The sequence below is a fragment of the Bidens hawaiensis genome, unplaced genomic scaffold, assembly GCF_021521415.1.
Source record: "Bidens hawaiensis isolate Kalapana, Puna unplaced genomic scaffold, B.hawaiensis_p1.1 tig00013298_1, whole genome shotgun sequence".
Taxonomy (NCBI): Eukaryota; Viridiplantae; Streptophyta; class Magnoliopsida; order Asterales; family Asteraceae; genus Bidens; species Bidens hawaiensis.
In genome coordinates, this window is record NW_027492127.1 from 167,384 (window position 1) to 239,472 (window position 72,089).

At 37.2% G+C, this 72,089-nt stretch overlaps 4 protein-coding genes and 2 pseudogenes across 5 annotated transcripts; 5 read left to right on the top strand and 1 right to left on the bottom strand.

Moving 5' to 3' along the window:
- Positions 1–5,043: 5,043 nt before the first annotated feature.
- Positions 5,044–6,619, top strand: LOC143543784 (6,7,8-trihydroxycoumarin synthase pseudogene; annotated as a pseudogene). The gene is made up of 2 exons (XR_013137142.1): positions 5,044–5,918; positions 5,999–6,619. The product of XR_013137142.1 is annotated as a 6,7,8-trihydroxycoumarin synthase pseudogene (transcript).
- A 7,321-nt stretch (positions 6,620–13,940) lies between these two features.
- LOC143543785 (uncharacterized) lies at positions 13,941–14,968 on the top strand. The gene is made up of 2 exons (XM_077036029.1): positions 13,941–14,136; positions 14,238–14,968. Exons 1-2 carry the CDS (start codon positions 13,941–13,943, stop codon positions 14,966–14,968), a joined length of 927 nt encoding a protein of 308 aa, XP_076892144.1.
- A 4,867-nt stretch (positions 14,969–19,835) lies between these two features.
- On the top strand, positions 19,836–24,106 carry LOC143543786 (cytochrome P450 71A1 pseudogene; annotated as a pseudogene).
- A 4,563-nt stretch (positions 24,107–28,669) lies between these two features.
- On the top strand, positions 28,670–32,110 carry LOC143543771 (uncharacterized). The gene is made up of 4 exons (XM_077036019.1): positions 28,670–28,897; positions 28,970–29,091; positions 30,730–30,879; positions 31,787–32,110. Exons 1-4 carry the CDS (start codon positions 28,670–28,672, stop codon positions 31,881–31,883), a joined length of 597 nt encoding a protein of 198 aa, XP_076892134.1. The 3' UTR covers positions 31,884–32,110.
- Positions 32,111–37,332: 5,222 nt separating this feature from the next.
- On the top strand, positions 37,333–38,380 carry LOC143543787 (WD repeat-containing protein 26 homolog). The gene is made up of 2 exons (XM_077036030.1): positions 37,333–37,506; positions 37,607–38,380. Exons 1-2 carry the CDS (start codon positions 37,333–37,335, stop codon positions 38,378–38,380), a joined length of 948 nt encoding a protein of 315 aa, XP_076892145.1.
- A 24,528-nt stretch (positions 38,381–62,908) lies between these two features.
- On the bottom strand, positions 62,909–64,307 carry LOC143543772 (uncharacterized). The gene has a single exon (XM_077036020.1). The coding sequence runs from the start codon at positions 64,291–64,293 to the stop codon at positions 63,157–63,159; it is 1,137 nt and encodes a 378-aa protein (XP_076892135.1). The 5' UTR covers positions 64,294–64,307; the 3' UTR covers positions 62,909–63,156.
- Between the last annotated feature and the right edge of the window lie 7,782 nt (positions 64,308–72,089).

Genomic DNA, 72,089 nt, shown 5'->3' on the forward strand with positions numbered 1-72,089 from the left:
CAAAATCTATAACATAATGCATCGAAAAACCCAATTAAAAAACACAATGGACAATCAACTAACACAATATAAAAAAACCCACTAACTTTTTTTAATTTTTATTTAATAATATAATATTCATATTAAAGATAAAAAAACGTTTGTTATTATGGTAAACAAAAAATCTGAAAAAATGTCGTATGAAAAAGTTATAGACGTTTTAAAATTATGGAGGAATTGACATGTGCCTTGCATGTGAAGAGAAAACGTCTTCATAGGTGGGTTATTATTACCTTCATGCCATTCTCATCAATTTTTATTTTTAAATTAATATACATCATCTAAATTTAAGATCAACGAATTAGATTCCTTCTCACATTTCTCATTTTTATTTTACTTTGTATTTTAATTTTACCCGGTAAATAAAGGGCTATATAATTTATTAGTTTAGTCTGAATTATAAATTTTGAATTAAAAGTTTCAGTATGTATTAATCTGCCTGAACCACAATTATTTAGACAGTTTCACATAAATATATATTATTCATTTTTTACTTGGAGGGCTTTAATACGTAGATGGCTACAAATAAATTTCAACAAATAACTGGGCTGAATGTAAATGGATATTTGGGCTGCCAAAGGGACCAAAAGAGGAATTAAAAAGCGAAACGTAGCAGGGCCCGGGAGGAGAAGCCCCTGGGTTGGGCAGTAGGAAAATGTTGGGTTAATCTTGACGGTTATGGATCTGGGTGGGTTATTCGGTTTGTTTACGGGTCACACGGGTTAAGACCCGAGTACGAGTCAATGGGTCATGGTTTGGATAGCGGAAAGTGGGTTATCCTTGTTAGCTACGTATGAGGGCAAATGGACGTTGAGTTTGACCGAATTTGTTGGATTTGGAATATGCATAATGCACGTTGAGTAAAAGAACTAGTCTTTTAATTGTACCAGATTGTTAGGAAAAGTAGTATTTTATTATTTTGCATGTTCCCACGTTGTTATCATGTATGGCTATATAAAGCCTTTGTTATTCAACAAAGTAGTAACCCTTCATTAGTAAATATAGAGTGAAATTCTGCAAGCTTCTCTATCTTCATATTCACATATACATAATTACATACGTACATAAGTTTGTGTTAGAGTGTGTGATTTTGGGGCCTGAAACAACAGAAAAAGCCAATTAAGTAGGTGGGACGTTGTGCTCTATCAAGGAGGTGGAGAGTGTAAATCTTGCAAAATGCAGGTATAAATGATTTGTAGGTGAAAAGAATAAATAGTTTGTGTATTGATAGTGACAGACCTAGAACTTTTATCGAACTGAGTACAGTTTCTTCGGTGTTCAGATTTTTCGGGTCGGGTCGAAACAAGAAATATAACAAAAAACAATACCATAATGAAAAGAAATATGGTCATTACTCATTAGAAAACACATAAAATACGAATTCATTTGAAACGAGAGAAAAAAAAACATTACAAATTATTAAAGTTGTTTCATACGAATTTATATATTTTGAGCCTGAGCCTACTCTTATGTTCTCACGTGTTGGTGTGAGATATGCTTCAAATTCAGTGCTGCTCGATGATGATGAGCCTAGGCTCATCGGGTTGAAGCCCCACTTTAAATATGTTGGTGTTCGTCTCAGATCAAACGTATATTAATACTTTTGCAAAACTATGTTATTAATTCACACTTGACACTATTGTCTAATTCTGTATTTTGTTCAAATGTGGTTTTCCAAGATGCTTTGGAAGAGCTGGCTTCCTTAATTCACACTATTGTATTATAAATTAGGTGAGAATCATAGAAGAGCAAGTTGTGAGCCTTCTCCTTAAAGGATTGAAGAAAGAGATTAAAAGGTCCGGTGCACATATTTCAAGAAAACCAAAGATTATTGAAGCAAGACATATACTCTGGCCAGAATTCAGAACATAATAATGCAAGGTTGTTGAAGCTGTTAGCCATCAGCTCTTTGAGTTATAGAGGCGCTAGCTCTTATTATAGAAGTTATAAAGAACCAGCAAGGGTAAGTCCTCCTACTAATGCACATGACTTGCCATTATCACGTATCACCTGTTCCTCCTATGAGGAAAGCACTACCTGCTCCAATGCCATTGCATGCGGTTAGTAACCCTTAGAGATTATTTAGTAAAGAATTAGAACCGAAGAGATCTAAGGGTGAGTGTTTCTGGTGCCTGGAAAAGCTTGTACCAAAGTCATAAGTGTAATAAGAAGCAAGTATTTGTGATTGAATTAGACAAAGAGGATGACATTAATACTCGCTGCATGTGAAAGATGAGGTGGATCCTTTGATTACAATTCACGCTATGTTAGGCACTCACTCTTATTCCACTTTGAGAGTGCAAGGAAACTGTGGTACTGTATTGCAAAATTTCATAGACTCGAGTTCTACACAGAATTTTGTAAGTGTTAAAAAGTAGCAAGGCAGATGCAATGCAAAACTATAGACATCAAACCTGCATCTATTATCGATGGTAAACAACTAAATAACCGAATATATCATATGTACAGAATAGATTGTGTTTGTATTAAAATATGATTCATTCTCTAAAATAGAGGAGGGATCGTTGTATATATAGTTAGGTATTACATCAATGAAATCATCTAACATTATTCACCTTTACAACTCATCTCAAGTTTGTCCTAATTCTCAGTACGTGGAATATGCAAGGGAAGTGGTTTGTTGCTGAGGTATATCTAGTTCCTTTTCCAACATATGACATGAGGACGCTTACCAAATATAGACATTGCATATTATCGAGTCATTCATTTTTTACTACTTTTGTGGCTCAAACTTTTCTTGATAATGTGTTTAAGCATCATGGATGTCCTGTAACCATTGTATCCAACGTGGACTCTATTTTCCTTATTGGAAGGAGTTTATGGCATTACAAAGTGTTGAGTTAACTATGTCTATAGCCTACCATCCCCAAACGGATAGCTAAACTAAGATAGTTAATATGTGTTTAGACGGTTATCTAAGATACATGGTTTTTGAAAGGCCTCACACTTGGGCTAAAAGGCTGTTACTCGCCAAATGGTGGTATAATACTTCTATTGGAATAACTCCCTTTGAGGCCTTGTATGGTTTTCCTCCTCCTGTACATGTACCATATATTCCTAAAGATTCAGCTCTGCCAGAAGCGTGTGCTTTCATGTGTGATAGGGAATTGGCGATCCAAGTGCTAAGAGAGTCTTTGCTTAAATTAAGTGCAGAATAGGATGAGGCAGTAGGCTGGTAAACACAGGCCAAAGCAATCATTTCAGGTTGGAAATTGGGTTTATTTGAAGCTGCAGCCATATATGCAGAATGAGATGAGAATTCTTAAGCATTCCAAGCTTGGACCAAAGTATTTTGGGCCTTTCTGATAGTGGAAAAAGTGGGATATGATGCTTATAAGTTAGACTTTCTTGAGGTTGTCCAGCTTAATTCACCCAACTTTCCATGTTTCTCTACTTAAGGCTGCTAAGGAACCACCTGAAACTACTATTCCAATACAACAACTATGCAGGTTTTGCCCGAGTGGTAGCTTGGGAATATTTGGATGAGTCGCGTACTCGGTTTTCTGATTTTGAACTCCTTACTGATTTGGGTTTCGTGTATTCCCATCAGATTCGGATCACGTTGTCATCGTTAGGTTACTTGGTTTAGGTTGATTTCGACTATTCTCCGTTCGATTTTTAACTTAACCAAACGGTTATTAATTACCAACTATCCAAAATTAGTTTGTCCGTGTTGATTTTATCGATTATCCACAAAAATTTTGGTCTGTTTAAATTTATTTAGAAAAAAACAAATAACCCGACCCAATAACATATATAACTAAACAGGCGCCCCGAATAATCACTTAACGAAAACCCCATCGTAGTTTGCGCCACATAACAAAATAAGCAACCGATGTCCCAGCCGGAGCACTAATAAAATAAATCTTTCGTTTTCTAGGCTCTATCATAAACTCTTGGCAGCCACTGTCGGGAACTTTAATTTAGCCACTAGTTAATTTACAGGTTTCTTGCACATGAAGTAACATCAAGTTCTTAAACAGCCATGATACTCACCCCCAAGTAATTTAGGTGAAAATTATCTTATAAATTTAAAACCCAGTTGTATTTAAATTATTTTTAAAGACACATATACCAACAACACAACATCCATATCTATATCAAGTGTATCACACATTTTTTTCTTGTTTTATTGTTATAGAACACAACACATACCTACAAACCAAAATAGAATGCAGAACACAACACATACCTACAAACCAAAAATAGAATGCTGAATGTTGAACACTCCTTTTAGAGTGCTTTTGTTTCAACGATTTTAACTTCGCCTCATTGAGGTGTAGTGAACTCTTAGCAGCCGCTGTCAGGAACTTTAGCCACTAGTAAAAGAGGATTCTTCTTATGCATTACTGGCCCATCATTTTTCAAAGTGTCAATGTCTTTAGTTCCTTCAGGTAATTCCCAATCAAACGAGTAAACAAGATTCGAAAGAGCCAACTCCACAGTTGTAGATCCCAACAACAACCCTGGACAATCCCTCCGGCCAGAACCAAATGGGATCCACTCAAAGTCTTACCACCTTATAGTCCACGTCACTTTAAATTTATTTCTTTTACTTGACCCGCCCCGACCCCAAATTTTCTTACCATTAAGCATGACAATCGACTCCTAAAATAATTTCGCCCCCATACAAAATATTTATAGGTCCGCCACTGGATACGATACCGCAAAGCAACTTTTTTTGTAAATCATTTATTTAATTATACATGATACTAAGGTAAAGATTGTCTTACGACACAAAAATCATCAGTTTATATTAAATAGTGCTGACGGCTGAGTGAATGGGACGGATCACCAGCCTCCTGCATGTAGGTTAACATGTCAATAATAACAAAATTAAACAATGAATAATGAAACAAACGACTTACCAAAAAAGGACGAGAATATCATCTTCAGTTTAACTTTTGTCTTTTGTTGACTTTCTTTTCTGGGAAGTAGCATATACGCTGGTTAATTTAGGTAATTTCTACCAGCAGAAGCATAATGACTTACTTACTCATCATACCATCAACTCTCCTTCTCTTCATACTATTATTACTCCTTCCTATTATTATAAGATTTCTGTCAAAAACCCGCACTCTACCTCCAGGTCCACCTGGATTACCTATAATCGGAAACCTGCACCAACTAGACATCTCCGACTTTGAAGGCTACCTATGGAGTATTTCAAAACGTTACAGCCCTTTAATGTCCCTTCGCCTTGGTCGTGTCCAAGCTCTCGTTGTTTCTTCGGCAGAAATGGTTAAAGAAGTATTGAAAACCAATGATTTGGTCTTCTGCACGAGGCCGGTTTTAACAGGCCAAAAGAAGTTATCATACGATAACAAAGATATCGCTTTCTCACCGTACAGCGAGTATTGGAGACAGATGAGAAAGATCTCCACCCTTCATATCTTTTCAACGAAACAAGTGAGCTCGTTTCGTTCGGTTCGTGAAGAGGAGGTGTTTGACATGATCGATAGGATAAAGGCTCAAAGTGCTACCAAACAAGTAGTGGATGTAAGTGAAACTCTTATGGTTCTCACTAATAATATTATTTGCAGGATTGCTTTAGGGAAGAGACCTCCAGAAGGGACACGCTTTGATGAGCTTATGTTAGAGTGTCAAGAGATGTTTGTTAACTTCTTTTATAGGGATTATTTTCCTTTAATGGGATGGCTTGATAAACTCAACGGAAGCATTGCTAGGCTTGAAAGACTTTCGAAGACATGGACAAGTTCTATCAAGAAGTAATCGATGAACATCTAGATCAAAACCGACCAAACAAAATGCAAGATGATATGGTTGATATTCTGCTCAAACTCAAGCAAGATTCTTCAAATTGTCTCACATTTGATGATATTAAAGGTGTACTAATGGTGAGCATTTCACTTTCATCCCTAAATTCAGATTAATATCTACACTTGTATTTGACTGCTAAGTTTTTTTCTTTATGCAGAATATCTTGTTAGGGGGGACAGAATCATGTGCTTCCTCAGTTACATGGGCGATGACTTTGCTCATGAAAAACCCTAATACGTTGAAGAAACTTCAACAAGAAGTAAGGGAAGCAGTAGGAAGTAAAGGGAAAGTAGATGAAGATGATCTATATAAGCTTGACTATCTGAAAGCAGTAATCAAAGAGACACTTAGACTATACCCAGTCTTACCCCTTTTAATCCCTCGTGAATCTAGAGACCGATGTGTTTTAGAAGGATACGAGATACCCAAGAAGACTCTCGTGTTTGTGAACGCATGGGCAGTAGGGCGAGACCCTAAATGCTGGGAACGACATGAAGAATTCGAGCCAGAGAGGTTCATGCATAGCAGTGTTGACTATAAAGGGACAGATTTCGAGTTGATCCCATTTGGGTCTGGTCGGAGACGTTGTCCAGGGATGTTGTTGGGAGCTATGACACTAGAGCTGGCACTTTCGAACCTTGTTTACTCATTTGATTGGGAGTTTCCTGATCAAGGGACCAAAGACATTGACACTTTGAAAACTGCTGGGACTGCAATACATAAGAAGGTCGCGCTCCGACTCTTGGCTAAAACTCCCGATGATGGCTGCAATTATTGAGGGAAGTAATGTACCACATAACGCAGGTCTGTTCGTGGATTATCGGACCTGTGGTTTGTGTATAAACTCTCTCCTACCTCTTTATCATTTATGCTTTTAAGTTGTATGGTTTAGTAATAAAAAGGTTATCTCCATGCACATGCATGAAATTGATGCACCAAAAATATTAAATAATTTGCAAGTTAAGTTTTCTTTGACGACAAAGTGGATTTGACCGATCACATGCTTGTCGGTTCCTATATCAAAAACATATTTAACAATGAATAATGAGAACATCGTCATCAGTTAACTTGTAGACTCCAGAGTTATCTTGAATTATGACTATTTTTCTTTTCTTATTTGAAAATAAGAGGAAAAAAAATGCTTCAATGGTTTCCAGGTGAGAGATGAAGTTGTTTTGTTCCTAGGGATGATCCATCATCTGAAATAGTACATCCTGACAATGTTGTAGACTACATCAAGGATTATCTATATATTAAGTTAAATGATTCCCAAAAGTAATGCCATTTCAAAAGAAGTAACCACTATAAAACACATAATCCAACATCTTAGACGGGGCATTGCTAAAGTGGGCATTGCTAAAGTAAAAATTACTAAATTAGTTTGTACAAGTTACATCCCGTCAATCATCTTAATTACTTGACTTTGCAATGTTCACGGCCCGCCATTTGAAACGACTGATCCTGCGTGTTTCATAATAATTCATCCATTTAAAATGACAAGACACATAGATATCGTCCATCTAATTAGACAAACACTTACATAATATGCTAAAATTAATGTCAATCATCTAGAAACCAAAAAATTGTCACGTGAATATCTCCCATTTTAAAAGAAATAAAATAAAAAAATTCCTATATTTGGAGGTTTTCTTTTGTATGTCGGGAACCCAAATCAGTAACAAAATCTAACGATGAATAATCTAATAAGAATTGTCAAATAAGGACATGAACATCATCATCATCACCTGTTAAAGTTAACTTATTCATTAGTATTAGTTTCGAATTTGTTTCTGTGATTTCATGTTAACAACTTTTGTATTTTCTTGCATGTCTTCTTTCCATGAAATCTTGACATAAAACAAAAGGAGAGATATTGATGTGTGGGTAAAAGTACATGCTTTAAGTGTTTTATATTGTGTGTTTTACTTGTTTATATGTATCGAACACAAATACTTTGATAGGTTTTATGTTTACAGGTGTGCGGAGCTTAACGAAGCTTAAAGAAGCTAATTTAGAGCATTCATGATGGAGTGGAAATTAAAGTGATGATCTATGAAATGATAGAGAATTGAAATATGAAGACGTGGCCGCAAACGGGGAGGAAAACGGAGTTGAAACGAAGATTTTATGAAGAAAACAGTTTTGCCTAGCAGGACCGTAAAGCAGATTGACCAGACCGTAGCTTACGGTCTGACCGTAGCTTACGGTGGCCAGACCGTAGCTTACGGTCTGGTCTGACGGAAAAAGGGATTTTTAGTGATTTTTCTTCCATATTTAAGCCCAAAAACCCTAGGGTCGATTCTATTCGCTGGTCAGACCGTAAGCTACGGTCTGGTCTGACGGAAAAAGGGATTTTTAGTGATTTTTCTTCCATATTTAAGCCCAAAAACCCTAGGGTCGATTCTATTCAATATTATTCAGTTTTGGGGCGATTTTGAGGCTATCTTACACCACCGTAACACATCCTAATCACAAGATTGATCCATAAACATCTTCTCCAACATCATAATCAAGAGCATGAAGATCAAGATGCAAGGCTAAAGGCTTCATAACCATCTCCGGGTGTAGGGTTGAGTTGCTTGTTAGGTTTTGTTTATTCTAAACTTTAACTTTGGATTTGTAATTGATTAATCATTCGATTAATCAATTCTTTGAGTTTGCTTTTATGCTTACACGGTTTTAATTAATTGATTACTTAATCTTTTGTCAGTTAATTGATTTGTGGTCATCAACAATTAGGATTGAGTTCTTTCGTCATTGACCCGTTTATCATTAACCATATTATTGATTTTGTGTTTCAACAAGTAAAACCGATTATCAAATAGATTTTCATTTAACTTTGTCAATTGTTCGGATTCAGTTATGACGATCAACACGGTCAATCGTTAAGTCTTTTGGTTTACATATTCTATAAGAAACTGTCCAAAGAAGTTTATCAATTCCTTAACTTGTTGCAAAACCTGAACCCTAGAGTTTGGTTATTTTCATATAATTGTTTACAAACTACTCATTTAAACCGCTTGACATTGTATGTCCACTTTTAAGTATTTTTATAAGAGAAATTGAGTTCCACTTGCACTTTCCACTTATTCCCTGTGAATTCGACACCTTACTTGCCCTAGCTAGTAAAGGTATTTTACAAATATTTTTGATTGACCTTTCGACATCGATCAAAATGGCGCCGTTTCCGGGGAATCAACGCGCAAAGTGCTAGTTTAGCTTAGTTTTTAATTTTTGTTTTTAATTGTTTCTTCGTTGATTTTACGCTTGGTATTTGTGTGTCTTATGTGTGTAGGTAACTCAATATGACGTGGAGTTGGGTCTATGACCCACATGAAGGATATAAGGCCGTGGAGGACGATGACTCGTACAGTACACATTCATTTCATGGCCCACCTTCACCAAACTCTCAAGGCTTCTACGAGTCAGATAACCAAAGGAGCTTCAACCAACAGGGTCTCAACATGCGGTACCAAAATTATTCATCGCCTCAATCTGATTATGAGGGTTATTTTGGGTCAACAACAGGTAATCATGATGAAAACTCGTATCAAAGCAGTTCTCAATCTCAAAAGAGAATTAATGGTTACCAGTTTGAGGATGATTCGGAGTATGATAGTGATGGGTCCGATATGCCAAGTTTTGTAAGTTATCAAGAGGAGGAGGACTACTACTACCATGAACATCATCAACCAATATACGAGGAGGACCCTCAATATTATAATCATTGTGGTACATATCAAAGAAATTATCGGCAAGATCAAGAAGATTCCTCGGGTAACAAAGAAGTGTCTTGGAAAGACGTTATGGATTTTCTGAAAGAGATGAAGAGAGATCAAGAAGCTCACAATCAGGCTTTAAATCAGAGGTTAGAACTCCAGGAAACGTTTAATACTACTAAAGATAAACTGGTGAGTCAACTATTAGAAGAGGTGGCTCAAATTGAACGAGAACAAGAAAAGTTGGCTAGTGGTGCCATGATTGATGAGGAAGTGATAGAAGAGGATCTTGATCAATCAGAGAATGAAGTTGAGGATGTGGTTGTGGAGACTAAGGTGCTGTTTGTTTTTGCAGACATAAACTGTCTGCAAGCTGATTTCATCTGTTTTTATGTCTGCAACTGAAGATGTGGTCTGAAGATCTGCAAGCTGAAAATATAAGACTGTTTGTTTTTATAAGCTGATACTGTCTGCATAACTGTCAAACTTATCTCACAAGATAGAAGTCATTTATTCAAGTTACATCTAGTTTTTAGTCTTTGCTTTCCATGCCGATTTGGTTTTGGTGGGTGGTGGAAGGTGGTGGTGGTGGATGGTGGTAGTGGCGGCGGACGGTGGGTAGTGGCGGTGGATGGTGGTGGTGGACAATGGGTGGTGGTGATGGATGGTTTTGGTTGGTGGTGGACGGTGGTGGTGATGGATGGTGGTGGTGGTGGGTGATGGATGGTGGTGGTGGCGGTGATGGATGGTGGTGGTGGTGATGGATGGTGGTGGTGATGGATGGTGGGTGGTGGACGGTGGTGGTGATGGATGGTGGTGGTGGTGGCGGACGGTGGTGGTGATGGATGGTGGGTGGTGGACGGTGGTGGTGATGGATGGTGGGTGGTGGACGGTGGTGGTGGCGGTGATGGATGGTGGTGGTGGTGGCGGTGATGGATGGTGGTGGTGGTGGGTGATGGATGGTGGTGGTGGCGGTGATGGATGGTGGTGGTGGTGGCGGACGGTGGTGGTGATGGATGGTGGGTGGTGGACGGTGGTGGTGATGGATGGTGGGTAGTGGACGGTGGTGGTGGCGTACGGTGGGTGGTGGTGTTGGCGGACGGTGGTAGGAGCAGTGGATGAGAGGGTGGCTGCAAAGGGAGAAGAGTAGGGTTTTTTTGTGAAGATGTTTTAAGCAAGATTTCCTTGCTTTTCTTTTAAGATGAAAGAAGATAACTTCAGATCTGTTTTAAGAAAAAAAACAAACAGTCTTCAAGGGTAATGTCTGCGCGCCTGCAGACATTAGCTCCCTTGAAGATGTTTGAAGAAAAAACAAACACCCCCTAATACTACACCAGTTCCTCCGGTTACTAAAGAGCCATCGAATGCAACGGTTATAGTTGCCGATTATGAAGTTGTAGGACATGATCCAGACTTGTTGGAGCATAGAACTGAATGCCTAGACCCGGATGAAGAGATATCAGTAGAAGAGGCAGAGACTAAGATAGTTTCAAATCATCCCGATAATCCTCTATTACACATTATTCATATTGATAAAGTAGGGGATGATGACTTGAACTCGAATAAAGAGAAGGTGAATGTGAAGAATAGTGGGAAGAATGGTAAAAAGTGGGGTAATGTGGGCTCTATAGACATGTCAACCATGAGGAATAAGTTATGGGCCCAACACCTCAACTACCGAGCATACACGGGAAACTCAGTTGGAAAATGCTCAGATTGGCCCCGTTCAATATTTGATGTTTCGAAGATAAGAAAGAGCGTGTGGGATCGACGTCTTCACTACAGAGCATATGCTGGAAATTCTGAAAGTAAATATGCATTTACATCGACCCGCTTTGGTTTATCGGACATGCTGAACATGAAGAATGAAGTAGAACCGAGGCGTGTCAACTACCGTGCTTTTATAGGAAACTCAGTAGGTAAATGTTCCATGCGACCACCATAACCGCAAAATGAGGTAACGGTCTGGCTGAAGATCTTAACAAAAACTTAGCGCTGACCGGGAGGCAACCCGACTTTTTTATTTTGTTTTGTTTTCTTTATTTTTGGTTTTCTTTTTTGCGTGTTACTTTTTGTTTGTGTTTCGTGGTCATAGTGAACCCTAAGTGTGGGGAAGCTCATGGTGGTTTTGTCAAGATTCGGTGAAGTAGATATTGGCATATCATATTTAAGAAGTGTGGGTCAAGGTTGCAAAAATACTCATCAGCAGGACCCATTTGACATAAGAGATTTGAATCAGGTCCACGTGTCTCTCTCTATCTTTTATGTTTTGTTGATTGTTTAATACTTGTGTTATGGGTGGCCGGGTGGCGTGATGAACTTTGGGTCGTGTGGTTGGTGTTAGTGTCTATGTTTATGTTTAAAAACTTTATGTGTTTCGTTTAATGGTATGCAACTTTATTTAAATCTGGAGATGGGTAATTGGTTGTCATTTGAATTGCCATTGGTATGAATATCCTGTGTTTGCATCTGTTTTTGAAAATCTGAGTTACATTGAGGGCAATGTAAATCTCAAGTGTGGGGATGGAATATGGAGAAATTAAAAATATTTGTAAAATACCTTTACTAGCTAGGGCAAGTAAGGTGTCGAATCCACAAGGAATCAGTGGAAATTGCAAGTGGAACTCAATTTCTCTTATAAAAATACTTAAAAGTGGACAGACAATGTCAAGCGGTTTAAATGAGTAGTTTGTAAACAATTATGTGAAAATAACCAAACTCCAGGGTTCGGGTTTTGCAACAAGTTAAGGAATTGATAAACTTCTTTGGACAACTTCTTATAGAATATGTAAACCAAAAGACTTAACGATTGACCGTGTTGATCGTCAGAACTGATTCTGAACAATTGACAAAGTTAAATGAAAATCTATTTGATAATCGGTTTTACTTGTTGAAACACAAAATCAATAATATGGTTAATAATAAACGGGTCAATGACGAAAGAACTCAATCCTAATTGTTGATGACCACAAATCAATTAACTGACAAAAGATTAAGTAATCAATTAATTAAAACCGTGTAAGCACAAAAGCAAACTCAAAGAATTGATTAATCGAATGATTAATCAATTACAAATCCAAAGTTAAAGTTTAGAATAAACAAAACCTAACAAGCAACTCAACCCTACACCCGGAGATGGTTATGAAGCCTTTAGCCTTGCATCTTGATCTTCATGCTCTTGATTATGATGTTGGAGAAGATGTTCATGGATCAATCTTGTGATTAGGATGTGTTATGGTGGTGTAAGATAGCCTCAAAATCGCCCCAAAACTGAATAATATTGAATAGAATCGACCCTAGGGTTTTTGGTTTTAAATATGGAAGAAAAATCACCAAAAATCCCTTTTTCCATCAGACCAGACCGTAAGCTACGGTCTGGCCACCGTAAGCTACGGTCAGACCATAAGCTACGGTCTGGTCAATCTGCTTTACGGTCCTGCTAGGCCAAAACTGTTTTCTTCATAAAATCTTCGTTTCAACTCCGTTTTTCTCCCCGTTTGCGGCCGCGTCTTCGTATTTCAATTCTCTATCATCTCATATATCATCACTTTAATTTCCACTCCATCATGAATGCTCTAAATTAGCTTCTTTAAGCTCCGTTAAGCTCTGCACACCTGTAAACATAAAACCTATCAAATTATTTGTGTTCGATACATATAAACAAGTAAAACACACAATATAAAACACTTAAATCATGTACTTTTACCCACACATCAGATATATAAGGGTAGATTGTGCTTTTATCAGATTTAACTTTTAGATCTCATAACATTCATATTCCATATTCCGTTGTTCGAATTTAGACTAAACTATATTCATGAGAAAAATGCATATGATTCCTACAAACCCAAATACCTATTAGATTAAGAGCATTGAACCCGTTCGTATCGAACAATATGCACAAATAAGAGCCTCCTTTGGAACAAACTAGTCAGGCATCAAAGTTGCCTACTGTCAAAATATTTAATACTTTGTTTAGTCAATTCTAAGTCATTTAAACGTTTATATGTGTTTAGCCTAATATTTTGTTTTTATCTTCTTTTTTGGTTTTTTACCATGGGCTTGGAGTTTGGACTCTTGGAGGCCGCTTGTTTTGTTGGGCTCATGGACTTTCAAGTCCCTCATGGAAGCAGCACAAGAAAATATATATTATCAAGAAATAGAAGATAGGGTTCAAGTTTTCTAGCCGTTGTCTTCTCTGACTTTAGCTCTCTCAAGTCTAAACCCAAATTAGTGCTTCTCTTTGATCAACTACTTTCTGAGATACTCAGTTGATATAGTGCAGAATATTATTTGTGGTTTGTTCTTCTCTGATTCGAGTTGTTCGTGGTTTTAATTCTTGTGTATTAATTCTTACTAATTGTTATCTAATTTGTTAAAATGGGCGATAGTGGTGTTGATGATGAGGTTCTTATTAGTAAACTTGATATTAATAATCCTCTATATTTGAATCCTAGTGATTTGAGTAACTTGTCTATTGTTAGCATAAAACTCAAAGGCACTGAGAATTATTCGGTTTGGTCAAATGCTATGAAGTTAGCTTTACAAGTTAAAAATAAACTAGGATTTGTTACAGGTAAGTGTATAAAACCAACTGAAAAAATGATGTGTTAGCTAATCAATGGGATAGATGTAACTCAGTTGTGTTAACTTGGATTTTAAATTCTGTTTCTGAAGAACTTTATGTGGGTCAAGTTTACTCTCAAAGTGATTTTGAGGTATGGGAAGATTTGAGGGATACTTATGACAAGGTTGATGGTTCTGTCGTTTTTAACCTGTATCAAAAAATAAATTCTCTAAATCGGAATGGATTAACTGTGGCTGAGTATTACCATAGGCTCACCACAATGTGGAAACAGTTTGATGCCATGGTACAATTTCCCTCATGTTCTTGTCAGGCTTCAAAAGGTTTTAATGATTTTAATCAATTAATTAAACTTATGCAATTTTTAATGGGATTAGATGATGTATATCAACCGGTTAGAACCAATCTGTTAACTCGTGAACCTTTACCTACTATCAAAACAGGCTTTTCGATTGTATCTAGGGAAGAATCACACAGGTTTTCTAGTGGTTCTTCCAAAGGTCAATCGCAAAATGTTGGTTTCTTATCTAAAAACCCTCAAAGTTTTGACAATAAGAAAATGTTTAACAGAGGTCATAATCCAAATCTCAAGTGTACTCATTGTAATAAAATTGGCCATACGGTTGAAAGATGTTTTGAAATTGTTGGTTATCCCCAGTCAAATAGGTTTAAACCTGCTTCTAAACAGTTTTCTTCGTGTAATTCTTTTCCCACTAAAGGTTCTTCATCTAATTCCGTTGTTAGTACCCTAACTCCTGATCAAGTGTCTAAATTGTTAGGCTTGTTAGATGAAAAAACTAATGACGGACAACAAAGATGTTAGAGGTAATTTTTTGTCAAATTTCTCAAGCCAAAATTTTAGAAAAAATATATTTTGTTTTAATAGTAAAAACACACCCAACCTTAGTTCTAGTTGGGTGGTTGATTCTGGTGCTAATCAGCACATGGTTATGAGTGACAAAAACGTTTTTGGTGCTATAGATGTGACTGAGTTTAGTATTAGTGTGAAGCATCCAAATGGATCTAATGCTATGGTAACTAAAATTGGAAATTTTAAACTAAACGATGATGTCACTCTCACCGATGTGTTTGTAGTTCCATAATATAATGTTAACCTAATGTCCGTTTATAAGTTAGCTAAGGATAACAAGATGTCTGTCTTATTTAATGAAGCAAATTGTTATATTCAGGATTCATTCACAAAGAGAACCCTGGTGACTGGTAGTCAAGTTGATGGTTTATATCTTTGTGGTGAGTCTTTAAACAATTTTAAAGTTTGTTTTAATAGTTTTCATCAAGTTAATATGTGGCACACTAGGCTAGGACATCCTGCACATCACGTGTTAAAAGTCTTAAAAAATGATCTAGGTATTAGTTCCATTGATGAGTCTTATCCTTGTGAACTTTGTCACTTAGCTAAACAACGTCGTGATCCGTTCCCTTTAAGTGATAGAAAACTAATAAGGTTGGCCAATTAATACATTTAGATGTGTGGGGTCCTTATAGAGTTCAAAGTAAAGAAGGATATGGATATTTTTTAACTATTGTTGATGATTTTTCAAGGGCTGTGTGGGTATACTTAATGAAAAATAAAAGTGAGGTTTTTGATAATATTCAAACTTTTTATATGTTGCTAAAAAATCAGTTTGAAGTTAACATAAAAATGTTTAGGAGTGATATTGGGACAGAATTTGTTAATTCTCAAATGAAAAATTTTATTAAAAATCATGGTATTATACATCAAACCTCGTGTACTCACACACCTCAACAAAATGGGATTGTTGAGAGAAAACATCAACATCTTCTTAATGTTGCTAGGTCTCGTTTATTTGAAAGTAATGTACATTTGAATTTTTGGTCTGATTGTGTTTTAACTGCAACTTATTTGGTTAACAGGACCCCCTCTTCGGTGTTAAATGGTAGGTCTCCTTATGAAACATGGTTCGGATTTAAACCCTCTCTTAAGCACTTGCGCAATTTTGGTTGTCTATGTTTTAGTAAAGTTTTAAACAATACAAATAAATTTGAAAAAAGGTCAATTAAGTGTGTTTTTCTTGGTTATTCTAATACTCAAAAAGGGTATAAGTTTGGGATTTAAGCAAAAAAACAAGTTTTAATTTCTAGAGATATCAAATTTTATGAGTCTATCTACCCTTTTAAAAATATTGATGTCCCTAAGGATTTGGAACTTGATATTGATACTTCTTTAAATCATCAAAAAAAATTTAATATGTATTTTTCTGAAAAAAAAACAATGATTGTGCAAGTGGGAAAATTCCCGATGATGAAGAGGGGGTACAACATGTTTTAGCCGATGATCAGCATCCTAGTGATAGTTCACCTTCTGACAGCGAGGCTATGAATCAGCAGCTGTCAGAATCGGCGGATAATCTTAATGGTGTAGATCATGAGGTTGAAATATCTGATGAGACATACTCTCCTGAGGGCTCAAATGCTTTTGATATCAATGAACATGTATCAGTAAGGAGATCTACTAGGAATACCTGTTTACCAAAGAAATTGCAAGAGTATGTCATTGAGGGTAAGGTAAAATATGGTCTAGAAAAGGTCTTGAATTATTCAAATTTGTCATCTAAAAATTTGTGTTTGGTGTGTGTGTTAAATAAGAGTGTTGAACCAACTTGTTATAAACAAGCTTGCAATGATGAAAATTGGATAAATGCTATGAATGAAGAAATGAGTGCATTAAATAGAAATAATACTTGGGAAATGGTCGAGTTACCAAAAAATAGAAAACCCATTGGTTGTAAATGGGTCTATAGGATTAAGTATAAGTCCAATGGTGAAATAGAGCGTTATAAAGCCAGATTAGTTGCTAAAGGATTTAGTCAAAAAGAGGGTAATGATTTCGATGAAACATTTTCACCGGTTGTGAAAATGGTAACAGTTAGAATGATTATTAGCTTAGCTGTTGAAAAAGATTGGAATTTGTATCAACTTGACATAAATAATGCTTTTTTGTATGGAGAACTAAGTGAAGATGTTTATATGTTACCTCCTGAAGGTTATTTTTCAAAAAATGAAAATAAAGTGTGTAAACTAAAAAGGTCTTTATATGGTTTAAAACAAGCTCCACGAATGTGGAATCAAAAACTTGTTAGTGTGTTAATTGGTTATGGTTTTGAACAAAGTAAGAGTGATTACTCTTTGTTCATAAAGTCTGATAAAGACTTTTTAATCATTCTTTTAGTATATGTGGATGATATTGTTATAACGGGTAATAATGAAACTGAGATAAACAAAATTAAGTCTATGTTAAATACGTCTTTTTTGATTAAAGATTTAGGTTTACTTAAATACTTTCTTGGAATTGAGGTGTTAAGGTCCTCTAATGGGATTTGTTTGTCTCAACGAAAATATTGTGTTGAACTTTTAGCTGAGTTTGGTTTAACTGCTTCCAAACCTGTAAATACACCAATTGATTAGAATCATGTAGTAACGAATGTGTGTAAGAAGGATGAAACCTTACTAAATGATATTTCTGTTTATCAGAAATTAATTGGTAAGTTAATTTATCTTTCTCACACACGTCCTGATATATCGTATTCTATTCAATTCCTTAGTCAGTTTATGCATAGTCCAACTCATGCACATTTGCAGTTGGCTTTTCGTTTGTCAAGATATTTAAAAAAATCTCCTGGTAAAGGAGTGTTGGTAAGTAAGGGTGGAGGTTTTGGATTAACTGCATATGCTGACTCAGATTGGGGAAAGTGTCTTTCCACAAGAAGATCAGTGTCTGGGTTTTGTGTATTTTTTGGAAACTCTTTGGTTTGTTGGAAAACAAAGAAACAACCAACTGTGTCTCGCTCTTCTGCAGAAGCAAAATTTAGTTCCATGGGTACTGTGACATCTGAGATAGTGTGGTTAATAAACTTTTTAAAAGAACTAAAAGTTGATGTCGAGTTGTTGGTTCCTTTGCACTGTTATCACAGTGCAGCTATTGCTATTAGTGCAAATCCTGTTTTTCATGATAGGACTAAGCACTTCGAGATTGACTTGTTCTACCTTCGTGAGAAAATATCTTCCGGACTGATTAAAATTATAAAGACAGATTCTGAAGAACAGCTTGTTGATGTTTTCACGAAAGGTTTGTTTCCATCTCAACATGTGTTAATTTGTGACATGTTGGGTTTACTAGATTTGTTTAAATGATAGAATTGAGGGGGGGGGGTGTCAAAATATTTAATACCTTGTTTAGTCAATTCTAAGTCATTTAAACGTTTATATGTGTTTAGCCTAATATTTTGTTTTTATCTTCTTTTTTGGTTTTTTACCATGGGCTTGGAGTTTGGACTCTTGGAGGCTGCTTGTTTTGTTGGGCTCATGGACTTTCAAGTCCCTCATGGAAGCAGCAAGAGAAAATATATATTATCAAGAAATAGAAGATATGGTTCAAGTTTTCTAGCCGTTGTCTTCTCTGACTTTAGCTCTCTCAAGTCTAAACCCAAATTAGTGCTTCTCTTTGATCTGCTACTTTCTGAGATACTCAGTTGATATAGTGCAGAATATTATTTGTGGTTTGTTCTTCTCTGATTCGAGTTGTTTCAGAGATCTTTGTTTGTAACGAGTTTACGGTCAATAGAAGTTATATTACTGGTTTTGTGACACCTACACGCTGAGAGAAAGACAATGTCCTAGCCGAACCAATCTAAGGGACTGTTCAGCCTAAAGAAGCTTAATTATAAATGGGCCGGGAACCAGTTAACCAATCTAAGGAACCAGTTGCCTACACGCTGAGAAAAAGACTACGTCATGGATTGTCTACTAAGTTGAATAATTCCCAAATGTTCCGCCATTTCATTTCAAATGAAAGAGCCATTGTAAAACATAAAATCCGGCATTAATTATAAATGGGGGAACCAGTTAACTAATAGTTAGGTTGTACAAGTCATATCACATCGAACATCATACCTAGATTTGCAATGTTCATTACCCATCATTTGAAATGACGGATCCTTGCAATCTTGCAAACTACTACGTCATGGATTGTCTACTAAGTTGAATAATTCCCCAAATGTTTCGCCATTTCAAATTAAAGAACCACTGCAAAACATGTAATCCAACATTGATTATAAAATGGGGGAACCGCTTAAGTAATAATTAGATTGCACAAGTCATGATATCTCATCGAACATCTCACGTGGCTTTACATTAATGTTGATTACCCACCATTTGATATGACAGATCGTGCATGTTTTATAGTAAAAATGATGAAACACACAAAAATTATCCAACTGACTAGACAAACGCTAGCATACGTAATTTTCCACTATTAATGTACTCAATCAACTGAAACCAAAACATTGTCATATGAATTTCTCCCCCTTTAGAAACGATAAAATAAAAAAATTCGTATCTTTAGAGATTTTCCTTTGTATTAAAAATTGTGCCGACGGCTAAGGGAAATTATCAATAACTACCAGCCTCATGTCGGGTTCCCATATTAATATCAATAACAAAATAAGAAATGACTAATCAAATGGTAATTATCAAAAAAGGACATGAACATCATCCCATCAGCTCTCTTGTCATAACCTGTTGACTTTACAGTTTCCAGATTTGGTAATTAACGGCAATTCCACGTAGACAATTTTGTCTTTTCTAGCTCGCCTTCGGTCCCAGAAAGTAGTATATACTCTGGTTAATTTAGGTCATCTCTAACAGTGTAAATGGCTTCGTTTTTAGTCATACCATCAGCTCTCTTTGTCTTGTTACTCTTCCTCCTTTCCATTATTATAAGGTTTCTGTCAAAAACCCGCGCTCTACCTCCAGGTCCCCCTTTAATGTCCCTTCGCCTTGGTCACGTCCAAACTCTAATTGTATCTTCTGCAGAAATGGCCAAAGAAATTATGAAAACCAATTATTTGGTCTTCTGCACGAGGCCGGTTTTAACAGGGCAAAAGAAGTTATCATACAATAACAAAGACATCGCGTTCTCTCAGTACACTGACTATTGGAGACAGATGAGAAAGATCTGCAACCTTCATCTGTTTTCAATAAAACAAGTAAACTCGTTTCGTTCCGTTCGTGAAGAGGAGGTGTTTGACATGATAGATGGGATAAATACTCAAAGTTCAACCAAACAAATGGTGAATTTAAGTGAAACTCTTATGGTTCTCACTAATAATATTACTTGCAGAGTTGCTTTTGGGAAGAGACCTCAAGAAGGGACCCGCTTTGAGGAGCTTATGATAGAGTGTCAAGAGATGTTTCTTAATTTCTATTATAGGGATTATTTTCCTTTAATGGGATGGCTTGATAAGCTCAATGGAAGCAATGCTAGACTAGAAAAGACCTTCAAGGACATGGATGAGTTCTATCAAGAAGTAATTGATGAACATCTAGATCAAAACCGGCCATACAAAATGCAAGATGATATGGTTGATATTATGACAAACTGAAATTTTTCTTACTTTTTCAGACACTCATCATGACTTGACTCAAATTTTCGGGACGAAAATTCTTTAACATGGGAATGATGTGACACTCGTCAATTTCAGGTTAACTCCGTCAATTCAAACTTAAGATCACTGGATCTATAACGCACATCTCATTACATTTAAACTAAGGTTCTAAATGACGCTTGACAATTACTACATGTGTAGTCTTTCGGGAATTGCACCGAAACGCAAACGAGTTGACGCAAACCATAGGTGAATAAACGAAAAACGTCAAAACAATAATTATGTGATAATTATGTGTTAGACTTATGTGTTATGTGATAACATTGTATGAAACGTTAACTCAAGGTGCAAACAAGTCAATTTAAGCTAGAAAAATAATATTTAGAAGTGGAGGGGCCTTGATGTAACATGTTATTATTAATAATATCAATAAACCCTAACCTCCCCTCTCTCCCTCTCAACCGATCGCCCCCCCCCCCCCCCCCCCCCTTGCTCTTGGCTACCGTCAATCACACACACACATACACACAAGATCTTTCAAGTTTGGTTGAAGATTAAGGTGCTAGGAAGGTATAAACAACTATCCTATGTATTTTACATGTTTAGTTTTGATCTTGAATGGGTTAATCTAAAACCCTAGGTCACGAAAATTATGAATAAGTGTTCTTATGCTTGATTGTTGCTAGAGGATGATTGATTATGTGTTAGTTATTGATATTGATAATCAAATGTGATTTTAAACGGTGAAAGATCTTTGAATCATTGATTGTTTGTAAACCCTAGAGGGTTACTACTGATTTCTATGATTAATTATGTGTATTACATGTTTTGAGTTATGTCGTATGCTTAGGATGCATGTTAGATGATTGTTTATGCTTGCTGAGTTTTGACAGCAGTGATAGTTAAACTTGAACGATGTGTAACTTATTGAATATAAAAGCAAACTGAGCTACTTATGAGTCTACAAGGTAGTACTCTGAGTCTAGTTTTCAGAAAGTTCAACCACGCCTAATTTGGAGTTGTTTTGGTTGGTCAAATGATTTAAATGTGATTAAAGGTCAAAACTGGAACTGGACAGATTGTAAGTTATGATTAGACAACTGTAACTAAATGTTAATGCGGAATTTGGTCGAGGTTGTTAACACTACAAGGTGCTATGTTGAGTCTAGTTTCTATAAAGTCCAAGCTTGTAATTTTTGGACAAGTAAGGGTTAACTTTTATTATTTTACAAAACTGAAGTGCAAATCTGAATTGTGAGACCTGCTGTTAGGTTGTTTTGTAAATATCATAACTCATGAACTACAAGACCAAATGGGTTGGTTCCACTTCTGGAAGTTAACTTGTTGAGTTAAGAACCTAACTCAATTGGTCTTGCATTAGTTGGATTTTCCATTTAACGGGAATAACAAATAACATTCTGTTGCGCATGATTTTGACTGCTGTGAGTTTGTTGTAATGTTTTGATCATTTTGAGTAAACTATGTAGAATAAAAATACAATAAAATATGTTCTGAAAACCTAACTCATGTATGTTTTTGTGACGATTTTTGGTGAATTAATTGAGATACTATGATCTGTTGAATAGAGTAGTCTTTCAAGTAGAATTCTGTCGTGATGAAACTAGCTGCTGAACTTTGTGAAAATACATGAAACGTGCTTGTTGCTAGATAATTGTTATGTTTTGACCAAATTGCCCTTGCGGGGAATAATTGCTAGTAATGTACACTATTAACATGTGACACGTAGATAGTTGTTCACACACGTAACGTATCACTAATGTGCTTGTTGAAACACACACGATTCACAAACGAATCACGAAACGTATCTTGTGCATAGGTATTATGTGCCGAGTCTAGAGACTCGATAATAGTTCCGACACTTAGAAAATCTCCTTGTTGTTTTAGAACGCTAGCGAGAGTTTTTCTGTGACGCGCATCACTTGGGTGACTTGTTTTTGGAATTCTTCGCAAACAGTGAGTTTCACGTTTCCCCTTTTAACTCTTTTAAACGCTTTTCACTTGGGGGAGAATACATACTCCGAAACGCTTTTAGATTTTGTTATTAGATTATATATCACTTGTAAAGACTAAGTGGCAAACGAAACAACTGAAGTCCTTCACACATCGAGCCGTTTAGTATTGGATAATAGCGAGTCACTGTTGAGTAGTACTACTGGGTTTGACAAACCCCACCCAACGCTAAGCTCGACTGGAGGTCGAGTGGGTGTATTTTGGCTAAACACATTACCATGGTCGGGATAGACCTGGTGGCAAGGCACATGATAAACAGTCAGCTTCGGTGTCGAACACTTAGTAATACTTGCTTTATAGGCTAGCTACCTATAGATATATAATTGATTTAACACTATCTGGTAACGCAAAACGCTAAACGCAAAACGCTAAACGCTTTATTTTATATAAACTTGTGAACTCACCAACCTCGTGTTGACCCTTTTAGTATGTTATTCTCAGGTAGCCGAGGCGGGCGCGCGGTATAGGATCATGCATTACCTTGAACGCTTTTGTTTATGCAAACTTGTTTTTAAACTGTTATTATTAATTGGGTTTTTAAGTCGTCCTGCGTGACGCAACACTTGGTTTATGGTTTTACACTTCCGCCCTTATTTTACACTTAAATGTTTTCGTGTTTTGAAAACTTTATTTATGGTTTGATTGTAACTAATGATTCCGATCCTGTTAGTTCACACCCTCTGACGGTAAAACTCCGTTAGCGGATTTTGAGGGTGTGACAGATATCTTGCTCAAACTCAAACAAGATTCTTCAACAGATCTCACCCTTGATCATATCAAAGGTGTACTCATGGTGGGTTAACTTTGGCCAGTTTATGTTGTATTATGTTTGGTTTAAGTTAATTTGGCCAGTTAAACGTCGTCTGGTGGGTTAACTGTGTCGTTTTCTTTATGCGCAGAACATTATGTTGGCGGGGACAGAGACAACTGCTTCAGTGGTGGTATGGGTGATGACTTTGCTCATAAAAAACCCGGATTCTTTGAAGAAAGTACAACAAGAAGTGAGGAATGCAGTTGGGACTAAAGGGAAAGTAGATGAAGATGATCTTTATAAGCTTGACTATCTAAAAGCAACAATCAAAGAGACACTTAGACTATACCCGGTTGTACCACTTTTAGTTCCTCGTGAAGCAAGAGATCGATGCGTTATAGGGGGATTTGAGATACCGAAGAAGGCTCTGGTGTACGTGAACGCGTGGGCAATAGGGCGAGACCCTAAATGCTGGGAACGGCCTGAAGAATTCGAGCCAGAGAGGTTCATGCGTTGTAGTGTTGACTATAAAGGGGATGATTTCGAGTTGATCCCATTTGGGTATGGTTGAAGAGGTTGTCTAAGGATGTTGCTGGCACTGGTGATGGTGGAGTTGGCTCTTTCGAACCTTGTTTACTCTTTTGATTGGGAAATTCCTGAAGGGTTCAAAGACGTTGACACTTAGAAAACTGCCGGGACTGCGATACATAAGAAGATCCCGCTCCAACTCGTAGCCAAAGTCCCTGGCCGTTGATGGCTGCAATACCACTTAAAGCCGGACAATAAGCTCTCTCCTAAAAGTTTTTTTTTTTCATTTTTTTTCTTCTAAAGTTGTATGGTAATTTAACAATAAAAGGGTATCTCCATGCACATGCATGAAATGATGCACCAAAAAATGTTAAATAACTGGGAAGTTAAAGTTTCTTTAATTAGTCCGGTTGCTTTCGTTTTTGAATTTTTATATACAAATGTTGCTTTCATAAAAAAGTTTTGTTTTCTAAACTTGGAATCTTGAATGAAGAATGGAGAGTACGTCGTCATAATTTGACCGGTAGGTAATTAGGTTTTGGGTTAGCTAGATATATAATTAGGTAGGTAAATAAGGGGATATATAATTTATTAGGTTAATAAACTATAACTGTTTGAATTAAAAGTTTCAGAATGCATTAATTTACCGGAACCACTATATTATTTAGACTGTTTCACATAAATATATAATCATTTTTTACTTGGACACGTACATGCCTACAAATAAGTTTCAACAAATAACAGGGCTGAATGTAAATGGATAATTGGGCTGCCAATGGAACCAAATAGATAATTGAGCAGCCCATGGCAGTAGAACCAAGTGGGTGGGTTGTGCTCTATCATAGAGGGGGAGAGTGTAAATACTGCAAAATGCATATATAAGTGGTTTGTAGATGAAAAGTAAATATTTTGTGTATCGGTAATTGTGGGCCTATAATTTTTATTAAACAGATCCCCATTTGTTCTGATTTATTGAGTTGGTTGTTGTTTGGGTCGGATCGAGACGAGAAATATAATAAAAAGAAACATCATAGTCATGAAAAGAAATATGATCATTACTTATTTTATTATACCCGTGTAAGGTACGGTTCTGCCTAAGTTATTATTTTATTATATTTCAAGGCTTAAACCCTAGTTTGAGGTATAGCCTAGACCTTGATCAAAATTTATAAATAAAGGTTAAAATAATGTTTCTTTAAATTAAGAAATATAATATACTTGAGGGTAGTCAAAATAAGAAACATAAGATTTTACTTATCAAGTTTATAGATACATAACGTTTCTTCTTTAAAAAGAAACATATCATAGACATTTCTTCTTGAAGAAGAAACATACATATGGTTAGCAAATAAAGGGAAAGATTTCAAATCTAAATATTAAATTCAAACAAAAGATCGGTCAAGGTTTAAAGCTATCAAAACTAGACTAAGGTCTGTAGCCGGATTAATCTAGTCTTTCAATCAAGGCTACGTGGCCACAAACTAAAGATCATAATAAAAGTTCTCCAACGGGCATCAGTTCCCAGAGAACCGTAATTGTGTGTGTATGGCAATGGCAAATCCCAGAAATAAGAGACGTTTCCGCTGAGATTGTTCAAGAAAACTATCTTATCAGTCAAAGAAAGATTTATAAAATATTTTTAGAGTCAACGATTCACCATATCGTTGACGTATTTTTCTCCCATAATTCAGGGAAACATATTAGTACATGTAGCAAGGAATTAGAGCCATTCAAGAAGAAGACGCTCGCAAGATAGAGATGGCTCAGTTTTAAATCATTAAAATAATATAAACGATATTTAAATATGATTTATAAAATCAACCAAGGTTTACAAATTAAACACTCGGGTATTTATTATTCGAGAAGCTTTTCAAATAAATTAAATATTTTATTATTATATATACGTAGATGTTCTAGCTCTTATTCCAGAAGTTCTCTTCCTATGAGGAAAGCACTACCTGCTCCAATGCCTTTGAATGCGGTTAGTAACCAAAAGAGATTATCTAGTAAAGAATTATAGCTAGAGAGGTCTAAGGGTGAGTATTTTCGTTGCCCAGAAAAGTTTGGGGTCATAAGCGTAATAAGAAGCAAGTATTTGTGATTGAAATAAAGGACGAGGATAACAATACTCACTGCATTGTGGAAGATGAGGTGGATCCTTTTATTACAATTCATGGAATGTTATAAGACAGTCACTCTTATCCCAAATCCATCATTGCAGACATTTAAATTGTTTTATTGGATGGTTACCAAAATCATTGGGTGCGGATACAATATTTATTGTTGATAGGCTTACCAAATATAGCAATTTAATGTTATAGAGTCATCCATTTTCTACTGTTGTTGTGGCTCAAACTTTTCTTGATAATGTGTTTAAAGCTGATCGAGTTACCTATGTCTACAGAACAGATGGCCGCCATATTGCGGTAGTTAACAAGTGTTTGGAGGGTTATCTAAGATGTATGGTTTTCGAAAGGCCTCATACTTGGGCTAAATGGTTGTCATTCGCCCAATGGTGGTATAATAATTCTTTCCATACTTCTATTGGGATGATTTCGATCATTTAAGGCCTTGTATGGTTTCCTTCTCCTGTACATGTACCATATATTTCTAAAGATTCAGTTCTATCAGAAGTGGTTGCTTTCATGTGTGATAGGGAATCGACGATCCAACTAAGAGAGTCTTTTCTTATAATGCAGAGTAGGATAAGGCAGTAGGCTGGTAAACGCAGGTCAGAGCGATCACATCAGGTTGGAAATTAGGTGTATTTGAGGCTGCAGGCATATATGAAGAATTCACTAAAACCTGTTAAGCATTACAAGCTTGGACCAAAGTATTTTGGGCAATTTTTGATAGTGGAAAAAGTGGGATATGATGCTTAGAGGTTAGACTTTCCTGAGGTTGTCCAACTTATTTCACCCAACTTTCCATGTTTCTCTACTTAAGGCTGCTAAGGAACCACCTGAAACTACTATTCCAATACAGCAGCTATGTAGGTTTTGCCCCAGTGGCAGCTTGGGAATATTTGGATGAGTCGCGTACTCGGTTTTCTGATTTGGAACTCCTTCCTGATTTGGGTTTTGTGTATTCCTATCAGATTTGGATCACGTTGTCATCGTTAGGTCATTTGGTTTGGGTTGATTTTTAGACTATTCTCCGTTCGATTTTTAACTTAACCAAACATTTTTTAGTTACCAATATCCCAAATTAGTCAGTTCATGTTGATTTTATCGATTATCCACAAAATTTTTGGTCTGTTTAAATATATTTAAAAAAAATAATCCGACCCAATAACATATATAACTAAGGGGTTGTTTGGCAAACCTTTGAATTATTAAGTGTTAAATGGGTAATAGGTCTGAATGAGTAAGATGATTTGAACCATTAAGAGTTGAATGAAATGTATCTGTTTGGTTAGACATCTGAATAACTATGCAAAATTATTATTTTATCCCTTTGCATAGATTTGGTATTAATCTCATTCAAAAGATCTAAAGATTTTAAACAAACTAGATTTATATTCATTAAAAATATCAGTGCATTTTATAGTTCGTTAAACCAAAAAAAAATATAGGAAATTAGAATCTATAAGTATTATTAAGTTAACAAATTTTAAATATTTTATATTGGAATATTCTCCACACTTGAGAGGCGCCGTTTTCCGACCACCCCCTTCCCCCACCATCACAAAATAATTCAGCAACATGAGAGGGTGTAGACGAGCGTCGGTGCACAGGGACTAGTGGGTTTCACCTAGAGTCGCATCCCCGCGCGAGCCCTTGCTGGTTCTCCGGCGACGACCCAACACGCATGGTGGCTAGATGATAAATGGAGGGTTATTTGGTCTTGATTTCATTCAACAACCATATGTTCTCATTCAGCATCAGTTTCACGCTGACCCATTCAGAGGTAAAGTGTCTGACCGAATCAGACCCAATGGTTGAACCAAACGTTCTGAATCTGACCGATTCACAAGTTTGCCTCTTAATGGGTCAGATTCAGACTCTACCAAACAGCCCCTAAATGAGAAAATTCCCATAATAGTCAATTTTGACCAATTTTTTCCAATTCTAGCCGGAGACGAAACAAAATACCCAAACTAGCTAATAAATTCCGTCGGATCCGACTAAAACCAAATCTGATCCGACTGAATTTTTAGACCTTTAAAATTGCGCCATGTGTCAACGTTTTAATGGATCCGACCGAATTTCTTAAAGTTCCGTCGGATCTGACTGAATTTTAGTGGGTCCGACTAAATTTTCATCTTCTATATCTCAAAACATTAAACCTCCATAACCAACCTCCATCTCTATCGTTCTTATTTCTTCACAAAATCAAGCAAATCAATAGTGCAAATCGCTTAATTTTTCGAGGAGAACACAACCATAGTGTTCAATTTCACTATAAAACTCAAATCAAAAAACCCCCGAATTAAAAAATCTAGGGTTCGTCGGACAAATTAAACACTCGGATCCGACTGTCTTTTCCTCCGACGGTTCTTCAGGCTAATCGGTCGGCGGGGAGGTTAAAGCGTCGGACCGAACATGAGGCTACATGGCGCGTCGTGAATGATTAAAAATTCCGTATCAGTTTGCGCTTCGAAAAAAATGTCTAGTTTAGGAATTAGTTTGCTATAATTTGGTCTGACTATTTTGAGAATTCGCCCAAACTAAATGGGTGACCCGAATAATCACTTAAAACAAAAACCCCATCAATCATTATAGTTTGGGCCACATAACAAAACAAACAACCTGAGAAACAATTTCTTCCGGCGCGGCGAGTATAAAAAATGGAAGTGAGAAAGATAGTGGTGGTGGTAGAAGAAGTGGAGGTAGCAAGAACAGCCATGGTGTGGGCCCTTCACAACGTTCTCCGTTACGGCGATTTAGTCACTCTCCTTCACGTCTTTCCCGCCGGCAGGAAATCGCGTAACGGAAAGAAGCTCAGGTTGCTCCGACTGAAAGGCTTCGAGTTGGCTCTTTCGTTCAAAGAGATATGTATTCACAGCTTCCCTAACGTAAGTAAATATAATTATAATATGTTGACTTGAATATATCGATTGGTTTTTATTGCTCTGAATAACTAACAGACGAAGATTGAGATTGTTGTGACGGAAGGTGATGAAGAAGGCGGAAGGATCACGGATTTTACTCGCCAGATAGGCGCTTCGACTCTCGTTGTCGGGTTGCATGATCAGAGCTTCCTCTACAGGTATATTAATACTTTTACATATACCCGATTGTTTACAAACCGAAAAACGATCCAATGAGCCAAGCTTACCTTAATTGGCTTGTTTATTTTAACGAATTGAAATGTTGGCTCTGTTTGTTTTGTTTATCTTAATGGCTTGAAATCATGAAATGTTGAGCTCGAGCTCGAAATGACCCAGGCATACCTTGGATCAAGCTTGGATTGTTTATCTTAAAGGCGTGAAATATTGAGCTCGAGCTCAGTTCGTTAAGATAAACAAGTCAATGAGTCACGCTTACCTTGGCTCAGGGTCAGCTTGTTTACAAACCGAACCTGCTCAGCTTGGTTCGTTTATCTTAACGATCTGAGTTTTTGAGCTTGTGCTCGCCTTGTTAAGATAAACAAACTAACGAGCTGAGCTTACCTTGCCTCATGCTCGACTTGTTTACAAACCAAACCAGCTTGCGTCAGCTCGTTTATCTTAACAAACACGGAAACATTGAACTTGAGCTCAGCTCGTTAAGACAAACTGATATGGTTTGCTTAGCATGTTTACCAACAAGCCAGTTCAAACAAGCTACTTGAGCTTTGAGCTTTGAGCTGTGAGCTTATTGAACATTCCTATAACGATCATACATCTGCAACCAGTTGTAAATCAGGCTCAAATTCAACCAAAACCTTATCAATCTCTGCTTACAAGTTACAAATGGAAAATAAATATATTTAGTCAATAACGACAGATTAGAATTTCCACTTTTAATAGAATATGAACAAATTGTAAAAGTTGTATTAAGATTGATCAAATTCACATCAAATCCTGTCATGTCATATTAGAGTATATGGGCTTTGTGATTAATGAATGATTGCTCAAACTTTTACCTTAAAGTTTAATAAGAATCAATTATGATTTGAATGCATTTGCCATAGAAATTTGGCAAATACAAACAAGAGCAATAGGACATGGGTGCAGGGTGTGGGTAGACAGACACTACACATGTAATACAAGAGGTGAACAGATCTTTTGGTCTACTTATTTTATATTTTTATTTAGTAATAAAATTAATTTATCATATTAACATTTAAAGAAATATTCCAATTTAATGAACATGATATGATGAACGGAAAGCAAAGTTTTTAGAATAATTAGATGGTCCCATTTGATGGCTAGGTTAATTCCAGCTGCAAACAGCTCGGAATTCAATTCTATCATATTAACTTCATATTGAGGTAGACCCAAATTGGTTGATCATTTTAATCTTCTAGTCTAATTAGGAAATTGCCATTTTGGTGTTAAGTTTGTTTGTAAACCAACCGAACACTTAATCGGACAAATATTTGTGTTCATTTTCGGTTTTTTTTTAAATAAAAGTGTTCGTTTATGTTCATTTATTTAAATTCTAAACGAATAGTTCACGAACATAAACGGACATAATAGAACAAAGATAAACACACATAATTGAACATATATGAACATACTTAAACGAACAGAAACATAAATGAACATATACGAACGTTCACGAACATTATAAATGAACGAACAAAACACGTGTTCATGTTTGTTCGTTTATTGAATGAACGAACATAAACAGACCTTTTGTTTAACGGTTCACGAACAGTTCACCTAATCGTTTGGTTTATTTACTCACTATTATGGAACAGGTTAGCCGTGGCCCACAAGAACATAGCCAACAACTTTACTTGCAAAGTTTTGGCAGTTAAGCAACCCACTTCACCATTAATAAGTAGACCCACATTGTCAGGTAGCTCAACCAGTATGGACTTTTCTCAAATTGATATTTCCACGCTGAGGTATCATTCTTACCTTTTTTATAGTTTCGTCTTATAGAGCATGTTGTGTTGAGTGTGTGGGCCTGTGGGGGGTGGTGGTTGCACTAATATATGCAAGTGAAAATATAATATAAAAGTTCAGATAAAATGCGTCGTATGTGTGTTAACCTATGAAAGATTGAGTCAACTTCTGGTTAAACACGTCGTGTTTGTGTCAACTTACGAAAACTCGTGTTGTGTTCGGGTTCATGTCAGTTTTGGGTCGAAATCACAAACAGCTTAGCTAAATGGGTCATGTTCAAGTCAACCTGGCGGGCTTGCGGTTTGAGCCGTTTAACTAGTTATATTCAAGAAATTTAAGAAATGTGTTTTAAGAAAAGAGACATTTATAGTGTAAATGTATTTATTTTATATATATATATATATGTAGGATTAAGTTATCGTACAATAATCCTTAACGTACAATAACGTATACGAATTACACTCAAGCCAAAAACAAAACGCTCAAAAACAAAATGCTCAAAGCCAAAAAAACAAAAACGCTCAAAAAATCCATAATACACTCAAAACGATTTTCGCGAAGAAAAGTAAAAAATTGGTAGATTAACGATCTGAATCTGTTTTTTTCGGTGAACCGATGATTACTTGGATATATATTGACGATTTCGAGATCTTGTGATGTGATTTATGGATCAATTCCATGAATATAGATATTTTTGTACGTTAATTAGGATTATTGTATTCTATGTTTTATCTATGTGTGTGTGTGTGTGTTTAGCTGCGTTTAATTTAATTTCAGAGTACTAATATGCAAATACAATAAAACTTTTGTTTAATGGGGTTGTGTTTGTGTCAACCCTCGAAAAACTCATCTTGCGATCAACCATTTTTACTAAAGCTTTTTGTTAAATATATATGACCATTGCAGTGTACCCGAAGTTCCTGAACCGAAAATCCCATATCAAGTATGTCCAGATCCATCAGCAATTATTTGGAGATCAAGAATAAGAAGAAAAAGACACTAATAATAAGCAAGATTAATGTAATAGCATATTTAATTTGAGTAGATGATTTGGGTATGTCCATTTGAAAGTATAAACAAACATCACACACTATAATAAAAATAAAAACAAAACCAAAAAAAAACAAAAAACAAAACAAGAAAACAATTAATAAAAACGAACACATTTACTTACTCTTTTTATCACAAAACCTCGTGCTGGTTCTCAGTATTTTACCATTGTAATTCTCGTGTGCACATAATTAGTGTTTTTATATTTATACGATTCATAGTTTCATACTGGGCGTGAATCCAAATGGGGAATAAGTTAATGTTTTTAACCTGATATGTTTTGACCCGACTTATATTTAATGTTTTTAACCTGATATGTTTTGACCCGACTTATATTTATCACATAATAAAAACTTAATGTATTTGCCACTCATCCATGTCTTTATATAGAGGGTGTTCGCGTGAATTTCTAAAACTTGTTTATTTGTTTTTTGAAAAATAAAATGTGTTTGGCAAAACTTTTTTAAAGGTTTCAAATTGAGGATTTTCAAAAATCAAATAAACAAGTTGTAGAAGCTTACCCAAACGCCTCCTTAGAGAAAGGGAGTTAGGGATACATTAGATTTTTTTTTTTGGTTACAATTTTCTATATAGTTTACGAATAAAATAGTTTTAGAGAATGGGATATGATGCTTCATGCTCTTATAATTGTTGATGGCCATCATCCCCTTCATCCAGATCTCTCTGTGTGCGAGTGTAAGCACAAGGAGAGTGGTGTAACGGAGAGTAAGAAAATACCTTCATGCTTGGACACAGGGCTCTATTTACAGTCGGCTTTGTTTGGAGGTGGTGAGTCGCCATTCAACCACGTGCCGGGGTCTAGCTGGGAGATCTCAATTGTGGCAGCTGTAGTGGTGATCATGGGTTCCCATTTGCACTAGCCCCACCTTTTGTGCTCCATCTCCTGTGCGAGTGCTCCTGGGGAGACCTCGCATGGCGAGAGCGTACGCGTCACGGCTCTATTTAGGGTTGTGCAACGGTTCAGAACCGTGAGAACTGAACTGGAACCGAACCGGAACCGAAAATGACTAAAAATTAGAACCGGAATCAAAACCTATTATAGTAAACCAGTTCGGTTCCAGAACCTAACATGTTTTTTAACTAAAAAAAACTTTTTTAATTTATAAAAACCTTTAAAAAATTCCTTCTCTAAAAATTTAAAAATCATTTTAATAGCATTCCTCAAACTAGTATTTTCATTTTTTATAAAATGTATTCAAAGAATAATATAATTTCTTATAAGAACGATAAAACTAGTTTTGTATATTTTGAATCGGTTTTTAATTTTTAATTTTTTTTAAGTAAATTAAGTAAGCGGGCAACAAGTTGCGTCGCAACCCCCTTTTGGATAGCAAACTCAATCCTACTAAAAACAAAGTTTCGATTCTTATGGGCCGATACGTTACTATGCACAACTTTCTGAACCCTATTCAAAAGGTCCACGGCATCCGAAGATAAGAAACCAAAAGTGTCAAAGGCAAAAGGGATAAACACATGTTGATTCTCCAAACAAGCTCTCTCGTGTTTAGCAACCTTGCCCGATGCCGCCTTCAATCCTGCCTGGTCTGCTACAAACTCATTGTCCCTAATCCCAAACAAGAGGGGACACTCCTATGAGGTCGACACAAGCGTGTTTTCCCCCTACCCAACCAAAAACAAGAATATCGGCCGGTTGTAATGTAGATCTTCCTTCTTGAGGATCCGTAAGAAAGTTTACAGGGGCTTCCTTTTTAGCCGAAATTTCGGCTCGTTTAAGAACATTGCGTAGAACATCCCTCACCAAATCATGCATGTACTTAAACCCAGGCAACTCTTTGCAGTGAATCGCATGCTCACCAAAAGAATCCAAACAAACCTTACGGCAAACCGGGCACGGCTCATCTACCGGAAACAAAGGGATCATTAACCGATACTTCAGGATGGCCCGGTACTCAAAAGCTGACATATGTTGGCCCAATCCTTCAATAGGGAGAACACTTAAGAAATCTTGAGCCCTAGGAGCTCGAAGACACTCAAACACCGCTTTCTGACTAGGGGATAAATCAAACTTCATTTCCAAACTTCTTGATAATTCCACTATAAAGGGCACTCGCCAAAGCATGTTGGGCTTTAGGGGGGTGTCTTTATTAGAGAAACCACTAATATCAAAATCGGGAAGTGAAATGTGCAACCGATCTATCGCACTCCCATAATCGGAGTCAAACCCATCAATACCACAACCTCGAAGAATGTGGTCTTGCAATTCCCAAGATTGCGCCCTCGAGGCCACAAACGCATAAGTAGAAACGTCTAAAGCTGAACATAAACCCAAACCTCCAAAACGAGTCGGAAGTGATGCCAACCTCCATGGAAAATCTCCAAAGAAGGCACCACCACAAACCACGATGTCCTCAATCGCCCCCCGAAGGCCATTGTCAAACACAGAAACTGCTTCCCCTACATACACAGGTTGGCATGTTCTGAGACCGAACAACAACTTTCCACTCCCATACATGAGCGGAGCAAAAAGAGCTCGCATTGAGGGTCCCGCAAATGCGAGAGATAGCTCATCAACTCCACAGCTCGCGAAGCCCTTTTCATAGCAAGTTCACTAATGAACCCGGCATCCCGGCTACGGATGATCGTTTTTAAATTCAAGTTGATCAATGAACTTCAAACCAAGTCATCGTTTACGGATGATAACAAGACATTGCGATGTTTAATTGAAGAAAATGAAGGCCATGAACTACGATTAGAATTATATTTAGTTCTTTAGTAAAAGTCATTGTGATATTTGATTTATATATACAAATTTTTATGTTAGCTCTCCTATTATGATTATAATAGCTTTAACTAATTAACAAAATTTATTTGTTATAATCTGGTAGGGTGTTAGAGATAAAATATGTATGTTTATACCACATGTTACGCATTAGTATAAGCTTTTATTTTTGTTGTGCAATCATGTGACTGAGAAGACGTATCCAAAACGTAAAGAAAGGTAAAAGTATTGCATACACAAAATTCCGTCAAAGCATATTTTCATTCATAAATATGTGTATCATGGTACAACTAAGTTAACGTAGAAGAGTAGGGCAATGGAAGTTAATTTTGATCTTGCATTGTGTGAACAATTGAAGAATATGTTGGTAGTTCAAGGGCGGGTTGGGATTATTAATATTGATATAATCACATAAACAATCTTTATGGTTTTGTAATTCTTTGCAACAAGCTGGATATGCCACTTCTCGAATCGTCCTGCCATCAATGCAATTTGGAACGTCACGATATGCATCACAACGCTTAGCATCCACTTTGGCAAAAAGAAAAATCGATGCAACAACAATAGCAATAAGAAAAATCACCTTCTTCATTTTTTCAACTTCAGATTGGAAAAAAATAAGATGGTGTGGTGTATGTTGTTTAGTTGGCTAGTATATATACTTTAATGAGGTAATTAATGTGAATATTTAGTATAATAAAGCTTTGAAGTAACATATGGATTTCATTAATTAAGCAATAAACCGTCAAATAAATTTTTATTAATTGTTGGTCAAACGATCAAAAAATTGTCTTTTTAAGAACACCAAACTTACACACTCACTAATTCTACTTCTAATTTTATATTGTTGTCCACTAAAAAACTCAAGCCCTCCATCTCATGCATAGGGGAAGTATCGAGTAAACTGCGGTTTTCGTCCATATGGTTTGTCCAAATCTGCGGTTTTAGTCCAATAGCTTCAAATTTGCGATTTTCGTCCATGTGGTTTCAATTCACTTGCAATTAAACCCGACCCCACTAACCCCGTTAAGTCTGGTCGAATTTAATTGCAAGTAAAATGAAACCACATGGACAATCAGACTTAACGGGTTTAACGATCAGACATTTAATTACAAATGAAATGAAATCACATGGACGAAAATCACAAATTTAAAACTATTTGACTAAAATCGCATATTTGGACAAACCACATGAACAAAACCGCAATTCACTCAGAAGTACCCTATCACATACACATAAAAGGGGATTGTGTGAGTAGTGTCACTGTCACGTAGGTGCTAGAAGCCACAACCCACATGTGTAGTATATGTATTCATGTATTGCCTCACATTCACATGTGAACGGATGGTGAGAGTGTGAGTATGAGTGTTGGTGAAAAATATAAGAAATATTGTTTTAATTAAAAAAAGAAAAATTGATTGTTGTCAAGTTGACATAAGCAAGATGAAGAATCCCTTTACGCATGGTGTTGATGTGAAGGGGTTACACCTTAAAACATTTCTAGCTTAGAAGTCGGATTAATTTATTGTAAGAACATGTTTTATAACGTGATCCATGTACATGAGTGTGTAAATGGAATTGATTTAGTGTTCGAAAACCTTGTGTTCTTATTTGATCAAATAATTTCTGAATACTTCAATTTAAACTTTTGTTGTTATAGCAATTGCCCTATTAATTAATTAATCAAAAGAACATGTTATAATTAGCTTGATCCATCAAACGATCAAATAAAAATAGAAATTATTTATATGTAACTTATAACCAAATCCATATAAAACTACCATTGTATAGGCTTAAATAACACAAACTTTCATTATTTTAAACCTATAATACAATTATAATTGTAGGTATCTTACTTATCTGGTTTTGAAATTTTGCTTCTTGATTAGAAAGTGCAATGAAATTAATAATATGTTAGATAAATTACTAAAACATGTCGTAAGGTTTAGCAAAAGAACAACACAGAGTAACATGATTATATTGTTAAATTTATACATCATCGTCATCAGTAGTGACATACCTAAGAAATTTTTTATACATGTCAGATTAGCATATCATAAATATCAATTCATAAAGTAATGATATTGGATAATCTTTGGGCCCACTTCTTGAATGTGATGTGATTGTTGTGTTGTTATGTAACACGATTAATTTGAAAATATTATTTACTTTTGTTTTTGTTTTAAAAGTCGTAACTTGCCGTATGTCGAAACATTGAAGATGAAACATATACGAAATTAATATTCGAGTATGACATCTAGAATATTCGGAAAAATAAAAAATGTTATAATAATTTAGTGTATAAGATATTCTTATAAAATTAAATAAATAAATAGATAGTGAGTTTTAAGATTTGTAATTAGAAGAAGTTACTATTCAATATACTAAAATTTATATATCATCAAAATGTATAAAGGTACAAGTGCGAGATATAACAATAACAAACTCTCATTCTTGAAATACATTTTTCCCTCCCTCTTGTTTTCTTTCGGTTAAAAAACAGTTACCGGCCACCATCCACCGCCGCCACTCAACTCACCACTTCACGTTTATTAATACAAGTTACTTGTAATATGATCGAATTGGGTTATTGCGTTTGGTCTCAATTGATAGTTTCAGATCATTTGCATTTGCTACAACAATGGGTGGCCGTGAAATCAACCAGACGGAACTGGTTCGCCTCCTTGGTGAATCCTTACATCATCTCGGGTATCAAGAATCCTATCGTTGTCTTCTAGAAGAATCAAACATCCCATTTTGTTCACCTGAGTTGTCCAAGTTTTTGGAATTTGGTCTTGATGGGAATTGGGATGCGGCTTTGAGCGCGTTGGAAGAGATATCGGGCCTACAAGAATCTACCATTAAATAGGCCTCGTTTGTGATAATGGAACAACATTTTTCTCCAACTTTTGAAGAATGATAAGTATCAAGAAGTTGTTGATACATTAAGGAAAAAGATCACCCCTCTTTTGATTGAAGAAAGTCGGGTTGGTGAACTTTCATCGGTGATCATACAGAGAGGGGATTCTCACATCAAACCGAAGCCCAACTCGGAGCTGCTCGAAACATCGCGCAGCATGTTCCCCCACGATGTAGTCGTCCCACGAGAACGCTTGCTTCAACTTGTAGAACAAACACTTGAAGATACATTCATCGATAATACTGGTGAGAAAACTCGATTCCCAACTCACACATCACAAATTTTGAAAGAACATACTGAGGAGGTGTACTCCTTCCTCTTCTCTAACGACAAGGGCCTTTTAGCCTCCGATTCGAAAGACATAATCACTATCAATTGGGCCGACGTTAATAATAATAATTGTAATAATCTGTCGAGACGGCATACCTTACAAGGCCACGGTGCACCCATTTGCAGCCTCTCGTGGAGTCCAGACGATCAACGCCTTCTCACTTATGGTCTACAAGAAGACATGAGATGCTGGGATATAATATTCAGTACATGTATTAGCGTGTACCGTTTTAGTATTGCTATCAAGATGATTTCCTGCCACTGGTGTCCGGATGGTCAAAAGTTTTTAACCGGTATTACGAGTGGCACAATTGTATTTGGGATTTGGTGGGGACACAAGTCTATTATTGAAGGAAACAAACCATTCCAAACAGTTAAAATATCCAGATTACAAGGGACGGATGGAAAATCATCTCACTTCCCCGTGAAGACACCATAGTTGTTATTGGTATGGTAACAAGAACTGTTAACTCACACGTAGATACGTAAAACAATGGGTGAAATCAAAAAGGTGAAACGGGTCCGCCTCATTGGTGAATCGTTACAGTATCTCAGTTATCAAGAATCGTCCAAGTGTATCTATAAAGTATTATATATTCCACTTTGGACGCCTCATTGGTGAAGTTGTTGACACATTAAGAATAAAATTGTCCCTCTTTTTATTTAACAAAGTCGGACATGAACTTTCATCATTCGTTTGACAGAGGGGTCGTTTTGACAGTCAGTTGGTGACCAATTAAGAGGTGCTCATAACCTTTCACAACATGTTTCCTCCCGATGCCGTGGTCCCACAAGGACGATTAATTTGACTATTGGAGCAAATCTTTCAAGATACGTTCATTGACCATGATTGTGAAGAAATCCATTCCCCACTCACACAACACGTGTTTAAAAAAAAACACAATGATGCGGTGTCATTTATCTTTTTCTCTCACAACGGGAGGCTTTTAGCATCCGTTTCTAAAGACAAAACCGCTATAATATGGGTTGACATTAATATGTTGGAGCAACATACTAGAAGGCCACAATTCACTTGTTTGCTGCCTTTCATGGAGTCCTAACGATGAGAGTCTTCTCACTTGTGGTTTACAAGAGGACTTTAGGTGTTGGGACGCATCTGGGACCCACAATGCACTTGTTTGCTGCCTTTCATGGAGTCCTAACGATGAGCCTCTTCTCACTTGTGGTTTACAAGAGGACTTTAGGTGTTGGGACGTCCAATATGATACATTTCACGTTTATCATTTGAGAAATAGTACTGAAGAAACATAGATCGATTCGGGTTGGATATGATAAATGTCATTCGGTGACGAAGATGAACACAATTAGGGATGACAAAATAACCCGAGCACGGCGGGTATACCCGAAACCCGAAGAATCCAGGACGGGTATACCCGAAGCCCGACGGGTATTGGACTAGGTATGGGATTAGTTTTGATAAAGTTTCATTGGTATGGGCCGGGTTTGCATTTTGTGATACCCGACCCGATTAACTAAAAACACATACCCGTTTACCTGAATTGTAAACCCAAAATAATTAATATTAATTTCATTTTTCCTTAACCTTTAACACTTTATTTTTGTAAGTTCACTATAGGGAAAAAAGTATTTTTATTTAAGATATGTATTTTAAAATTATTATTTATGTTCATAAAGTTATATAAAAATTATAGTATTATTATTTATTTATGATAACGTTAATATGTATGTAACGTGTCCTATTTTAATTTTTAATAGTTCATATATAAACAAAAAATATATACAATAATTATAATGGTAAAAAAATATATACTTGGAAATCCTAACAGAATTTTTTGTAACAATCTAGCTGGTATACCACCCGATACTTGACAGGTAATTACCCAACACATACACAACGGGTGATGAGGCAAGTATGAGACTGAATTTATAACCGGATACACGTATGAGATTAGCAATACTCGGGTCATTACCATCCCTAAACACAATCACACCTCATCTTCTCCGACTTGTCTTAGATCTACAAAATAAATGAACCCACTAGAATGAATCAGAGACCAGAGACCATCCTCGGATGCTCAAGTTAGTAACAATTGTTACATTTGTGTATGTATAAAAGCATAATAATATGTAGAGAGAATGTAGATGGAAAACAACTTGCCTCCATATTATTTAGAAGATTTATTTTTATAGGTAAATAGTGGGCTTAACCCTAATAGACCTTCTTCAATTTTTGGGCTTACAAAGATTATTTTACATGGGCTAGGTTTAAACCATAAGACTTTAGTCCATTTAGAAGGGTACCTCTATAAGTTCTCCTAGGCTGGTGTGATCAATACAACCAAGCTATATTATGCTCGACTAATAACTTGTTTTTGTTGGTATAATGATCCTTGTTAGCTCGTGGACTTTTGAGACTGGATTTACCCGATCATGACTATTTTGATTGTAGAGGAGTGGTCTGGATAAGCACTTGACCAGTTGACCATGTTAGCATGTGCTGCTTATTTATTTACTGATGACACCAAGTCGATCTGGATGGTATACTTGAGTATTTTTAACAGGCGTCGTTTATTTATAATGGACACATAGTTTAATCATGTTTACTTGAGCTTTTTAATGTGGCAAGTAGCTAGATAAAAAATGTGGTATGCAGCGCAGTGTCGATGCGACTCGTAATTGTGTGGTGATGCAGTTTGTAAGTGGAAAACGTTGCTTTTGGTAACAATATATTGCGAAAAATAACATGGCGTGAACGAAAGCCTTGTTGAAATACTGTGCCATCCATTTTTGGTGGATCTATTGTAGCCGTGCCATTTATTTGTGTTGTTTTGAATTTTAAGTGGTCTACTAGATGTGGAAGAATAGTAAGTCTAAGGGGCTGTTTGGTTCATTCAGATCTGAATGAATCAGATCTGAATGAGCATCTGTCTCATTCAGCAACAACAGTAAGTCTGAATGATTCAGACATAATTTTAACCATTCAGATGTTTTTCTGTTTGGAACCAAACATTCTGAAGTCTGAATGAATCAGATGTTTATTCAGATGTAAACAAACAGCCCCTAAATCTGCGCACGGGAGGCATGTTACACACACGCGTCTTATAACTTATAAGCTTGAATGTCTGAGACGGTGCGTATGATCAAATTTAGCATAAAAACGGACGAGGTTAGCACCAGGAATTAAGAGAGCTATAAAATGTAAACCTTAGGACATGATACGCCAAAATATTAAATTTTAAATTAAAAGGGCTAAAAGTTTCAAACGATATGAACCAAAAGCGTATGTATTTACTCTATTTTATATTTTCAGATCATGTTATATTTTACAAGTTTTATCATGTTTAAATGGTGTGCATAGACTGCAATGATGAAGATAGAATCTGGTTGGAGCATTCAAGTACAAAAATCAAGCAATATCTACAAATACATTCGCACACGCCAGCGAAAGAAAAAGAAAGAAAGAAAGATCAGCACGCAACTATTGTCGATTTGTTTTATTATAGATACTCAAAGCTAGATAGGTTCTTCAAAAATGATTTTGGTCTATTTTATTTTGTAATATTACTCACTTATTTCACACGGAAGATTAATTAAACTGAAGGTGGATGCATACGATTTGCCCCTTGATCTAAAGAGTATGGTCACATACAAATAGGTTTTTCGGTACAAAGCGTACACTACTAAAAAGTTACTCTAGAGTGTCATTCCCACTTTGATGGGTGCATACGATATATGTTTATTCGGTCAGTATTTAAAACCTGAATGTTTGTAGTAAAAAACCCTTCAAAATAAATGATGAAAAATTAATAAAAAAAAAACTAGAGAAATCTGCATTTTGTCTCCCTGGTAAATAACGTCGCGAGATGGAATAACCACTGAAAAAGAATTTGCGCATAATGGACCACTGGATTTCTCGGGCGGGTTTTTTTGACTCCCACCGTCAGTTGACCGTTGGTATTATAGTAATAACAACATACTAAGGGTATTTTAGTAATTTTCTTCTAATAAATAATAAATATAATAATAATAATAATAATAATAGTAATAATATTAATAGTAATAATAATATTAATAATAATCATCATCCATCATCATCCAACAACAGCCATCCAACACAGGTATTACAACCATTAATCATCAAGAAACCTATCCGTCACACCCACCGCCCACCGGAGAATCCTCCACCACCCATTTTTCGGCAAACTCAACCACACTGCCGTCGCCGACTCCTGACAACCCATTTTTTCACGAAACCCCAAGTCAACAAACCCCATATCAACCACCATCGCTAGAATTTCCGGCGACCCGCCCAATGGCTCCGGCGCTGACGAAAAATTCTGGGTACGATCACCACCATGGCTCAGATATGTAATCATCTTTTTCATCATCATCATCATAACCTTTGCATTCACAAACAAACACACAGTCACACACATATATTATGTACAGAGAGAGAGAAAGAGATTGAGAATAGGTGGGTGGGTGGGTGAGTGGGATTATTATTATTATTATTATTATTATTATTATTATTATTTATAACATTTGCATTCACAAACAAACACACATTCACACATAGATGTGTGTACACAGAGAGAGAGAGAGAGAGAGAGAGAGAGTTTGAGAACAATGTGGGTGGGTGGGGTTATTATTATTATAACATTTGCATTCACAAACAAACACACATTCACACATAGATGTCTGTACACAGAGAGAGAGGGTTTGAGAAGAAGGTGGGTGGGTGGGGTTATTATTATTATTATTATTATAACATTTGCATTCACAAACAAACACACAGTTACACATATATGTATGCACAGGTAGAGAAAGATATTGAGAACAAGGTGAAAGATGATGATGAGGGTTTTGTCATGGTGAGGGTTGAATTGATACATTAGGGTTTTGTCATGGTGAATGTTGAATTGAAGATTGGTGGGATTATTTTGATGGATCATAAACGGTGAAGGATTGGTCGGTCGTCTACACCAAGAACACACACACTAGGTTAGATGATGAAGATAAAGATAAGGGGTAAATGGGTCATTTCACAATTTTTAACAGGTCAACGGTAAGTCAACTGACGGTAGGAGTTAGAAGAACCCGCCGGAGAAACATAGGGGCACAAAGTTCGCAAAATCTTTTTCAGGGATTAACCCTTCTCGCGACGATATAAACCAGGGAGACAAAATGCAGATTTCTCAAAATTTAATAAATAAAACGTAAAAAGAACAAACAAAAAAAACGTTTCCACCATTTTCCTCGTTCTTAATAAAAGAAAATTAATAAAAAAGACACAATATTGATAAAAAAATATATCTTTGTGTCTCTTTATTTATCATGTGTTTGTTTTCGTCATTGATAGTGCATTTTTTCCTTAAAATTGTGTCTTTTTTTATAGTGCGTTATATTACTCGACTTTGTATTGTATGTTGTTCGTCATTGTGTTATATTTTGCGATATATTGTGTCTTTTTTATTTAATATTGTGTTTTTTGTTTATTTTCGTCACCTTGTCTTTTTTCTTCGGCATTGTGTTTTCAAATTGTTTTTTTAACGAGAATGACGGGGGAAACATTTTAGTTTTTAAATGTTTTCGTTTTTATTTATATTTTGAATTATGATTTTTTTAAAAAAAATTAGAGCCTTTTTTTTTTACCACAAAACCTTCTCACACTTCATATTTTTGTCTCATTTTGCATTTCAACTTTTCTCTAACTATAGAAAAAATTACAAATTTTGTCCTTTTAAATTACATAAATTATGGAATTGGTCATTTATCAAAAATAGTTTCACTTGACAGGAGAGAGGTGCGTGAGGTAGCCTTGGATACCGTGGATGATGAAGGAACTATGTGGTGGATTTGATGGCTGGTTGAAGCACAAAATGAGAAGAATTTGGGGATTAGGGTATGAGAATTATAAAATGTGTTAATTTATTTTAGTGTTTAAAAGATGAGTAGCGGGAGGAAAGAGAAGGGGCAGAGGAAAAGACCTTTATGCCCATCACGTTTTATGCATATGGGGCTAGTTAATGGGAATAGTTAACAGGTGTTAGGTTAAAGAACGGAAACTATGACAAACATGCAAATAAAGGACAAAGATTGAAACTATTTTTGAAAAAGGAACCATTACTTAATTTATGTAATTCAAAAGGACAAAATTTGTAATTTTTTCCTAACTGTATATATAAATGTGACATGTTTAATTTGGAAAATTAAATACATTATCGTTAATAAAAAATTTAGATTGATCAATGGGATGCCATTAGTCAGTTAAATCTAACGTTGGTAAAACTCATACGTTATTAACGTTACCGAATTTGATACCACCATTTGACCCAATGGAAACCTTGAGACACCAAGATTCTTATTTGGTCTATAGTAATATAATAATAATAATAATAAATTTTGTACCAGGTACATATCGTCTCACTCCACATTAGGTGAGAAAATTTTATAACAGTTGTAACAATCATTGAGATTGATATATGAGATCATGGTTTAGAATTTCAGATTAAATGAAATAGGGGTATGCATAATTTGATTTGGTAATGACAAAAACCGAGATCATAACCCAATACTTCGGTTATTAAAATATAATAATCGTTTGGTTTTGATTAATTGAAATTTGGTTAATCAGTTATTAGCTGTTAATTCAGTTTGGTTCAGTTAATTAATTGCTAAACCTATATGTTTAACATAGACTAAATTTTTGTGGACATTTGTTCATTAAAATTTTACTAATCAAAACTATAAACATTTTATAAACAATTAGATTATACACATTAGTTTCAAAATATACATAAATAATTATTTATGAACTCAGTTTTAAATTTAACAGGTATAAAGGTAACTAATAAATGCAATTTAAAGTCAATGTCATTCAAAACGAATTAATATACACAAGATCAAGAATACAATGGTCATAAATGTTGAATAAATATCATTTTGAAGTATTTGAACCAATGTTTTCATAACTTGATCGGACAGGGTACCAGACGGGTGACCGATTCACCGGTTCAACCAGTCAAACTGGTCCGACCGGTCGAACAACTTTTGTCTAAAATATGACGGATTAGGGCTGAAAGTAATTTTATTTAAAAAAATTATTTTTATAGTAAAACCAACTCAACTAGTCCGGTTTTCTGGTTCGGACCCGCCGGTTCTCTTGGATCCGAGCGAACTGCATAGAAACGGAGGTCAATAGACCGAATCTCAGTCGGACTGGTTCGACCAGTCCGGTCTCAACAACATTGATTTGAACATAGTATCATTAGAAGAAGATGATTGTTGTAGATAAAAATATTGATTAATTTGTTCGGTTCGGTTATTAAAATTGGTTAACCGAATTGAGCAAAAAAATCAATTATTCAAAAAATCAAAAAATAAACCGTCAGTTAATGCTACGATTTGTTTTTTCATTTTCAATATATTTGATTCAGTTCGGTTAATTCGGTTTTATACTCTACCCTTAAATGAGGTATCAATATGGGGTATCAATACGAGCAAAAGAGTAATTTAGGAACATAATTGTCGTTTGCTTGTCTTAGATGACATCTTCTAAATCCAACACATAGTGATTACGTCTCTCTCTCACAACAGACATGATAAAGATGTATATATCTCCAGCATATCTCTCTTTTTCTCATACTTCTTGAAGAAACGTGGATCGACTCACTAGTAGACGATCAACTTTCCTCGGGTATGAGTATGCTATATCACCGATGGTTTCCCGGAGTATGAATTCTTCCACCTACAAAACGAGCAGCACCGTGAACTTACCCCTCAGAAAGGGACAGAGGGGTCCTCTTTGGGGTAACCCTCCGGTGTGAGAATAAGATATTGTAGGAGAAAATAATAATAATCTGAAAGTGAGTAAGGATTTAGAATGTATTTTCTTGCTTACCTCCCCTTGTGGAGGTGGTGTGGTATTTATAGTGTTAGGGTTTCCAATGATTGGGCTCAGACCCCAATAGGGCCTTTTTGGCCTCCTCCTATTGCTTCGCGCCACGTGTCCTTAGGACACCTGGTGCTTTTTCATTGATTATTCTCTGACCAAGGTATTTCACCTGACCCATGTGCAATCACGTGGTAGCACATGGGTTTTGCTGAGTTGTCCACCTTTCATTGGCAGCTGTCAACATCAGCATATTCTTTATTCCTTAAAGGATACCTTCTGGAAGGTTGTCTGATGAGCACAATCATGGTTGTCCTTATCCTGATTTGGATAAGGACGTGGTTGACTATGTGCATGTGTGATATGCGCCTATCCTGGGGATGCGCGAGGTCTTCTCTTTATTCTCACGCGCAGATGTTTCATGCGCAGATGTGATATGCGCAAGCATATGTAATATGCGTGAGCATATGTGATATGCGCCACGCGCAGATGCGCCACGCGCAGTTGTGATATGCGTGAGCATATGTGATACGCGCCACACGCAGATGCGCCACGCGCAGATGTGATATGCGTGAGCATATATGATGCCTGAGCATATGTGATACGCGTGAGCATATGTGATGCGTGAACATATGTGATATGCGTGAGCATATGTGATATGCGCCACGCGCATAGGTTTTGGCTTTGTGTCTTCATGACATCCTGACTTCAAGCCTCTTGTCTATATCTTGTGGGTTGACCCGCCCCGCTCGATGTTAAGGCGGGTGCATACCTCTTCAAGCCCCCCCAGTCTAATGTGTGTCTTGTCTCGCGCGAGCGAGGTAAGATAGATATTAGACTTAATAGTTTGCTCTTTTAATAGGGTTTGTCTTTTTTATTTCTCATATGTGCGCTGCACGAATTCTATCCTTTTGGTTGAAATGAATCGTCCATGTACGTGGTTGGTTGGTGCTGACATGCGTCAGAGATGGAGACGTTATGTGTCAGACTTTTCGTGTGCTCGAGGTGCTACAGTTGCCTTTCATGTCTCCTCACACAGTGTCAGGAACACGTGTCGCGCTCATGTTGGCCTGCACCTGCGAGTGGGGGCGCGTGAACTCTGATCAGTACCTGTTTCTCTCTCTCCTGGGCCTATAAAAGCAAGCCTTTTGAGTGGTTTTTTCTTCATCTTCACTGTTATTTTCAGAGCTCTCTCCTTCAATTTTCATTCCGATTAAGAGCCTTTTCCTTTTGCTTCCAGATTTCCGTGCTTAAAGTAACCGCTGTTTGATTTACCATTGTATGTCTGATAACCCAGACACCACAATCTCCCCCAGCAAACGCCGTGTAAAATCATTAGTTATGTCCACTTTGAAGAAGACCTGCAAGGGAAAACGGGCTGCCGAGGCCTCGTCGGAGGAGGTGGGGAAGAGCAAAACAGTGAAGAGATGGGATGAGATTCCCTGCAAATTGAAACAGTCTGATTTCGACAATCTCATCGCCTCTCAGGGTTTTCTCCCTGAGTACAGCTGTCTGCTCCCGGCGGCCGGGCAAACGGCGGCAGATCCGCCCTCCGGCTATATCTCTTTATACTCCCACTTTTTCACTCACTTTAACCTTCGTCTCCCGATGACAAGGTTTATGGGTGCGCTGCTTCAGTTTTATGGGATTCACATATCCCAAGTCCATCCTTGTGGACTAGTGCGCATGACTCATTTTGAGTTCATGTGCAAAGCTCAGCGCGAGGAGCCCACCCCTCGGCGCTTTCAATATTTTTACAAGGCCAAAATCCAAGATTCTTGGTTCTCATTCATACCTCGCAGTCAGAAGGTTAAGTGCTACACTGTTTCCTTCAAAAGCCTTCATGACTGGTCTGAGAATTTTTTTTATATTAAGGCTGGTGTGATTCCCATCCGCATGACCATGCGCGCGATCACTTATGCGCCCGCGGATGAGAATGTTCTTAAAAACCCAACTGGCACATGGGTTAACAAGTTGACTGCTGAACCATCCCCCGCCAAGAATATTTGCGAGGAGGCGCTGGTGGGGGTTGGTATGAGCAAGAGGTGGACCGACAGCGCGACTGAGCCCGTCGTCCAAGTTGATGGCTTAGGTGAGTTATTAGCTCATTGCATTATTTCTGCGCAAATATAATTCGCTTTGCTAATATCATTTGTCTTGTTTTATGCAGTAAGCAAGGAATACGTCCATGCCGCCTACGACGAGCATATGGAGGGCGGCTCTGTCGCGCTGAGCGCTGGGGAAGTTGCTTTCCCCGATCGCTTCGATGATATGTTCATCCCTGTCGATTTAGAATTTTGCTTTGACAGCGATGCGCCTGGTAAGCCTTTGTACTTATGCTTATGCCTTTAGAATACCAAATTTGGTTAACATTTCTGTCGCACGTATTGTAGATGCGCTCGAGAACTATGAGTTGGAGCTTGCAGAAGAAGAGGTGGAGGAAGAAGCTGAAGCGCCACAACTCAAGCGCAAAGCTAAAGGCAAAACTGGCGCAGGGGCCAGTAAAAAACAGAAGAAAAATGATGCCCCTGTTGCCCAGGATCCTCCTACCCAAGCGAAGGGACTTGAGAAAACCAAGGGGTTTACCTCCAAGTTTTCCTCGTCTTCTTTGCCTCGAGGTGTGGGCAATCCTCCTGTCCACACGAGGTATGGTGCCGCCACCTCATCTCTTCGCGCGGCGGACAAGGGAAGCGGCGCTGCGCCTGCTGTTTCATCTTCTCCAACAGGTATACTTTGTTTATATTTTGTGGTTTTATGAGCGTGATTCCGATAGAGTTATTAATGAATCTTTGCTCACTCAAATGTTTGTAGAGCCGGCGACTTTGGTGGCTCAACCTCAGGCGCAGCAAGGTACCGAGGCTGCGCCGAAGGTTGCTTTGAAGTCCCCTGTTTTACCCTCGAAGAGGGGGAAAATGGACTTCATGGCGATGCTCAATTCGCGGACGGCGGTGCGCCAAGGTATTTATTGCGCTTTGATTTTCTGATTTTTTCCTTTAGATCAAGTCATGAATCATTTCTCCTTGTTGGTTTTTTCATAGGAATTATAGCTGGCACACAAGCTGCTGGCGGCACTGCTGGCGCCGGCGTCGGCGCCGTTAGTTCTGCTCCTGCTCCAACAAGCACTGAATCTCCTCTCATTGGGATTACTAAGGAGCAGGAGACCATTTTACGCGCTGATCTAACGGCGTCGAGACCTCCCTCACCTCCTCCTGCGCGCAGCCCTCCTCGCGAGACTGTTTTTGATTTTTCCAAGTCGCAGGAGAAAAAACCTGTTACAGAGGATGATGAGGAGGTCATTTTTGAAGATTCCGATGGCGGCCGCGCAAGCCCTGTAGCGCCACGAGATTTCGTGGCGCAGCCTTCTCGTGGGGCTGGCGCTGACTTTTCTGCCGGCTCTCCGCAGGTATAAGTTTGTTTTGCTCCGCTGTGCGGACTTCCAGATTAGTGTTTAGATGACTAAAACGTTTTTTTTGCGTTGCTTTGTGTTTGCAGGAAGCCGATCACATATACCGCCCGAGCTGGAATATTACTGAAGATAGCTCATTTCAATCCATGGGCGTGTGTGAAGACTTCTGGGCTCACTCTGTGCCTCCGGCTGAAAGGAGGTTTCAGGAGGACCGCGCTCGCGTGGACTTGCTCAACGACCACCTTTTTGCTGGGTCTGCGTTCATTGCTGCCTCCCAAGAGCTTCGCAATGATTATATAAAAGTGCGTGATGCCCTTGTGGAGGCCAAGCAAGAGGCTAAGATTTCTGCTTGGAATCTTTCTGACACTCGAGAGAGAGCTGAGAAACTCCAAGCAGAACTTAGCGAGAACCGAGCAAGTGCCAACGCTGCCTTTGTGAAGCGCGGGCATGAGCTGCAGGCTGCGCGGGAGAAGCCGCAGGCGGCAGAGGCGGATGTGGCCAGGTACGCGCGCCGAGCGCGTGACTTGGAGTTGGAGGCAGAGGCGCGTGATCAAACTCTTGTGCAGACTAACACTGACAAATCTTTATTAGAGAGTGAGGTTGCGCGTCTGAAGAAAGAGCTCGAAGCTGCGCGAGCAGAAAAGGACGAAGCCTTGGCGGCAGCAGCGTCTGGCCGAGAAGAGCTCAATGCTGCGCGAGCGGAAAAGAATGAAGCCTTGGTGGCAGCAACGTCTGACAGAGAAGAGCTAAAACAAACCAAGGAAACTGTTGAGTTGTTAAACTCTCAGATTCCTGCTCTTGAGACGTCTGTTTCTTCCCTCGCGCAGGATCGTCAATGGCTAGTTTCACAGGGTGTGACTCGTTGCGCTTACGCGATGAAATACTCAGACGAGTTTCAGACCCTTGTGATGGATTGGAATGATGCGTCGCGCTTGGTGGGTCGAGCTGAAGGGTTTAAGGATGGCTATGAATATGGCATGCTGTAGAAGAATCCATCCGACTACCCTTATCAGCTCGACGTTGTCTGCGCTGACATGGCCGAGGTGGGGGAGAAGTATTTGAATACTCCCATTCCCATCCTTGAGCAGGTTTATTAACCTTAATGAGTTTATCTTGACTTATTTTCCTAATATTTTGTACTCATACTTTTCCTTGTGACTTGCAGATAGCCGCGCTTGCTGACCAGCCCGATCTTGGCGCGCTAAAGAAATTACTTGACGAATGTGAAGGGACTGGTGGCAGCGATGATGGCGCGGGCAATGCTGCCTCTGCTAGTGGCTCTGGCGTGGCCAAAAGACCTACTCCTGACACTATCGTGATAGAAGACGACTCCATTCAAGACGAACAGCTTGATTATGGTAAGTTTGGAGATGACGAGGAGCGGGCTGCGCCAGATGCTGAGGGAGGAGGTAATGATGAGGGTGATGAAGAGGCTAATGTTGATATAGAGACTTGAGAAGCCCTTCATGTTATTTTTTTTTTTGTTTGTAGTTTTTATCTCATCATTTTGTAAATTTGTAAACTTCTATGTTTTGGAATGAAATTTTGTTTTTCCCTTATTCGCATCTTGCGCATTCCCAATTCATCTCTTTATATTGCATGTGTTTGCTTGTTGAATATAAGATATGCTTGCACATTGAAACTTGAACAAGGTTGTAAGGAAATTATTTTACTTAATTCTTGTCATATTTCAAGTTATTTTGCAATATTCTGAATATGCTGACACGTGCCTTGGCATTTCATTATTCCTCTTTTGCGCGACGTTATCGCGCATTTATTATAGGGAATTATGAATGAGTTTTTTAGCCTTTACGTGTCAGTATGTGTTACTCTGATATCCATTACAATCCCATGCGCGACCTCGACCTGAGACCTTAACAACTATGTTTTGGCATGTGCTTTGCCTTAGCTGTGCTTAGGTATTTTTATGGTCTAGCTGCGCAGCATGTAGGATGGATGTTGTGAGTAATTTGAGCTAAGGCTCGTATTATTGGGCTAAGGCCCTGAGCTAAGGCTCATATTATTGGGCTAAGGCCCTGACCTTTTAGAGTTAAAACTCGTTAACGCGTTTGAGCTTGAAGCTCGCGCATGTATGTTTTACTTCGTTTTATTTTTAGTTTTGATGTCAATACAATGTTGTCATATTGCTCAAAATTAATAAAGGGAAGTGTGAAACATGTATGCAAAAGGTAATAGAACACACATTAAGAGAAAATAGCGCGTATCATTATTCATAATGGCTTAAAAATCCTTGATTACAAACTTAACAATTTTTACATGAAACATTTTCTAAGCTGCGCTGCGTTCCATGTGCGCGGGATCTTCTTTCCATTCAAATCTTTTAAAGCGTATGCACCTTTTCCCAATTCTTCCGAGACTTGATAAGGTCCCTCCCAGTTGGGGGACATCTTTCCCGGGGGTATCGCGCGACTAGCTTCATTGTTCCGAAGGACAAAATCATTCTTCTTGAAGTGGCATTCTTTCACGCGCTGATTGTAATATTTTTCTAGTTTTTTCTTGTATTTGGCTTCACTGATGATAGCCGCCTCTCTGCGCCCTTCAAGTAAGTTGAGATCCAACCTCCTTTCGCGCTCGTTATCCATCTTACTCATCATGAGCACTCTATGGGATGGGCATCCAATTTCTGCTGGAATCATAGCCTCCGTTCCATATGTTAGGCTGAACGGGGATTCGCCATTGCTGGTTTTGCTTAATGTCCTGTGCGCCCACAGGACATTAGGTAGCTCCTCGACCCATGAATGGGATTCTCCCTCCAACCTTTTCTTCAGCCCATTCAGCAAGCTTTGGTTCGCGCGCTCCACTTGGCCATTCCCTTGAGGGTGGTATACTGAAGTGAAGACTTGGTTGATGCGCAATTCCTTGAGCCAACTGGATATCTTCCTGTCAGTGAATTGTTTGCCATTGTCGCTCACAATTTCCATTGGCAGGCCAAAACGGCATATGATGTGGCTCCAAATAAATTGCTTCATTGCCTCGGCTGTGATTTTTGCTAGTGGCTTGGCTTCAACCCATTTTGTGAAATAGTCTACTGCCACTACCAAAAACTTTACTCGCCCTTGCGCTTGTGGTAAGGGACCCACAATATCGATTGCCCATTTGTGGAAAGGCCATGCGGAGGTCACTGGAATCAAGTTGTTCTTTGGCCGCATAGTGTTTGGCGCATAGCTCTGACACGCTTTGCATTTTTGGATCTCTTTTAACGCGTCTAAGTACATGCCTGGCCAATAGTAACCTGCGTTCATTGCCTTGGCAACCACCATGCGCGGGCCAGCATGTATTCCACATATTCCTTCGTGTATCTCTCTGATCACATAGCTTGCTTCCTCAGCATCCAGGCATTTCATGAGCGGTCCAAGATAAGAGCGTCGATATAACGTACCATCAAGTAGTTCGTAGTTCTGCGACTTGTGTCTTATCTTCCTCGCCTGTGCGCGATCGTCCGGTACCTTTTCCTCCTTCAAGAATTCCATTAATGGAGTTATCCATGATGAAGGTGTTGTGTGAATTACAAGGACAGACTTCGCTCCCACCGACGGGTTGCTCATTACTTCCACCCTGACATCTTTGCCAAAGTGATCGAAGCTGGTTGATGCCATCTTGCTCAGCGCGTCGGCAGACTTGTTTTCACTGCGGAATATGTATGATTCTGAAGAAGTCAAATTGTTCGATGAGTTTTTTCGCCTGCTCTAGATACAGAGACATGGTGTTCTCCTTGGCATCATAAAGGCCATTGACCTGTGCTGCTACCAAGTATGAATCGACATGGGCCTCTAGCTTTTTAACTCCGAACTTGTGCGCGATGCGCAGACCAGCCAGCAGGGCTTCATACTCAGCTTCATTGTTGGTGCTCTTGAAATCCAACCTGATTGCGTAAGTATACTCATGATTTTCTGGATCCACCAGTTTGAGGCTTGCGCCGGACCCTTCGTTGTTTGAAGCTCCATCAGTGAATAATCTCCAAACATTTTCTTCATTATTGGCTTGCGGAGGGTCTACTTCGCGCTGAGCCTCTTCGACTTTCCCTTCAGGGATTTCTGCAATGAAATCAACTAAAACTTGTCCCTTGATTGCTGGACGAGGTTTGTAGGTGATCGTGTGCTCCCCTAATTCCAGCGCCCATTTTGTCAGCCTTCCTGAGAGCGCGGGACGTCGCAAGACTTGCTGGATGTTGTAATCAGTCAGGACTTTAATGGGATGACCATTGAAATATCTATGAAGCTTGCGCGACGCATGTGTTAGTGATAAAACTAACTTTTCTATGATGGTGTAGCGCGTCTCAGGATCTGTCAGCACCCGACTTACATAATAGATTGGTGTTTGGATTCCCTTGCGATCCACCAACAACACTGCGCCAATGGCGCGCTCTCCTGCTGACAGGTACAACGTTAGAGTTTCGCCAGGTAGTGGAGCTGTGAGCGCAGGCAGATTTATCAGACATTCTTTTATCTCACTGAAAGCTTGCTCGGCCTCAGGCGTCCACTTGAATTGGCTTTTCTTTAAGCAATTTCTCAATGTGTTAACGAATGGGGTAGATTTGCTTGCATGGTTCGCTAGGAACCTGTTAATTGATACCAATCTACCATTCAACTTTTGAACTTCCTTCATGGTGGATGGTGAGGGCATGTCAAGGATAGCCTCCACCTTCTCTGGGTTCACCTTGAAACCATCCTTGGTGACCATTACACCGAGAAATTTCCCTTCTTCTACGCCGAATGTGCATTTGCTCGGGTTGAGCTTCATGTTTACTTCCTTTAGGCGCCAAAGGGTTTCTTCGATGTCTTTGAGCATTTGTTTTTCCTCCCTGCTTTTAATCACCAAATCATCCACGTAGACTTCTAAGTTTCTTCCAATTTGCTCGTTGAAAACCGCATCCATGAGTCTTTGGTAAGTGGCTCCTGCATTCTTCAAACCAAAGGGCATTTTTGTGTAACAGAAAACACCTTTGTCAGTTCTGAAGGCAGTCTTGTCCTCATCTTGTGGTGCCATTTGAATTTGGTGATAGCCCTTATAGGCATCCAGGAAACATTTGAGCTTAAATGGCGCCACAGAGTCCACCTTCGCGTCAATGTTTGGGAGGGGGTAACAATCTTTTGGACACGCTTTGTTGAGGTCCTTGAAATCAATGCACATTCTCCATGACCCATTGCTCTTCTTTACCATCACAGGATTGGCTACCCATGTTTGGTATCGTATTGGGCGGATGATATTTGCGCGCAGTAGATCTTCTACTTGCTCGTTCATGGCTTTTGCCTTCTCATCCCCCATGACTCTTTTCTTTTGAGCAATTGGCTCTACAGACTTGAATGTGTTGAGAGAATGCTGCGCCAGGTCTCGCGGAACCCCAGTCATATCAGAATGTTGCCACGCGAAGACCGATATATACGTTGTGAGCAATCTTTTCATTCTCACCCTTGTGTCATCTGATATCGTAGCTCCAATGGTGATTGTTTGTTCTGGGAATTTTGGGTTGAGAATCCATTCCTCTGGCGTGTTGTTTGCCATTGGAAGCTTCATTCTCCCTTCTCGCGGTATATTTGTTACTGCGCACAAATGATCTCGGTATACAAATGTTACTCCTGTTGGTGTTGGGAACCCCATCACGCCGTGCGCTGGTGACGGTATGGCGTTGAATTGGGCAATCGTTCCTCTACCCAAGATCATATTATGGCATGAAGTGGTGGGCAAGACCAAGAAGTTGACAATTTCAGCTCGCTTGTGTTTCTCATCCCCCATAGTTAGTTCGAATTGTATCTGACCTAAGGGGTGAATAATTTCATTTGAGACACCCGAGATTGGTGCATTCACAATTTCAAGCCTTGCTTGGTCTGCTGGATCCAACTTCCTGAAACATTGCTCATACATGATGTCTGATTCACTGCCGGTGTCCACTAGGACTTTTGACACCTCATAATGAGCGATGTGTGCAGTGATGACTAGAGGACTGCTGATAGACGGGCCTCCTCTGATTCTTGGAAAGATTACTTGTTGCTCGCGCCAATCCCCTTGGACTTGCGCGCTTCTCTTCCTCGAACTTTGCCCTTGCCTTCCTCCTTCAGCTACACAGATTCTTTTGAATTTTTTACTGGCTGAGGCTCCATCTGGTTGTTCATTCTCAGGTCTTGGGTTTTTCACCAGGTGAGCCAACTTGCCTGATTTCACATCTCTTTCAATCGCATCCTTCAAATGGTGGCATGCATCGGTGTTGTGCCCTGTGGACTTGTGAAACTCACAATACTTGCCACTGTTTGGTGGTTCCTTATGGAGTAATGGCTTGGGGCTTTTAAACTGGACATTCTCTGTGCTTAACACTTGCGAAGGCGTTTTGGTGAGGGGAGTCCATATTCTTGGTAGAGGTCTGTTAGGCTCTCTGCCGCCTTCCCTCTTGTCACCTTCTCCGCGATTACGAATGTCTTTTTGGGGCTGGGGTGAACTTGGTTGCACTTGCTTTTCTGCGGGAGAATAACTGGTTTGTTGCAACCTGGACCATACAGAGTTTTGTTTGCCCCTCCTTTCATTGTTGCGTGGTGCTTCTGTTTGATGCCCTCTATATCTTGCTCTATCTTGGGCAATTTGTTTTTCATTTCGCGCGAAGACTCGCGATGCTTCCATAAGCTTAGCCCAAGTGGTTGGCATGCCATCTCTGCTTACGAGAGCTCTGCGGAGTTGATCACTGCGCGCACCTTGTATAAAGGCCACGCGCAAGAGTTATTCAGTGATACCTCCAATTGCAAGAGATTCCTGATTGAAACGAGTTATGTAGTCTTCAATGGTTTCATCATTCCTGCGCACGCAGTGCATGATGTCATCGGGGTCGCGCGTGTGTCTGCGCTGCTGTACAAAGTGAGCCTGGAACTTCTCCAATAGCTCTTCGAACCCATCGATTTGTCCCGTCGGCAAGCTTTGAAACCAGACACGCGCTGCGCCCGTGAGGCAGCGAGCAAACATGTGACACCATGTTGGCATCGTCCAGCTTTCTAGGTTTCCAGTGTTGTAAAAACCTTGTAAGAAATCGTCTGGATATGTTGTGCCATCGTACTTGCCTAAACCACTTGGCATCTTGGTTTTGTGTTGAATGGGAGCCTTCGCGATGCGCTCAGTGAATTTTGAATGCTTCACCAAGATGGCTGGCCTATATGGTGTGGTTACGTCCACTTGCCCTCTCGCTGGTGGGTTGTACGGTGTGTATAGATCCATATCGGCTTTGGCTCCAGGCGCTATGTTCATGTGCGCGCGGAGCTGTGAACCTCCTGCATGAGTATCTCGCGTCTTCCTCATGCTGTGCACTTCTTCATCACTAAAATCAGCGTGTTCGGTGTGAACAGAGTGACCATCTTCCGGCGCGCGCGCCCTTTTTGTTGTTCCCTGAATGGTTTGTTTATCAAATGCTAGCCTTTGTGTTAAGTCGGCTAACTTTTTGTGTTTGACCAGCTCATTGTATTTGTCCATTAAACGTCGTTGTTCGTTTATGAGCCATTCTTTAGGGTCATTGGTTTCAACTTCTGGACCCATTGGTCCTTTTTGTTTTGCACCAGTCAGATTTTGGAACGTGAGATCGTCTGGAGGAGTTTCAGTCTGGCTATGAGGTGTTGTGATGAAGGGATGGTTACTGGTGGTGCGCGCAGTATCACGCGGCGCCCTCAGAAACTGCTGTCCCTCATTAACATCCTCAAGCTCATTATCCTCCAGAACTTGATCGCTGTTTCGAACACCGGAAACCATGGTGAAGATTTTCAGAGAGAACTGATGAGATAGTGGTTTTGTTGCCGTTGTAACAGGTGATGGCGCCAATGAAGAAACGTGGATCGACTCACTAGTGAGTCGATCCATGTTTCTTCACTTCTCTTTCTTGTTTTTTATGACAATTTCACAGGTCCAAACTCCAAAACCTCAAAGCGCTTACCTCTCTCTCTCTCTCAGCATACATAAAGATGTGCTTAAACGTCTATACAAGCTTACAGGTACACATATCTCTTTGATCTCTATGTTTGTGTGCACACATGTGACAAGTATACGCATATGTATGAATAATATATGCAGTTTCGACAACTCAAACTCTTTCTTTTGTCCGTTTATCATTATATATGATTTTTTAGTTCCACATTTTTTATCAAATGGTGTATAATATAGATTTCCTAATTATAACGAAATATGTTTAGTGTTTTCTTGATTAAAAATTCCTTTTATAACAACAGACAAAGTGTGGTTTTGTGTGGTATATATCGATTGTCACAAAGTCGTCATAAATACGTTACACATATTAGTTTTTTCTTTCTTACTAAAAGTAAGAGGCTGCTTAGTTGCCTCTTAGATGGCGTTTGTTTCCTGAAAATTTTTTTATTTGAGGAGAGAGGGGGGGGGGGGGGGGGGGGTTGAGGGCGACTGTCTCCGGTCCAATAACCCCTGTACGCCAAAATTTTATTTTTTTTAAATAATATATTCGCTGACATATATATACCAAGTTAATTAAATGATACATTTTCATCTAAAACTATTATTCATCACATATAAAGGATTTTATTAAAAAGAAAAAAGTTATGAAAATCACAATTAACGGATCATTTGACTCCTTTTTTTATGTCAAACCTTAGCAGTTTAGACTATCTCCAATGGTGGAGAAAAATGAGGCCCTTACATGCCCTTATTGAGGTGGCATGGTGACTTAGATGAGAGAGATGTGGAAAGCCTGTAGTTAAGGTTGGATAAGGGCGGAGAGAAGAGAAAAAAGAGATAATTGTGAGAGGAGAAAAGGACCCACAAGTTTACGATTTTTTTCTTGAATTAGGTGGCTTAGACAAAAAAAGTGCTTTTAGGTATTGGATTTGAATTTAAGTGCTTTTAGGTAATCCTCCATCTGAGATGGAGGATTACAGGTACACGTAAGCAACTTCTCCACATGTGTATCCAGGTCGGATGCCATGTCAAGGGTAATCCACGTGGAATCCTCTATCTGAGATAGAGGATTACGTACACTCAATTTACAATCTTTCACCGTGGTGGACTTACCACCATATGGAATTTCATTTTTTTAACTCTGGACACGTGTCACAACCCCTGAAATCCTCTATCTCAAATAGAAGATTGTTACACAAAGAAACTATCTCAAATAGAGGATTGCGACGCTCGTGGATGATTGTATTCATCATTTGAAATCCTCTACCTCAAATAGAGGATTGTCACACAAAAGAATATATACCCGTAAATGAATTGAATTGTATTTAACATTTGGAATTAGGAAATATCATATTCGTCACCGTAAAAATGTATTTAGCTTTTTCGTGAATAAAACATATGAAGTCATCCTCCCAATAGGGTCGAATTACTGGTCACAAAATGTAGTTGACTTTTATCATAATCTAGACACTCTATTCTGTTATAGCGGTTTCCTTGGGAGGAAACAACTTACTAAAGATTTTTGGGGTACTCTATTGGGATATCAAAGCTTCGACTACCTTTCTCCCATTGTAAGATTATGTACAGTTTGTTTTTAATATTATTTTAAAAATATAAACAAGACTTCATATGTATATCACCTTACAGCATGTGGGAGGATGGGTATATATACTTTTGTGTGACAATCCTATGTTTTATTCACGAAAAAGCTAAATACATTTTTACGGTGACGAATATGATATTTCCTAATTTCAAATGTTAAATACAATTCAATTCATTTACGGGTATATATTCTTTTGTATGACAATCCTCTATTTGAGATAGAGGATTTCAAATGATGAATACAATCATTCACGAGATATATTCTTTGTGTGACAATCTATGAAATTCCATATGGTAAGCCCACCACGGTGAAAGATTACCAATTGAGTGTACGTAATCCTCTATCTCAGATAGAGGATTCCACGTGGATTAGGCATCCGACCTGGATACACAGGTAGAAAAGTTGCTTACGTGTACCTGTAATCCTCTATCTCAGATGGAGGATTACCTAAAAGCACTTAAATTCAAATCAAATACCTAAAAGCATTTTTTTTTTCTCTAAGCCACCTAATTCAAGAAAAAAATCCAAGTTTACAGCCTGTTGCAGAAGAGTGAGAAAAAATTTGGGCAGCTTATGTGGCATGGGCAAAGGAATGAAGGGCTTGATGCCATTGGAGAAGGTCTTACATATATTCAAAATAAATATTTGTATACATCAAGACAGATTTAAAAAAAAAATTAATTTAGCAAGTGCAGAGTGTGTAGCATGATATATTTGACTAGTTACTGGGCGGTGATATATGTGCAGATGTGGGGACATAAAAAAGAAGAATTCGTACGATGTAATGAAGGCCAAGGACTGGACATTTGTGTGTTGCGTCGAAGGTCGTGGCCTACCACACCATATATATGGCTGCCGCATTTTCCTTAAAAGGTATCGTCGACATACAATATGACAATATATATATCATCAGTCATCTTATCTGCAATTACACTTTGGATTTTACTTTATATAAATAACATTTTTGGATAAAAAAAAACAATAATAATGGTTTCAAACAAGAAAATTTGACAACTTCAATTAATATGGAAGTAGCCGGGTTTATTTGGGCTATAAATTATTGTTAAATAACATAAAGAAGAAAAACGTCTTATTTAATAGTTAGATTTTATCAAATGAGACATTTTTGGTTGTTGAGCGCCAAATATTTTATTTAGGTAAAAAGTTTAGAACGAATTAGTGGGGCTCTTGACAAAACAAGTCTCGAAGTATGTATAGTGAGTACAGTTAAATAGGACATATGATATTTGGTCCAGCTCGGTTCGTGTCGTTTTAGAACCGGTTTAACCTGGTTTCAACCAAACCGGTCCGGTTTTAAAACCGGCTTGGTAGATCAGAAGGGGAACCTGTCCCAAAACCGGCCGTTTGGGTCGGTTTGGGAACCGATTTGGATGAAACTGGTTTTACTATCAAACTGGTTTGTTTCGGTTCGCATAGAACCGGTCCCAAACCGGGTTTTTTTTGTACACCTCTATGCTGTAGGGGTATGGTACTAAAACCCGGTTCTACGACCCTAAATCTAATATGTTTCATTACATGGACTAATACAATGTTATTGGGCTGAGGGGGTCTTGTGGAGGTAACCCTAACTGGGCTAGGCCCATTAGGGTACCATGATGGTGGCCATGAGACTCTATATAAGGAGGTCTCCACCTCCTTATCAAGGGGGTCATGCTCAATAAGAGCCACCACCACTTTTTGTGTCTGTGAACAAGAAATCCTCAGGATATCTTAGCAGTCACCTCCACACCCCCGAAACCATTGCAGGTCTCAACATTGCAGGTCACAGGCGCAGCTGAAGAAGATGATCAAGACGTGGTTCGTTCATCTCAAAATCCGTGGAAACATCGTCATGGATCAGGTATGATTCATTTCATGATTCGACAGTTAGTGAAAGTACCATACTTGTTACAACCGAATGAAGAGTAGAGAGCATATGTCTCATTTTACAAATTGAGAATAGATGCAGCATGGCCTAATAAATCATATATAAAGCACCTGTTTAATTAACTCGCTAATTAGTTACTTGTCGTTGGACTAGTTGCATATTTTCAATCCATGGATCTCAATCATAGCAAAATGCAGATTTACATGGTGAGTACCGGTGTCACATGACAGTACCAGAAAATATTATATGTTACATGTGTATATGTGATATATATCGAGTGGCACCGTATTATTTAATTATTTTAAGATACCAAAGTTGTAAGTGGAAAAAAATAGAGAAATGGGGAGTTCTTAAACTTGTTTTCGGGATTTTAAAGTGATTTTGAGGTTTAATATATATCATTTTGATTTTTGGATTTTCAATTAGTGTGTCTTCTGAAACTCTCTCGTGTTAGCTTGTTTAAACGGTGTTCTAATATTGTATCTTAATCATGACTAGGTGTCTATCTATGATCTTCATGTCGGTTGAACCATTCTAATAAAGTTTGCAGCTAAGCAAGAACGTACGAGTGCTTAAAATATGGACTTATGTAGCGTGTGCTATAGAATGATATGAGATGAATAAGAAAGGCACTGGCTATCCAGACACCGTTTTTACACACACTTTCTCTCTTTCACATATCTCTAAACCCATATGGACGTCTTATTAGCCGCTCCTATAAAAAACCTCTTGTGGATCCGCTGTTCAATCCTAAACTTTAACCCGCCCTTGACTAGCTTACCTCTAACTAGAATATTGCATATTGAAACTCTTCAATGCTTAACACACACACACACACACACACACTTAAATTGACCCGTGTTACAATTACCCAGAAATGGACATGAACAACAAAATTGGCCCATGTGTGTATATGTATCTATTGATCTAGCTGCTAAACTAAACTATAGGCATTACCAGAATTTGAAACACATATGCCTTATATATAAGATTTGATTAACCTACCACATGCACTACCAAATGCATCTTTTAACAAACTTATCCTCTTCCATATAGTAGTGATCTTTAATCAAGAAATTATGGCAGTTAGTAGAGACATTACCAGAAATCCTAAAAAGAAAACCAAATTAGTTCAACTTGTGCGGAAGTCTTCTTAATAATACTCATGCTTTACTCCGTCAGCAGGGTGCTTAGGTCAAAATCTGGTGGAGGTTTCTCGGTTTGTCATAAGTTTTACTTGATCCATTGACAGTTATAAGATAAAAGATATGGTTAGGGCTTAATGCATAACAGACTCAATCCTATTATTGTATGGATGGGCTAGCTTGACCTATTAGGGTTTTTAATGTAACCTTTTCACTCTTGTATTGTTAACCATTGCACTCAACCCACTCGTTGCACTGGAGGACATTGTATATGGTTGTAGTTCCTTTATGTTTTTCGCTGGAACCTGCATCCACATATATACCAACAATTGCCACACCTATATCTTGTGTCACCACTCGAATAACAACTAAGGTCTGGTGTATGTTGGATGTTATTGAAATACTCCTGAGTTGGCTTTCAACAAAAAATTTGCATCTATAGGTTAGATTCTTCATAAATGTATAGGTTGTACGTCTCACGCTGTTAAATTAGCAGCATGATCAGTAGAACAATGCACACACACTTGGGTTGAATAGTTATCCTATCCAGTTAGCACAATCATCAGTATTTGGTGAATATTGTCTTAATTAACTAAGTGAGCCTATAAATAGAGATTCATTTGTAATGTTTAAAAGCAAATTTAATAACACAATAAAACTTCTCCCGTTTCGATCCAAACTTTGCTAGAATGTATCAAGCCCTTTTCGATCTTCCTTCCTGTGACTTTAAAGTAAAGTCTTGTGACTTTAAAGTAAAGTCTTAAGTAATTATATTCCGTTCCATCATATTCTTTCGTTGTATTCCTAGCTTCTCGCTAATCTTTCCGTTAATAGTCAATACTAGCCAGAAATTAGGAATGAATTCAAAATTGAGGAGATAGACATATATATAGACAATTGGCGAACAAATTCACCATTCATAGACAAGAAATAGTATTTCTCAAGGATAAATGAATTGTGTTCATCATTCAAGTAGCAAACACCAGGACACGAGATGAAAAACAAAATACATATAAGAAAAAATAGATATATTTATACGGTAGCACAACATTCGTCAATCAATAATGAAGCAGTTCATCACATACAATTAGAACTAATTCATTAATTTATTTAAAGCAAAAAAACAATTTATAAGGAATAATATCTAGATGACAACATATTACATCCAGAAAACATCAGGAAGGGAAGATCAACCATGGTCTAATCTTATCATACAATTTGCACCCATGTGAAAAAAGATCAAAACGGTAATAATATGAACATACTGACCTAATTGTTGTTTCATTCCCATGCTTTTGCACTTATTTGTAAGTCAGCAAAGTGATGCTGCAAAACAAATTATATGAAGATGGTTAGAGTAATAACCTAGTTTATCTATCTGCTCAGCTATTAAGAATCACATATTAATTTAGAATACTCTATTACCTCATGGGTTACTCCAGAACTATGCTGGTAATCGAAAAGGTAGGACGGAGTCCAATTGCTTGTCATCAACAAGGAAGAATTATCACCAGCAACTCTTTGGTTAAATCGGAAGTTCGAGCTCATATGACCGATGTTCTGATGTTGAGTTTCTTGGAAGGTACTCCAAGATCCTAACTGGTTCACATCTTGATCCATTGCTTGATCCAGATACGGTTTAAATTTTGAATCTTGACCACCACCATGCTTATTATTTCTCTTTTCAATTGTCCTCTCCCTTGCTCTTTCTCTTGCCCTTTCCCTTGTTGCTTTAGCAAGAGGATGATGCAAATCAGCACATTTCCTGACTCTAGTAACTTTTTCTTTCTGCTTTTTACTGCTTCCACAAGAAGACTTCACTTTAGTCTTTGTAGTTGCTTGATCATCTCCGGTCTTTATAACCAAGGGCCTATCAGCAGTTCCAGATACAACTTCACATTCTGAGGCAGAAGACGCGCTGTTCGATACGTCCATAAAGCTGCAGCTTTGGCCAGGAAGGAGTTCTAGAATGTCGGTTTTCAATTTCGTTAGGAGCCAATCAACAGTTTTGCTGGCCTTGTCGAAACCAAGCAGGTCTTGCAACCCAAACAACTTTTTTGCCACATCAAGGGACAGCCTCATCCTTCGATCTCTCGGACCTCGAGCCGTGTTAATCTTGCTGTGCCGGTCTCCTTTGGAAACTCTCTTCTTTGGACTGCTATTTTCAGGACCCAAATGAGTATTAAACTCGCAGTAATCATCGTTTCGATCGTTTGTCACTGCCTGTTCGTTGATGTTACTATATTCTTCCATGGTAGATTCCATATTAGGTATCTCATGTGGTACAATGATTGTATTGCGGTGGTTATGATCATTGGGGAAAAACTGTTGTTGTTGGAAGAACTCACAAAAGACAGCTTCATCTTCTAAAGGAATGTAAATAGGAGATGGAAGGAGGAAAGGAGAAGAAGATTGGGTGTTATAAAATTCTTGAGGGGTTTTTGAATGGTTGTTGTCATTGTAGTAATTACCGAAAAATGGCGTACTTGGTGGCATACAACCATTGTTGATAGAAGAAGGATGCATATTGTTTCTTAATTAACTAGCATCCAGAAAGTTACATATAGTGATGTTAAGACCAATTAAAGATCTAAAAGGAAAGTTTGATAATGAAACCTTTTCTTTTCAAAAAAAGGATAATGAAAGGCTTGTGTCTCTACAAGAAACAAGTTTTAGGTATATATTGAATGCAAGTATGAGAGAGCATGAAGAGGGAGAGAGAGAGAAGGAGATCCATTAACATTAAGAATTTGGACTTTGAGAAAGACTGGCAAGCATGCTTTTATTGTCATCATAGAGTTATAGACATATATACTGATGGTGAGAGAAAAGGATGTCCATTTTCCCTATTAATGTTTAACAAAGAGGGCACTTGATAATAATGGAGACAAAGAGCCATTTTCACCTTTAATTACATGATCTCAACTTATTGAGAAAAAGTTGGGCAATTTTGGTGAAGACGAAGGGGAGAAGGCAGTGAGTAGCTTCTTGATCGGTAAGTGAGTGGATAGGAAGCACTTCTTATTCTTATTGTGCAACTTCACGTGATTGATAGCAGCAAGTGTATGATTTTCTTTTGTGTGTGAGAGAGACTTGTACGTGTGTGTGAGAGAGAGGTATATTTAATCCAAAACACCTTTTGGTCTGAAAGCAACCCTTGGTGCCTTGACCAAACATATGCATGCTTTCAAATTCTTCTTCCACCATGAGTGTGTGTTTTTCTGAAACAGTGAGAGGGGGGCCGAGAGGAGAGTTTTAGGGTGGTGATATGGTGGTTGGATAGGGGTGGTGGGGCTGGGTTGGGTTGGGATAGGACTTAGGAGTTAGGGTTGCTTTTCTAGTTGATCTCACTTGTTGTGGAAACTAAGTTGGGTGCTTGACAGGAGAAAGACAAAAGAAGACTAGTATTTCTTTATTCTCAAATTAAAGTTAAATAAGTATTGATGTGAAAGGTTTTCTCTTCTTTATTAGAAACATAACTTTGCTATTTAAGATTATCCTTTATGGTGCGGGGCATCGAAGTTCCTTCACAGTGTTACGTCAGCACCGAGTGCGTCGAAGCTGCAACCAATAATATCCCACTATAGTTTAATGCCCCAAGGGCGCCCATTATATATATGTGTGTGTGTGCGCGCACGCGCATATGTATGTATTTGTGTGTGAGAGAGAGATGGAGAGAGCCCTTGGAGAGGGGGGGCACCTTCACACCCATTGGTGCCCATCATTGGAATGATCCTAGCCTCGGCGCCCCACCACCAAGGGCGCCCCTTAGTAGTGTTCCGTGCCCAACGGCGGCCAGCCAACATCTCATCCGCACTCCATAATGAAGGGTCTAAGTTGTAATTGGTTGTTATTGTGAGTTGCGACGGAAAATTAAGACGTTATAAAGCAGTGTGAAAAGATTGATCAACACAAATTATTATTATCGAAAACTTGGATATCATATTAAAAATTGTAGGGTTATTTGTGTAACTTAATTGAGCTTGAGGGTTAACATATTTAAAAATTTATGGGTTAGTACTAACCTTATAAAACATGAGGGTTACCATATTATATTTGTAAGGTTGATTGTGTAACTTGATAAAAGTTGAGGATTAGCATACGAAAGAAAGTTATGGGGTTGATTTTTTAACTTGATGAAACTTGCGTAACTTAATCAAACTTAATGGATATCAAATGAAAAAATGTGGTGGTAGGCCACCCCCACCGACATTCATCTTAAATATATGTGTAGTATTATTAGGTCATTCGATATGGTGCGGCTGAAATGTGAAATATGAGTTCGTTATTAAGGCGTCCCATAAGCGTTTCGGGCTTTAATTCACATTTCACACTAAGAACATATGTTGTGGCGGGTGAGATATGTTGGTGGGTGAGGTGAAGATAAATGATTGGTTATATTATCTTAATAATTAAAAGAATCAAAAAATTAAATAACTCTCCATCAAGCCCACTAAATATCACACGTAATATGCTCATTTTAAGACCCTCCGTAGTAGTATTCTGTGCCCCCCACCCCCATAGCTGAGGTGGCGAGCCTTAACGCCCTCTCGGCTCTCACACTATAAGACCGTCCGTTGTGAGGAATTTCTGGTGGTGTTTTGGTGTCATAATGCCTTGGAACACCACCTCCGGGCATTATGGGTGGCGTTTTGAAACTTACGATGGCCAACGTTTTGATGAGAGTTGTGTGAGAGATAGAGAGAGTGTAGGAATAAAATAATGATTGTATGAGAGTTATGGTCATTTTTCCACTATACTTGGTTTTTGTAACATTTTGAAATGCTGGCTAAGCGCCATGTGATGTAAAATGTCTGGATTGCTTAGTTTTAATTACGCATAATCTAACATATAAAGATGCTAAATTTTGATGTTGTATACTCCCTGCGTCCCATTTTAAAACACAAATTAAGAAATGTTTGATCATTTTATTTTATAAGCTGATAATGTCCTATAAGTTATTATGTTTTTCTTCATTGGCTAAAAAATGACATTTAATAGTAAGGGCACAATTGAAAATTGAATTTATAAATAAATAAATATATATATATATATATATATATATATATATATATAAATGACATTTAAATTGGAACAACCAAAAATAAAAAACTGAACATTTAAAATGGGACAGAGGGAATGTTATTTTTCATATATTAAGCAATCAACAACTACCATCGCGGTCCATTTATAAGTATACAAAGAAATTACATATTTTAAAAAGCATTTTTTCCGTTAAAATAGTTTTATTTCTAACCAAATTATTACAAAATTGGTTTGAATATATATATAATTATATATATATATATATGTGTGTGTCTATACTAATAAAAGAAAATGATTCTGGACACATGACATGCTAAGGTTAATTCTCACTATCAAATTCCCATCAAAATCACTTCTCTTCTATTGATGGAAAAGAAAAAAAAATCTTGTTACTAAATATAGTATTGATTATAAATTTAACATACCGTATTTTATGGTTAATCTTCACTAGTTGAAGTATTAATGCCATAAATTATATTTTAAACATACTTCGTATAAAAAAAATATTAATATAATAATTACATTTATTAAATATATTTTCTTTAAAATTGAATATATATATATATATATATATATATATATAAGAGTTTATGTTTAAAAAATATATTAACATATAATTTTTTAGGCATCTTCATACTGAAGAAAACTATAATAATTAATTTTTACAAATATTCAGTCTTAAAAATCATAAACAAATTTTCTATTTTTATACTTATTATAAGAATATTGTGATAATTGAACAACAATATGTTTGTAAGGACAACATTAAAGTTGTTCAAAAAGGAAAATATGGTGTCTTTTTTGTGTGTGGCCGGGCATGAAATATAAAACATTTTTGTGAAATACTTTAGCTACATCTTTCACATCGAAATACCCTATTGTTTTAAATGTTCATTATTGTATACCGATTGTAGAACAACTCATTCTCAATTTAAAATTTAAATATATTTGATGATATAAAACGACTATATTTGTAATACATTCTTTTAATTTACATAATACAAAGACACTTAATTATCTTTTTTTTGTTTGTACTAAATTATTCATTGTAATTTATACATTAATCTCTAACCAAATTATTACAAAACTGATTTGAATATATATATATATAGAGAGAGAGAGAGAGTGAGGATTCTAAAAGAACCTTTTTGAATAATTGAAAATTTTGAGAATCATTTTGAGCAAAAAAAAATTATAAAACAAAAAAACAAAAATTTTTAAAAAGTAAAAAATCCAAAAAAAATTATTTTCATTCTGGTTTCATAAAAAAACTTAATTATACACATGTATATTTTTGTTTAATCTCGATTTACATAATGTACATATATGCACATTATCATTTATCTTAATTGTACATATGTGTATAAAGAATAACTTGTATAAAATTAAAAATACGTATTATATATATGTATAATTTTGTTAAACCGAAATTTTTTTATAAATTTTTTTTATTTTTATGAAACCGGGATGAAAAATAAATATTTTTGATTTTATTATTATTTTTTATTTTTGCTTTTTTTAGTTCTATAATTTTTTTTAAAAAAGAGTTTTTGTAATTCAAAATGGTTCTAAAGGTTTTCATTTTTAAAATAGTTCTCAAATGATCTCAATCCTCTATATATATAAATATGGAAAATTATTTTTGAAACCTCAAGTTATCTTGAGAACCTTTGAAACCCAAATGAGTGGTGTAGAGGCTATCCACATATGCAATCTTTTCTTTATTAATAAAAATGCCGTTAGGGTATTATTGGTATTTCAATTATATGATCCATCTCATCTTACATATGTAATTATCCAGGTCAGCTATGTTTCTTACATTTATTGGTTATTGCAAAACATGTAAAGTAAGTAAATATGGGTAAAACATGTAAAACAACAAGAATGTAAAGCATGCAAAAGATGTAAACGATGTAATATATATAAAACACGTATAATTATATAACCTTTAGTCCGATATGTTTTATTTTCTAAAATCTACGATTTCCCAAAAACGTATACTTATATATATATATATATATATATATATATATATATATATATATACATACATCATTTAGTTTATACTAATAATTTAAACAATATATGTATATATATACATACATATATATAATATATAAACGAAAATAAAAAAATCATATATGTCGCGATGTGGTCGCTCCCCCTTTTTTTGGAGTCACCAGATTTGCTTGATTTTTAAATGGGGGCTTCTCATGCATTTGACCCGAATTCATGGGTATGGGTTTTACCAAACCCAAATATTCCTTAAACGGGTTATAGCATCTCATTAAATTAAAAAAATATTCTCACCAATTATTGATGTGAAAATCCTATAAAATATGATATACTAAAAATTATTATATGATTTTTTTAAAACATATTATTTATATTAAGAAACAATTTTACAGTAAAAAAAATAAGCGGGTCTTGGGTCTCATCAAACCCAGATAACTTTTAAACCGGGTTATTACATCTTAGTTATTTGTAAAACCCTTTTATCATCAAACTCCAAGTATATTATAAATTTCCTAACAATAAATAAAATTAAACTTAAAAAAGTATATAAATATTTAAAACGTTAAAAAGGAGTAATGTAAAACAGCCCCCGTAATACGGGGGACAAAAACTAGTGTATATATATATATTTAAAATAGTTTTAAATAATAGTTTTATCTTTATTTATTAATGAAGATTCTTTCATTTATTTCTTTATTCTTTCTCTTTTATTATTATTTAAAAATCAATTTAAATAATAAATCATACTTCATTTATATTAACGAAATTTTATTTCTAAATTTATGTTTATACTTTCTTTATTTTGTTTTCTTTAGTTTATTTTTAAGGTATTAACTTTACCCTCGACTAAGGTTTAAGCCTTTATTATTTTATTCGAGCATTATTCGGCTTATTATTTTCTAGATCTTTGGGACAGCACTTCGATGTTTGAACGCATAATGAGAATCTTAATCAACAACTCCTTGGCATGCAAATCGAGGCACGCCGGTCTTCAAATCTCGTAGGTACGCACTTCGAGGTGGTTGTCGGGTGGTCTTGGGTCGGCATGCACTTCAAGATATTGTCGTCGGCACTTCGGGGTATCGTCAGTTTAATGGCACGGAAAACGAGGAAACGAGCGTAGGGTCGGTGGCATGCAAAACGAGGTAGAGAGATGTTATTCTAGAGAGAGAAAGAGATGTGAAAGTTGGTGTGTGAGAAATGAGGGCTGGTTAGCCCTATTTATAGGCTGAGTTTTCCATGCCATCGCGATACGTGATGGCCTGAAAGAACCCCGTCGCGTATCGTGACATAGCGTTGGTGAATCAACAGTAGGACTGCCACGTGGCGGACGCAATGCCACGTGGTGACACTTGGCGGTCTTTGTGCCACGTGGTGACACGTGGCGGGACACGTGTCACCCTATCAGAACTTGTCATCGCGATAAGCGATGACTTTAAGCCTTGGTCGTCGCGTATCTCGAACTGCCAAGAATTCAGAATTTTCATTTTTGTTTTTTTTATATTTGAAACTTGTCATATCTAACCCGATATTTTCATAATGTTACAAATATATATAAACGAAACCTTTAAAAGCTCTCTGATTGCTCCCTACATTTTTTCAATGCACCAGATTGTTTTATTTGTAAATGAAGGATTCTCATGCATTTGACCCGAATTCACAGGTATGGGTTTTACCAAACCCAGATAGCTCTTAAACAGGTTATAACATCTCATTAAATTAAAAATTAATTTTACCAAATATTTGATACGATAATCTTTATAGATACACTAATAAAAATATTTAATTTAAAAAAAAACAAATTATTTTTAATTAAGAAACAATTTTATAGCAAAAGAAATAAACGGGTCATGGGTCTCACCAAACCCAGATGACTTTTAAACTGGGTTATAACATTTTATCTATTTGTGAAACTCTTTCATTGTCAAACCCGAAGTATATTATTAACTTCCTTACACTAAATAAAATTAAATTCTAAAAAAATATTTCAATATTAGAACGAATAATGTAAAACAACCCCGTAATACAGAGGATAAAAGCAAGTTATATATATATATATATATATATATATGGACAGAGTCAAGACGAAACTCAAAAAAAATGGGAAACTCTTCATTTTACATGTAAAAATTAATATTAAGCTCGATTTCACATGTAAAATATTAGGATGGTTGAAAGTCCTTTCAATTTAAATTCTTTTTTTAAAGGTTTTTTATTAAGTATAACAATTTGAGGAAATTTGAGGAACGCATCGTCGCCGCAACATCGATTCGTGTTATTGTTTATTTAGATTCAGTGTCGTTACAAACATAGCTAATAACGAAATTATTTTTTATGTTTACTTATGGTACGATAACGAACCTAATCATTACCGACCGAATGTATGTCGACTCGACAATGCAACGCCCGTGTTTGTTTTGCTTTTTTTTATATATATGTCAATTTTTCGAAATTATCTTTGGGTTTAGTTCCAGTGTTGTGGCGAACCTATAGATACCGACCGAATTTTCGTTACAACGCATGTAATTTGCCAAGCGAATAAACGTCTTTTTACTTATACTATTTTTGTATCTTACACTATACGTTTACTAATTTATTTTTCTATCAGATACCGACTGAATATGTGTCTCTTTCATCATAAGTTGTACGTGTGCTGACACTATTTTAGACGTTCACGTATAGTTTTTTGATTTAGTGTAGACGCCGTGACGAATTTAACCGACACCGGCCGAATTTGAGTCAAGCCAGCACGCTTTTCAAACCTAGTTATACTAAATAACAAACTAATATTAGAAGGAATGAATACCATTCCTTTAAATAAACATTTCGTCGAAACCCGTCTTTTGTCGCCTACTCCCATGTCACTTTCACAAAAAAGATCCAATATCCATCTCTCTCGTACACAGCACAAACAAAGGCACCTATATGCACTATACACTACACACTACAGCGATGTATTTCGCTTGTAGTAACCATTAACCATCACATAATTAAGAATCATCAGTTGGAGTACCTAACGCATCATAAAGTTGATGTGATACAAATATATAGTTTGTGCTTCATCTTGTGGTTGAGAAATTATGATTTATGTTATTTTTTGGTTAATCCTAATTTGCGTGTCCACCTACTCATACTCATGGTCATACGTCTAATTAAGTCCTTACCAAGAATAGTTTTAATTTGTCACACCTCGACTTAGGATCTAAACGTGTGATCAATAGGTAGTACATATTTTATAAATATATCAGAGATTAAAGTTG

Excerpts from the sequence above, each read along its gene's own strand:
- LOC143543771 (XM_077036019.1), top strand. The coding sequence starts at position 28,670 with ATGGAAGTGAGAAAGATAGTGGTGGTGGTAGAAGAAGTGGAGGTAGCA. Across the intron at positions 28,898-28,969 it reads GTATTCACAGCTTCCCTAAC|ACGAAGATTGAGATTGTTGT; the intron begins GTAAGTAAATAT and ends AATAACTAACAG. Across the intron at positions 30,880-31,786 it reads ATTGATATTTCCACGCTGAG|TGTACCCGAAGTTCCTGAAC; the intron begins GTATCATTCTTA and ends TGACCATTGCAG.
- LOC143543787 (XM_077036030.1), top strand. The coding sequence starts at position 37,333 with ATGGGTGGCCGTGAAATCAACCAGACGGAACTGGTTCGCCTCCTTGGT. Across the intron at positions 37,507-37,606 it reads TTGATGGGAATTGGGATGCG|AATGATAAGTATCAAGAAGT; the intron begins GCTTTGAGCGCG and ends CAACTTTTGAAG.
- LOC143543772 (XM_077036020.1), bottom strand. The coding sequence starts at position 64,293 with ATGCATCCTTCTTCTATCAACAATGGTTGTATGCCACCAAGTACGCCA.
- LOC143543785 (XM_077036029.1), top strand. The coding sequence starts at position 13,941 with ATGGGCGATAGTGGTGTTGATGATGAGGTTCTTATTAGTAAACTTGAT. Across the intron at positions 14,137-14,237 it reads TAAACTAGGATTTGTTACAG|AACTTTATGTGGGTCAAGTT; the intron begins GTAAGTGTATAA and ends CTGTTTCTGAAG.